This window comes from Benincasa hispida, chromosome 9 (assembly GCF_027475165.1).
Source record: "Benincasa hispida cultivar pf3 chromosome 9, pf3_genome.v1.1, whole genome shotgun sequence".
NCBI classification, from domain to species: Eukaryota; Viridiplantae; Streptophyta; class Magnoliopsida; order Cucurbitales; family Cucurbitaceae; genus Benincasa; species Benincasa hispida.
Genome location: NC_143486.1, coordinates 65,130,683 through 65,202,771, shown reverse-complemented (window position 1 = coordinate 65,202,771; position 72,089 = coordinate 65,130,683). Strand labels below are relative to the sequence as shown.

The 72,089-nt window shown below is 32.7% G+C and overlaps 2 protein-coding genes and 1 pseudogene across 4 annotated transcripts; all 3 read right to left on the bottom strand.

Annotated features, from left to right (window-relative positions):
* Positions 1-44,573: 44,573 nt before the first annotated feature.
* LOC150034004 (uncharacterized) lies at positions 44,574-45,626 on the bottom strand (annotated as a pseudogene).
* Positions 45,627-48,579: 2,953 nt separating this feature from the next.
* Positions 48,580-49,308, bottom strand: LOC150034003 (uncharacterized). The gene has a single exon (XM_090317182.1). It carries the CDS (start codon positions 49,306-49,308, stop codon positions 48,580-48,582), a length of 729 nt encoding a protein of 242 aa, XP_090173308.1.
* A 6,421-nt stretch (positions 49,309-55,729) lies between these two features.
* On the bottom strand, positions 55,730-57,243 carry LOC120087052 (protein SHORT INTERNODES-like). Of its 3 annotated transcripts, XM_090318009.1 has the most exons (3): positions 56,419-57,243; positions 55,918-56,241; positions 55,730-55,845 (listed from the first exon to the last, which is right to left on the bottom strand). In XM_090318009.1, exons 1-3 carry the CDS (start codon positions 56,984-56,986, stop codon positions 55,841-55,843), a joined length of 897 nt encoding a protein of 298 aa, XP_090174135.1. In that variant the 5' UTR covers positions 56,987-57,243; the 3' UTR covers positions 55,730-55,840. The 3 variants fall into 3 exon arrangements, with proteins under 3 accessions (XP_090174135.1, XP_038899824.1, XP_090174136.1); XM_039043896.2 differs by having other exon boundaries at positions 55,730-56,241; XM_090318010.1 differs by having other exon boundaries at positions 55,730-56,157.
* Between the last annotated feature and the right edge of the window lie 14,846 nt (positions 57,244-72,089).

Here is a 72,089-nt window from a genome sequence, read left to right as displayed (position 1 = left end):
ATAGTTTTCATATATTAATCGCATTCATATAATTAATATTTGAATCAAATTCAAATATTTATTTTCTCTCAAATAAAATTTTATATTATAATGTATCAAATACATTATAATAATATCATATATAATTACTTCCCTCAATTAATTTGAACATTTCAAATTAACCCAAAATTAATTCGATTTTCATTATTCTCGATCGAGCTACCGAAGGGACCTTATGGACCTATAGATTGAAGCTCCAATGGTACTTGATTAATTAATTAAATCAACCAACTTCCATTAACTACCGGTCACTCCAGTAAAGACCGAAAGCTGCATTCTTTGCAATATAGATATATTTCTTTGTCTATTGGATATAACCAACGAACGGTGCATTGACCTTTCCCAATTTCTCGTAAGTACATCTGGGCCAAAATTATCGTTTTGTCCCTATAGTTACATCTAACTTCTTAAGTACCACTGATCCCTCTAATGAACAATAAGTCATAGTCCAACTATGAACAAACCCTTCTCAGGCCAAGAAAGGGTGTGGCTCAACATTGTTCAAGTCCTGGAATCAGCTCTTAAGGGAGCAATTTCTCTACTTGTTCTAAATATAGAGAATGAGTAAATTCCTTCTTGTGAAGTTGCGTTCCCAACTCCCTAATCAAATGAATCCTCAAAATGGTAGGCATATTGAGTCGATAAAACTGGCCACTCTCACCCATGTAGATCAAAGGATCGCCTTCATTTGTAAAACTTCACAATTCAATCAGGATTTAGGTTAAGACACCTATGGTCATCCTAGTGAAATGTAAGTCTCTTCTATCAATAGTGTTATATAATAAGACTACTCATTAGTGGTCTGGTCTTATACAAACTCTTTGTATAGAATACCCCCGCTCACATATCTCCACATGAATGATCAGGATGATATCATTTGTAGCACTTTACAACAATTGTAACAACTAGAAAGCTGGTCGACTCGTAGCATCATCAGGATAAGGTACCTAACCTTATCTATCTACTACAAACTGTTTAGGTTATAACTTAAGGATGATCCACCTACATGTCTTCAAATACATGTTTAAGTTACGAAAGATAACCTTGGATTTTAGTTTATTGATTTTGTGGGTTAACGCTACTAAATGTCAAATAAAATACTTCTTATTTTATTAGATAAAAAATTTGTGTATATAGTAAAATTACAAACTACAAGACCCACGAGATTTTGGGCATCAACCCCAACAAAAACATCATTGGAAGCTTGCTCTATTTAAAAGCCAGCAGGCCAGGCATTACTTTTGTAGTTGTGTATATGCCAAATCTCAATGTTGTCTCAAAAATAGTCATTTGCTTAGGGCAAAAAGGATAATCAATTACATAAATAACACAAGTGAATATGATTTACTGTATACATTTGATACAAGCAGCTCATCAGTTGGCTACTATGATGCTGACTGGGCAAACAACTCAGAGGATAGAAAGAGTACCTCTGGAGGTTGTTTCTTTTTAGGCAATAAGTTGATTTCTATTGGGGTTGATTCCCTAGATCTCGTAGGGTCTTATAGTTTGTAATTTTATTGTACAAACTTTTTGTTTATTTAATAAAATATGAGATGTTTATTTGACATTTAGTAGCATTAAACCTATAAACAAATAAACTAACATCCAAGTTTATTATTTGTAGCTTAAACATATATGTAGAGATAAACAAGTGAATCATGTTTTAAGTGATAACTTAAATGGTCTGTAGTAGGTGGATAAGGCTGAATATCTTATCCTACTGACACTACGAGTACGACCCATTTTGTAGATGTTATAATTGTTGTAAAGTTCTACAAATGATCTGATCATGATCATTCATGTAGAGACATGTGGGTGGGGGTATTCTATATAAAAGAGTTTGTATAATACTGGACCAGGAAATGACTAGTCTCATTATATAACGCCGTTCATAATTGAGACTTATATTTTACTAAGATAACCATAGGTGACATGACCTGAATCCTGAGTGAGTTGTGAACTCCTGCTTATGAAGGCAGTCATTTGATTTGTATGGGTAAGAGTGGTCAGATCGTCGACCAAAAAAGCCTACCATTTTGGGATTTGTCCGATTGAGAAGCTGGGAACACAGTTACACAAGACAGAATTCACTCTTTCCCTAACTCGGGAAAAGTAGATAAATTGCTCCTTTAAGGGTTGATTCTGAGACTTGAACAATGTGATGCCACACCCTCTCCTGGCCTAAGAGGGGTTTGGTCCTAGTTGGACTATGACTTATTGTTCACTAGAGGGATCAGTGGTACTTAAGAAGTTAGATGTAACTATAGGGGCAAAAAGATAATTTTGGCCTAGCTGTACTTATGAGCAATTTGTGAAGGGTCGTCGCATTGTTGACTGGTTATATCCAATGAACATAGAAATATATTTGTACTGCGAAGAGTGCAGCTGTCGGTCTTTAATGGAGTGCCCGAAAATTAATGGATATTGAATAATATAATTAAAGGAGTTTAATTAATTATTCAAGTACCTTTAGAGCTTCAAGATATAGATTCATAAGATCCCCTCTATAGTTCAACAGGGATTAAACGACAATCAATCTTGGATTAATTTGAATTATTCAAATTAATTGAGGGAATTAATTATATGTGATATAATTACTATAACATATTTGATACATTATAATATAAAGTTTATTTGAGAGGAAAAAAATATTTGAATATGATTCAATGAATTGGATTCATATAATTAAAATTAATATAAAAGGGATTTATATTAAATATCGTGCATTAATGAGAGAATTAAAGTATAGGTTAAATTATATTGGATACAATATTAAACTATAAGTTATATGTTATATTGGATATAACATATAGTTTAATATATATTTTACGTTAATGTTGTTATCATATTATTATATAGTAATGTTTTATTACAATTAATTTGTTTCTGAAAAATTATTTTGGGAGGGAGTTATAACTCCTCCTTTTTTTCTCTCTAATACATGAAAGTGGGGTGTTGTGCAGAGGGTTGAAAACGATCATATTCTTCCCTTGCATTTGACAGGAAGATATACTCACAAAAAAAAAAAAAAAGAAAAAGAAAAAAAAGAAAAAAACTCTTGAGAAAAGTTCTTAGTTTTTTCACACAACTCTCTTCTTCTCAATCTCACTCCATCTCTTCCAAAATACCAAGAGTCCACAACCCCTTGGATTCTCCTCCTAGAGAATACAGGAGGTTTTGATTGGTGGTGTCAAAATTAGGGTTTCGAGTCCGTGGCCATTTTGTAGAGGAGAAATCTTACAAGAAGATTAGATTTTCAAGGGTTACTAATTCTTCTCCATCTTCTTTTTTCTTGATTGATATAAACATGCTGTAATTTTTTTTTTTATATAATGCATAATTTTTTTTAATTAATAAAATTGAATATTCTGTAGAATTTGGATTTGAGACCGATCCCCGTTTCCACTGAAGGACCTTCATCGGTTTCTTCAATTTGTATCAGAGCGGGTTTTTGGCCCAAATTTTTTCAAATTTTCATAATAATTTTTATAGGTTCATGGTGGGATACATTTTGTATATGTTCATGTGATGAATGTTTATGAATGTGAATGTTTACAATTATTGGATGTTTTCGGGATCGATCTCTAGTCTTTACAATCTTTAATTTTGCAAATTTGATTTGTAATGGCCTGTCTTTTGGGCATAATTCATGTTATCAGCTCTGTATTCAATGTTTATTGAGTCATTCGTGGCTATTTCGGTCGAATTATGGAGAAGATAGGGCCAAAATCGGAGGAGATTCGAAGAAACTCGCAATTGTACAGTGCATTATGTATAGTAGCATTGCAACGTTGTGCCCTAGCGTTGCAAAGCTGCGATTAGGCAAATGGAGCATTGCAATGCTACGAGACGAAAAGAACAGTTTGATTCATGCCCAGTTCGATTTGTGGCTTGACTAGTTCTTGTCCAACTCGATTGGTTCGAGCGATTCTTGGCTGGTTCGAGCGCTAAGTGGTCCAGTTCGTGTGGTTCAAGGCCCGATTCACTTGTTTTGAACCGGTTGACTAATATTTATGTAATAGATAGTTATTTTGATTAATTAAATTAATATAATTGTTATATTAATTTAATTAAATGTTTAGATGTCCAATCCCGGTCCAATAATTATTTTAAATTATGAATATGATGAATGGTTTATTTTGATTATATATATGTCATAATGTATGTCATATAGTATAAAATCCCACCATATGTTATGCATTTAATTTCATGCATCATTTATATTATAAGTGTTATAATATATGATTTTATGTATGTATGGATGAATTTTATTAATTATTTCATTACCTTATTATATAAGTGTTATATATAGTTAGTAATGAAATGGAATTGCATGAAGCACGACACTACCTTAAGTAATTTATAATTGTTATAATTTAATAAGTATGTCAAAGAATGAAATTGTATGATTTTAATTTATTTTATTTATGATATAAAAATTATAATTAAATAAAATTAGAAATTAAAATCAATAATTCAAAATTGTATGCAAATCTTAGGTTAAAATCAGTTTTAAAATATGATTAACATAGACCTAAGATCACTTTTCTAATAAGATTAGAAATTAAGTTTAATTTTTTAATCAGTTTAATAGATTTATTTTATCTAAGGTTAGTTCTGTCTAGGCTGGGGTATTTAGGTTGATAGAAATATAACATCCCTACCTGGAAACTTACTTGGAAAGGTGAATTAAATAGATTTGTTACAAGCATAATATGGTTGATTAAGGTTTATTAAAGTGTTTAATAAACATTAATCAAAGTAGTTTAACTATCCAAACACATAGTGAAAAATCAGTAGCTGAATTTTCCTAAGTTAAATAACCCTAGATATAACACACAGTGGAAGGAAAATGAGGTATATGATATTTCATTTTACCTTTTTACGTTTCTCCCTAAAAGTTCACACTATGAGATCTATACTCAGTCTCGAGGCACCTTTGCTTGTGTTTCCCTACAGATGGTGTTTGTATAAGTCAATATCAAAGTAATGAAGACAGTGTTTATAGTAAGTGAAAGCGAGACGTATGTCAACATATCCCACGGTCTCTCTCATTAGTTGGTAGTAAAGTTTCATGCTTGACCTCGAGAGACCTTTGCTTATGTCCCCCTACGGATGGCATTTGCATGATTCTATACATTATCTAATAAAATATAAGATTATTGTAAGTAGAGTCTAAGCCCTCCCACTACCATAGCTGAGACAACGTGCCTAGTTCCAACAAGCATCATCATCTCCCTAACTTCTAGTTGCTACTAGGAACTAATTTCCTAAAATGAATAACAAGCATGGTTAGTGGCAACTTAATCAATTATCTAGGCAGAATCAGCATTCTCCAATAAACAGGTCTCCAATACAAGTAAATCATATTTACCTTGCTTGACCTTCTTCCTTTCTGCCAAGTATTTGGGACATATTCTCTTCCAATGTCCCTCGTGGTTGTAGTGGAAATAGAATCCATTTGCAGCCTTGACCTTCTTGCCCTTCTTGGTAGCAACTGGTGGGTTAGCTTTCCCCTTTTCACCTTTCTTCTTCCATTTTTAGGTGCCAAAAGAAGAAGACACAGACTTAGTTCTAGAGGACGATCCTCTGTAGAACTTCTTTGAGGATGAGGTAACATTTGCCTCTCCCTTTTTCTCCTTGCTTCTCATCAAGGACTGAAAAGTCTGAAGCTCATTGAGCAAGGTGGTCAGGTTGTAGTCAATCTTGTTCATAACAGCATTGCTACGGAACTGTAGGAAACTTTCAGGTAAAGATTCCAAAATGAAGCTAACCTGACTGACTTCATCAATGACAAACTTATCCATCTCTGCCACGTTGAACTGTAGGAAACTTTCAGGTAAAGATTCCAAAACGTATTCTCTATCAGATGCCCCTTTTACATACGGGCATTGAAAAAGTGTTTAAGAGCGTCGTGCCTGAGTTGTGTGGATGGTTGTCCGAACATCCCCCACAGAAACTCCATGATCTCACGGGTAGTGATCATGGGCTCAAGCTTCTTCGCCAAGACTTCTGAAAGGTTTGCCAACATATATGCTCGGGCCTTCTCGTTTGCCCATGACCATCACTCATATGCTTCTTAAATATTTCGAGCAACATTTGGAGCAGGAATTAAAATCATGTTCATTGTGTTTCTCCAGATTGTATAATTTCCGCCCATAAGTTTGTTGGCGGCGAGAAAATTAAGTGTCGCAGAAATCATAATTAATAAATTGTTGAAACCTTACAAATTATTTATATTAGTAATCTATGCATTAACACATTTTGAAAAACCAATCAAATTTAGCAAAATAATCTAATGCACCTTAAGTGACATCTATTTTGCAATGATGTTTCAGTGAGATAGGACAAAAGCCACCGTAGGGTGATCAGGTGTCCTTTTACTGAAATGAGACTATCTCAACCAATAGATAGAAAAACTTCCTTTTATTGTAACTACCAGTCACCATTGTTCGGTCCAGAAATTGTTAAACTCGCTTAACATTTCTTGTAAGTGTAACCCCTCATTTTAGATTCTAGAGTTCTGATTCTAGACTTGAAAAGGAATCTGATTTCTGTTAAATGTCTTCTTGAACAAAATTATTCTCTTAATTTTCAGGTGAATAAAGTGTTTATTTACAAGAATGGAGTATTAATTTGTTGTGTTAATCTTGAAGATAATTTGTATTGTTAAGGCCGTAAGCAACTAAATCCCTTATTAATAATAAAATGTTTAAAACTGCGGTAACTAAAAATAAAAAACTTAAAATTTCTCCTAAGAAAATGCCTGTCTTTGGCACCTAAGGTTATGATACACCAATCTCAATAGGATTGAGAGATTGATTAAGAATGAACTTCTACGTGAGTAAGAAAAAAATTCTTTACCAGTGTGTGAGTCATGCCTTGAACGCAAAATGACTAAAAGATCTTTTATTAGAAAAGGTCATAGGGCCAAAGAACCCTTAAAGTTTGTACATTTAGACCTCTGTGGTCCGATGAATGTTAAAGCAAGAGGAGAGTTTGAATATTTTATCACGTTTACTGATGATTATTCTAGATATGGGTATGTTTATTTAATGTAACAGAAGTCTGAAACCTTTGAAAAGTTCAAAGAGTTTAAGGCTGAAGTTGAAAATGCATTAAATAAAATGATTAAAACATTTTGATCTGATCAAGGTGGAGAGTATTTGGATCTTACATTCTAAGACTATTTAATAGAGCATGGAATAGTATCCCAACCCTCAGCACCTAGAACACTCAGCAAAATAGTGTATCAGAAAGGAGAAATCGAACCTTGTTGGACATGGTTTAGTGTATGATGAGTTATGCATCCCTACCAGACTCGTTTTTGGGTTATGCAGTACAGACTGTAACATATATTTTGAACTGTGTTCAATCCAAGAGTGTTACTAGAATACCTTTGGAATTATGGAATGGTCGTAAAACTAGTTTACGTCATTTCAGGATCTGGGGTTTCCTAGCAATGTGCTTGAGGCAAATCCTAAGAAACTAGAACCTTGTTCAACATTGTGCCTATTTGTAGGCTACCCTAAAGGAATGAGAGGTGGTTACTTTTTCAATCTTAAAGAAAATAAAGTGTTTGTATAGACAAACACTACATTTCTAGAGAAGGACCAAATTAGGGAGCATAAGTCTCGCAGTAAGATTGTGTTGAATGAACTTTCCAGAGGAAACTACTGAATCATCAACAAGAGTTGTTGAAGAACCAAACACCTCAACAAGAGTTGTTGAAGTTGGTTCATCTAGTAGGTCATGTCCAACTCAAGTGTTGAGGGAACCTCGATGTAGTAGGAGGGTTGTGAACCCACCTATCCATTATATGAGTTTACCAAAAATCCTAGCTATGGTAGCTGACAGAGATATTGAGGATCCATTATCTTACAAGAAGGCAATTGAGAATGTTGACAAAGATGAGTAGATCAAAGCTATAGATCTCGAAATAGAGTCTATATACTTCAATTCTATTTGAGATCTTGTAGATCAACCTGATGGAGTCAAATGAATCTACAAGAGAAAACGAGATGCTGATGGGAAGGTGCAAACCTTCAAGGCTAGACTTATGGCAAAAGGTTATACCCAAGTTGAAGAAGTTGACTATGAAGAGACTTTCTCACCTGTTGCCATGCTAAAGTCCATCTAGATCCTCCTATGCATTACCTCATATTATGATTGTGTGATCTGACACATGGACGTCAATATTGCTTTTCTGAACATATCAATCTTGAGGAAACTATTTATATGGACAGCCTGAGAGACTCATAACCCAAGGTCAAGAGCAAAAGGTTTGCAAGCTTAATCGGTCCATTTATGGATTGAAGCAAGCTTCTCAATCATGGAATATAAGATTTAATACTGCGATCAAATCTTACGGCTTGGATCAAAATGTTAATGAGCCTTGTGTTTACAAGAGGATCATTAACAGTTCAGTAGTTTTTCTAGTTCTATATGTGGACGATATCCTACTTATTGGGAATAATATAGGACTAGTGACTGAAATTAAGAATTAGCTAGCGACCCAATTCCAAATGAAAGATTTGGGAGAGACACAATTTGTTCTAGGCATTCAAAACTTTAGAGATCAAAAGAACAAAACACTAGCTCTATCTCAGGTATCATATATTGGCAAAATGCTTGTCAAATTTTTTATGCAGAATTCCAAGAGAGGTTTACTCCCTTTCAGGCATGGGGTTATATTGTCTAAGGAACAGTGTCCTAAGAGACCTCAAGAAGTTGAGAAAATGAGACAGATTCCTTATGCATCGGTTGTTAACAGCCAATGCATGTGATGTGATGTACTAGACCTGACATCTACTACGTGGTGGGGTTAGTCAGTAGATATGAGTATAATCTAAAATATAATTACTGGATCGTCGTTAAGAACATCCTCGTGTATCTATGGAGAACGAGGGACTACATATTTGTGTATGGTTCTAAGAATTTGATCCTTACAGGATACACAGACTCTAATTTCCAAACTGAAAAGTATTATAGGAAATCCACACCAGAATCAGTGTTCACTCTTAATGGAAGAGCAGTAGTCTGGAGAAGTAGTTGTCTGGAGAAGCACCAAGCAGGGGGTGTATTACTGACTCCACCATGGTGGTTGAGTACGTAGTGGCTTTCAAAGCTACTAAGGAAGCTATGTGGCTCAAGAAATTCTTAATTGATCTGGAAGTCATTCCAGACATGTTAAAGCTCATCATCCTTTATTGTGATAATAGTGGTATTGTGACTAATTCTCGAGAGCCTCAGAGTCACAAACGCGAGAAGCATATAGAATGGAAGTATCATCTCATCCGAGAGATTGTGCATCGAGGGGACGTGATTGTCACGTAAATAGCTTCAAAGCATAACATTGTTGATCTATTTACAAAGGCCCTCACGGCTAATGTGTTTGAGGGTTACGTGGTAGAGTAGGGGTTTATAGGATAGGTCACATATAGTTGTTTATGAAACTATTACATCTTTATCCACACTGCATAAAGTTAGTTCATCTGAAATTTGTGCTAAGAAAGTTGACTCGGTGGTTCTTCTAAAGCTATTCAATCTGGTAAGGAGTTTGTTGATGCTTCTTTTGAATCAAATATTGTTACTATACCTGTTGTTGATGCTCTACCTACTGAGAATGTTAAGAATTTGAAAAGTGTTGTTTTGTCTAATGCTGTCACTAGTTCAAGTGATCTGAATCCTCAATAATCGTCTTATTCAAGTGATTTATTAGATTTGATATTATTTGCTAGTGAATTTTAGAATTTGATCACAATAACGAGAATTGGAGTCGAAAAAGGGTAAATCAATCTGTATATGAATAATCGAGACAAGTTGAGACTAATTATATAAAATAGGGAAGAAAAGAGGAAAAACAAAGACAAGTTTCCCATAGGGCAGTGCCACGATGCTCTATGGCACTGTGGCGTGGCACTATTCACAGAATGTTGTGATAGGCTGAAAGTGCGATAACGCTACAAAAAAGTGCTACAGTGCTATGAACGGCCATGATGTCGGTGCTGCAAATTAGGAAAAATTGTGTATTTTTGAAAAAGTTTGCCTATTTAATCTAGGGCTTTTGGCTCACTGCAATTATCGAGTTTTGATGTTTTAGAGACCTCTAGAGAGTGTTTGAGTAGGTCTTTGATGCCAAAGTCGATGGGAGAGCGTTGAAGAGCCTATTGCACCACGGAGACGGGACTAGAATGTAGGATAACGCCTTCTTTCCCTTTTGTGTTTTGGATTATTTTCTATAGTTTTGTATTCTAATTATGGTTTTGTCTATGGAAGCCATCTTAGACTAATTTCTCATTGCTTTAGTGTTAGATGGATTTTATGTAGTAATGCTAAACACTTTTGTGGATCATGAATTTAATTTACTTTAATACTTTCTAACATGACTGTTCTTATTTCTTTTGAAAGTTTGATCATGGATAATTTTGTGATTTAGAATTTTGCTTTAAGGAGAGGATCCTATATTATATCATACATGTTATACTATCATTTGAACACATTGGAGTAGTCGGATAACATTAGAGATTGTTGATGAAAAGTCTTAATATTTTGTTTAGTTATCTAGTTTCAAGCAAATAGTAATTAATAATTAAGAGAAAAAAAAAAGATTATTTTCGAAAGAAAAATTTGGATGAAAGACTTCTAGATCTAAGTATTGTGTTAATTGGTTCAAGAGGTAAAACAATTGAGTTTAATAATTCTATTGACGATATCTATTCCCTAAATTGCCTCTTTGTCAATATTCTCTATACTTGATCACTTTTATTGCTTTCTTAGATTTTTTTAATTACATCACATGTCAGTCCATAAATAAAATTGTACGATCTCTAAAATAGGTAAAAGACAACCAATCCGATTCTCTGGGGACGATACTCGGCCAATGCCGTTTTAACTATATTATTACTTGATACGTGCCCTTGCGTTACACCAATTTTTTTGGTGAAGGTCTTTTACTAATGAATCGATAGTCAAAGTCATTCCATTCTGGAGACCTTAATCGATCAAAAGATCGTATTTCTAAATTTTCATAAGGTCCCCGAGAATTCCTTCCAAAACTTGTTGAATAATTTTTACGGATTCTGTCATCTCAACAAGTCTAACTATCTACCACTCTCCTAAATATCCCAAGAAACAAACAATTCTTCCGAGAGAAAAGATATGATTCATTCATGCTTTGGATAGAAAAAAGCGTCAAACGAAAGGAGATTTATATCGGAAATTTACAGGCTTGACAATGAAGGTTGAAAATGCTACTTAATGATACCTGAAGGCTAGAAAGGATAGATGGCATTTCATAATATGGTTACATTTAGGAATACTAAAGAGACTCATGAAGAACAATACCATAGAACCTCAAAAATCGTTCGAACAACTCATACAAAGTCCATTGGTATAAGTAAACATTCATATGCGGAGGCTATTAAAAACTCAAAAAGCTCATTAGCATCATTAGATGCTACAATAAATTCTTCACATTCCGATATTGATAACAAATGAGTACATGGCATAAGTGAGGTTGAAAAGGAAGGAACTTTCAATTAGAACTATTGGTAGTACTTAACAAGAAAATGCATCCATGATGACTAAGCCAAAATCCTAATAGCTCTCAAAGAATCAAATGAAGTTATTGATTCGTTCAGCCTCTTTCATGCAGATAAAGCTATTATCACAATCCGAGATCCAGTCCTAACCCACCTGTAATGTACAAAGGTTGGGTTGTAGTGGGTGCCTATACAGTAAAGTTCAAGGAATGGTCCCAAATCTTACACGCCACTCCTAAATACGAGGATGGCTTTGTTTTAGAGGTATTCTACTACATGCCTAGAATTTAGATACGTTTAAAAAGATTGGAGAAACATGTAGATGTTTTGTCGGCATTGGAACATCCACTTTGAGAAAGTTATAAGCACATATAAGGATTTGTGAGTTTATTCCAGCTAATATCTGTATTGATGAAGATGATGGTAGCTATTTCACTGTGCATACCGTCACTCCGGCGAACATAAAATGGATCATTGGCATGCATCCCAATTCCATGGTTCCTTCATAAGAGAGGCAACAGTGTCAACTGTGATTTGGTTAACCCTATGTCAGAAGCTTCCAACTTCCAAGATAATATGGCCAAGCCACCTATACTCGAATAAAAAGAAAGACAGATCAGGAATAAGAAGAAAGAATTAGACAAAGAAAAATGAAATATTCAGAGGAAGAAAAAGTTTGGGTGGAAAGAGATTCCATTCAGTCACAAAAAGCTCTCTCAAGGAGAAAGGTGAGTTTCTCATCCCTTAAAAATAATATGTTATATTAGAACACTACCATTGCGCCTGTGAATCTATTAAACATAAAATCCCAATCTCTCAAAGGTCACAAAAGCCCAAAAGAAAGTGAAACCAGATACTGATGGGCCAGACAAATCAAACAAAGGTGCTGGAAAATATGGGTTGAAAAATAGTCCACCTAAATATTACAAAAGGGGATAAATACAAGTCACAAAATCTGCAACTAACGTTGATTTAAACGTGGAATATGAGATTCAAGGACTATATGTGGACTTAGGTAATACCCCCATACATCTGAAGTTTTGATTTCAAGCCCAAAAATCTCTCCAAATCGTGTTGACATAGATAAAGAATATGAAAGTTCATCTCCCCCTCCCACTGAAATCATGATTGAAACCAGTTTGAAAGATCCGTTTTTTGAAGCTTTGAAAGATAGTGGTGATATGGAAGGCAAAGAAAAGCCTATGGAAGGAGTTGATATTAATTTCAGTGATCAATTAAATTTATGGCTTGAGGAGAATAACTTTTGCATCATTCATATTCCCTGACAAAGTGCAAATTTAAAAGTATCACAAGGTGAATGACAGGGGATATATATCAATCAATGAAGATTCTTTCTTAGATTGTCAGAAGAGGGCTCTGTCTCTTAAAAAGTCCTGATCAAAGCAAGATGGTAAGGTTGTTAATTTTCATCGTAACAGCATTACTACGAAATTACAGGAAACTCTTTGTAAGAGTCTCCAGAATAAAGTTGACTTTACTAGATTCGTCAAGGACAACACCGTTCATATCTGCCACGTTGAAGCGAATCATCATGTTGAGAACATATTTCCGAATTGAGGTTTCCTCCTTCTTTCGTGCATTGAAGATGAACTTGAGAGTTTCATGTTTGAATTGAGTGGATCTTTGTCCAAACATCTCACGCAATGATTTTATGATCTCGCATGCAATGATCATACTCTCGTGCTTCTTGGTCAAAACTTCAGTTAAGCTGGCCAAGATATAGACTCTGGCTTTATCATTGACTTTCATCCATCTGTCTTATGCATCACGAACATTTCGTGCGACTGTTGGACTAGGAACTTGAGAACATTTCTTAGTCAAGACAAATTTCAGGTAATCTATTACCAAAACTGTATTAATTATGTTTTTTCATACAGTATAATTTTCGACGGTCAATTTATTGACGCCAAGTAGAGAAATAACAACACAAGACATTTTTGTTGAAATAAACAAATTTATTTAAGTTAGGTTCTACATAACTCTTTTAAATTCAATCAATGTTTTTTTAAAAAAATAATGAACCTTATAATCATATATTTTGCAATGATACGTTAGTAATTTAGAATAAGCGCCACCGAAGGGTAGTCGGTTACTCCTTCACTGAATTAAGATATTCCCAACTAAACATTACACCTGAATAACTCTTATTCCTATAATAATTATTACCATTTATTTGATCAGAAGACCTTTAACTTTCTTTATGAGTTCTTGTAAATGTAACCCTTCATTTTAGATATTATAGTCCCACCACAATAAGTCTGCTGAAGAGAAGGACAATACTGGAAGCAAAAGCCTATCCATTTCTAGAATTCACCCTAATATTGACCCATGCAAATACCTTCCAAAGGGGGACGATTCCAGGCTGCCATGAGGTCGAGCATAGAATCTTACATTGCAAACTAATAAAAGAGACCGTAAGATATGTAGAAATATGTCCTTCTCCCACTTACTATAAACACTTTCTCCATTCACCCTGATGTCGATCCATTCAAACACCTTCTGGAGGGAGGACGGTTGTAGGCTGCCACGAGGCCGAACATGAATCTCACAATGTGAACTTATCCAAAGAGCATGAGAGAAACAATATATCATATATATCTTTCTCCCACTAATTATTCTAGAACTTAGGGTTTATTACTTAGGTAAATTAGGCTAAATCATTTGTCTAAATTTATAATACTTTGCCCAACATAACATTTATGTTGGATAGTTTTACAATATGTAATTAACATTTATTAAACATTTTAATAAACTAATCATATTATTGCATGGATAAAAGTTTTACTAATTTAACTTTCGAGTTAGTTTTCAGGTAGGGATATTCCCCTATGATCACTTAAATACCCCAACCTTAGGTAGAACTTTCTTAGATAGAGTTCCCTTATAGTAAAATCTATATCATTAATCTTTTATTCTCTCATTTTAAACCTCTTTAAAATAAAATAAAAAAATTTATTTTTATTTCTAATCTTATTATAAATTATGAACATGAAGACTAATTAACAAATTAAACTGTTTAAAATTAATTTATTTAAAACTTTGTGTTAACATGCAAACCTTATTATGAGTTTTCCAATAATCACTAACTTATATAATATTTATATCCTAATGAAATATAAATTTATAATATACAATTCTAATGACATCATTAATCATTAAGTATGACACTTATATTCTAATTAATAGTCATCATATTTTAAGGATCATAGTTTTCATTAATCAATATAATTCTTATATCAAAACTAATGAAAACTATATCCATGCATCAACTTTCATTAATTAATATAACTCTTATATTAAAACAAGAAAAACCATACTCATGCATACTTACGATATAACATTTATATTTAATATGATGTAAAACATGCTTAATCTATGGTTAGATTTTAATTTATATGACATATTTTATGTAACATATAAATTAAAATAATTTAATATATACATCCAGTGTAATATTAAACTATATAGCAAAAATAGACAGGCATTTTGGCATCTTAAAATAACGAAAACTATAAATTACATTAATTTTAATAATAAAAGCTGCCTAAAACTGCCTTCTCGTTCCACAATCCACGTAGTGCACTGCCTTACGTTGAACAACATCAGAGCGCCACAACGTTAACCACCTTTAGTCGCAATGCTGCAGCACGACGCTACAATGCAGGGAAAAACTTCTCAAGTGCTGTGACGCTTTGGCATAGCGTCGCAGTGCTAATGCACCTTTGACCACCTATGGAATGCAATGTCGCAATGCTGTGGCATAGAATGCCTTTGGTATATTGAATTTCTATGTTTTTCTTTTCTATTTCGGTCTTCTTTCACTAGTAACCTCCTTGCCATGAACGACAAGGACTTATAGACTCAACTTATAGAACAAATGCTCAAAATAATATGTCTTACATTGATCAAATCAAAGTAAAAAATTTAAACCAAATGTCCAAATACTGAAAACATCTATTTTGCAAAATTTTCAAACATCACATGTACAGTAAAGCTAGCCACCATTCTTTTAAAACAAAATCAAAGCCACGTTTAAGAACTTACCCTTGAAGAATTTATAGATTTTCATACCAATTGAAGGGATCGAATCCCGCAACAGAAGCTAGTGATCGCTTTTACTTTGATTTCGATTTAAAATAAAGTATACAAAATAGTAGATTAAGCATAAATTTTAATGGAAAAAGAGAACTCACATTTTAAGAACTTTCTTCTTTCCACAATAACTCTTCACCCAACTAATGAACTTCCTCTTCTCTGTAGTGGGAAGCCACCAAAAAAATCTTTCTAGCTATTCTCTGGTAAGAAATAAGCTTATGGGGGCCTCCTTTTGAAAGAGATAGAGAATTCTTATAGAGAATTACTTCTTTGTGAAAATAATCGAGAGAGATTTTTTTAGAGAGATTTTTCTTAAGAATGAAACAACCAATGTGAAAAAAATACAAACTTTTTTGTATTAATGAGTGGGGAAATAACTTCCACACTCTCCCACTCCCTTGCATTTTTAATTAAATAATAATTAATTAATATATATTTAAATGTATAAAACTCTCCTAACTTATAGTTTTTAATATCTCATTCACATTAACTTTTAACCTATAATTATAATATAAATCATATTTTTATTAATTTAATATTTAAATTATAGTTTATTCAAAATTAACTATATATTATAATGCATTTGTATATATTATATTAAATATATCATATACAGTTGACATATATTTCGTAAATTAATTTGAAAGTTCAAATTATTCTTTCAAAATATTGGTCCTTGTTAATCCGTAGTGAGTTAGCAAAAGGATCAATAGACCTACAGATTATAAGCTCCAATAATCCAATAATCCAAGATTAATTAATTAAACTCTTTAACTAAATTCAACATTCATTAACTATGGGGCAAACCACTGTAGATCCATAGTTGCACTCCTATGCACTGTATGGCATGTTGCCTCCATGAATATAACCATTTCACATAAGTCAATCATTCACAAGTTGTTTGTAATTACAATTGGTTCAAATGTCTGTTTTATCTTGTAATTAATTACCTCTATATCCTTAAGTACCACTGACCCTAACCCTCTAGTGAACAATTTGTTTATGGTCAAATCATTACTAAGTGCCTCTTGGGCCAGTGAGAGGGTAGGGCCCATTGTTGAATTCCAGGAGTCAGATTTAAGGGAATTATTCATCTACTTTCCCTAATGGAAATGAATGAATTTCATCTTGTGAAATTACATTTCCAGCTCCCTATTTGGTCAAGTCCCCAAAATAGTAGGCTTATTGAGTCAGTGACTCGGGCTACTCTCACCCATAAAAAAAAAAAAAATGAGTCCCCATAGGTAAGAATTCATAACTCACTCAAAATTACAATCGAGTTACATAAGATCATCCTATGAAATATTCTCTTTAATTAATGGAGTTATAGAAAGAGGTTAATTACTTCGCGATTCAGTCTTATACAAACTCATTGTATAGGATATCCTCACTTACATATCTTCACATGAACGATTTGGATTACATCATTTGTAACATTTACAAAGTGAGTTATATCCATAGTGTTACTAGGATAAGACACCCAACCTTATCCATCTACTATAGACTCTATAGGTTATTACTTGAACAAAATCCATTGTATGTCAACTACATACCATTCAAGTCTCATGTAAATAACCTTGGATTTTATTTATGGGATCTGAGTGATGTAGTATTAAGATACAAAATAAAATAAAAACTATTTTATTAATAATCAATCATTGGTTTATTGGGTTTTATATCCTAAAACTCATGGTTTTGTAAACAATAAAACTTATTCTATAAATTCAATAAGTTCTTATTGAATATATGAATTGCTTATTTCGTTTTAGAAATAAATCCAATAAACTTAAAGATCCATGACTATTATATGATTACTTGAACTTTATGTGGACACATAAAAGTGGATCACATTCAAGTAAATAGTCAAAATGATCTATAGTATATGAATAAGGTTGGATGCCTTTTTCTCGTAACATTATTGGATGCGGCTCACTCTGTAATTGTTACAAGGAGTTGTAAAGTGCTACAGATGATGTGATCCTGATTCGTACATGTTATGACATGAGAAGTGAGGGCATCATGTGCAATGAGTTTGTAAAAGATCGGACTATGAAATTAGTCACTCTTATTTTATAACGCTGTTTAATGTTTAAGATTGATTACTTCAAAGTAATGACCTAGGTAACTTGACCTTAATCCTGAGCTAACTATGAACTCCTGTTTATTGGGGATTATCCTTAGATTTGCATAGGTGAGGGTTAGCTTAACAACACCAAATCAATAAACCTCCATTTCAGAGGGTAAGAACGGGTAAATAGTTGGGGACATAGGGTGTAAGATGGATTCACTCCTACCTACTTTCAAGGATAGTAGAGAGGTTGTTCCCTTAAGTGCTGACTCCGAGTCTTGAAGATGGCACCCCACCCTTTCATTGGCTTGAGAGAGACTCGGTTTATTAATAGAATCACAAACCAATTGTTCATTAGAGGATCAGTGGGACTTAAGGAAAAGGTAATCTCGGGGGTAAAACATATATTTTACCCAGCCGTTATTACGAACAACCTGTGAAGGGTTAACTTACTAATCATGGTTATATCGAGTGGACATAATATATCTACAGTGAAGAGAGTGCAACTATGGGCTTTATTGTAGTGACCTAGTAGTTAAATAATAGGGGTTAATTCAGTGTAAAGAGTTTAAGCCAATTAATCTCGGATCGTTGGAGCCCATGATCTGTAGGTCCATCAAGTCCCCTTACTGGCTCGTAAATGGATTAGCCTTGGTGAAACGTTCAAATTAGAATTAAGGGAATTAGTAGTTATATGTGATATAATTACGCGTTTAATTTTGAAATTAAACGGAATTGGAGAATCAATTAATATTTAAATATAATTTAAATATTAAATTCATGAATAGGGATTTATGGTGGTGGAATTTGTGTTAAATTAATTTAATATTTGATATTGAATTAATTAGAATTAATTAAATTTTTTTAATTAATTATTTATTATTAATTTTATTGGAAAATTAATTAATGAATTAATTTTGTAAAATTAATAAAAAATTTCAATTTTTGATGTTTTGGAAATCAAATTTGTAAAACAAAAATTGAAAACAACAACTTATTTTTAGTAGTAGCACACTCATTTCACACTCCTTTCATTCAGTCAATCTCCACTTTCTTCATTGTAGTAGCTCACTCATTTTCCACTCCTTTCATTGAGTCAACCTCTAATCGTGAGCTATCCCTTACGCAACAACCTATTTTGCATTATGGTTTTGCAATAAATAGAGGAGATTGAGATGAGAATCGAGCATGCAAACTAATGCACTTCATGAGTTTTTGTTGAAAAGCTTGAGAGGTTGAAGAATGTGTTCTTCAAGTTGCAATAGTGTGTTTGTTCTTCGAATTCCCTTTATTCAAGTTTATTTTGAGTCCCACAACTCAATCTAAGGCTCCAAGAGAACAGTAGGGAAGGCCTTTAGGTGGATCACAAAAAGATTTGGAGAAGATTTGCAGTTGAATTCGAGATTCAAGTAGTTCTACAAAGGTATATTATGAAACTCTCTTATTAGATTATGAGCATGCTTAATTTATATCCAAAATTAATGAATTAGAATGGTTATTGATCCTTGTTGCTTCCGCTGCTTGCTGGTATCTTCTAAAATTGTTTATGCATTTACAAATCACGAGTTCTAGAGCATAAAACTCAACAATCTCCCACTTGACCTAAAGCTAGTGGAACTATACAATACAATAAACTAGGACATATATCATACCCAATTACATATAGGTGGTGTCATGAGACTACTTCCACCACCTTTTGAGGCATTGTATGAAGAAATTTAACATCATTATCAACTCCGCAACCATCACAGTCTAATGATATATATACTTGGACTAATCATCGCAATGTTCCACCAGTGTAAAAAATTGTTCGTTTTCTATATGATAAAGTGTGGGAACCAAAATTTCATGTTCAATCAAGTTCAAAGGCTCACACTCGTTATAGATTCGATCATTATCAATTGTTGCTAGAGATCAGATTCTTTGGATGGGGGCCCTACCCTTTTAAATTCAGTAATCGTTTTCTATCCCACAAGTTATTCAAGTAAGAAATTCAATCCAAATGGAGCGTTTCACTACATAATGGCCATATGGGGATTGCAATTATGAAGAGATTGAAGCAGTTGGTAGTCCATATTAAAACTTGGAATCTTAATGTTTTGAAAAGGAATAAAGTATTGTTGATGATATTTCCAAGCTTATATTAGGAATTGATGTTAAAGAAGAACATAACTTAATTACAGAGGCATATCTAAAACAAGGAATACCTTTAAAGGTCGATCTACAAAATATACAACTCATTGAAGCTAGAAAATGGAGTCAACTGTGTAAGTTCAAATGGTTGAATGAAGGGGATGGAAATACGACTTTCTCTCACAAGGTATATATGGCATGCCGTCCTTTTCATTTTATCTCTGAGATTCAAAATACTCATGGTGACTGATCGACCAAATGTGTATGAATGATAAAATGAGAAAAAAATATGGTTTTAGTGCAAGCATACATTGTCGACGAAGTAATAAATCTTGAAGTATTCCAAGAGTTGAACCTTATGAGACTATTTATGCAATTTAATCTTTATAAGAAAGAGTTTTTCGATGCAAACCAAAGGGTAACCAGTAAATGAGTTGTTTTGAGATTTAATGGTGATAAAAGTAGTAAAGAAGAATGTCGAACAAGGATACAGTTCTGTTCCGACCTTTCGAGTTCTACGCTATAAGTGATGCAGCTACATCATACCAAGACAGTGAAATATGTATGAACAGAAAACTACTTCTATTTAGTCTGGTGTCCAGTTCCTTTAGAAGATCTAAGCAGCTTTTACCGAATGTTCCCAATCTTAAAGTAATTTAAGCTTAGATTCTTTATCCTACAGTGTCATTTATTCCTAAGGTGACTGACCCTCCTCTTCCTAGGCTCTTAGTCTCGTATTCCTTTATGACATCAGTTTGTATCCTAACCTTCTCAGCATCAGGACTCTACTAGATTGCTAAATTAAGTGATCAGTTTAACTTAACAATATTTATCCATAAACTCAACAAAGAAAATGCAAAAGTGAAAGATGAATGAAACAAAAGCATTGCTTAATCCATAAAACCATAGGGTATTCACATAACTAATCCCCTTGGAGAATTTAGCTCATGATAAATGATAAAATAATGAACTTTATTAAAGCAAGAATCATAGTTACAATAGGATGTTCAACAGGATAAAGAAAATAGAGAATTATAAGAAAATAAATTAAATAAATTCAACTCAAAGATGCCTTGAGACAATTCCTCAAATTCTTAGTCTTTCGCTATGTTGATTCCTCTTACCACACGCTTCCACGGGATGAGATGACCTAGAGTCACTACGCCTTAGAGGAACTTCTATTCTTAAGACCACTGACTTGAAAATTCGAGAAGAAGCCCAAGGGGAAAGATGAAAATGACAGAAAATGTGAGTAAATTGTGGTAGATTTATGGATGAAGAGTTGAATGATGAAATGAAAGGCCTTCTATACTTTATATGGGCCAAAATTGGTTGAGAGATGGCCTAAAATCATGGCTAACCATATTTCTATCATTTTAAGTGTGGAGTAACAACTTTGACCAAGGAAATAGCAATCAAAATTGACTAGGCATGGATCTAGAAGATTAGGGCTCACTAATACAGTCATATCACCCTGGCGCATCAAACACTGTGGACGCATCACTCAAGCCACGCATCAAGACAGATTTTCGCAAAACAACCAAAAACCTCAGTAAAAGCTTATGAAATCAGTTTAAATCAACTTTAGGCAAGTCAAATGCATATATTTGCTAATTTGATCTAATTTAGGACATTACGAGGTAAAAATATCACAAAAAATATTTTTTATTGTAAAAAAGTACTAAAATAGATGGTAAAAACATGCACTTATTGATATCAACCACACCCATAAACTTAAATCTTCGCTTGTTCTCAAGAAAACAAAATATGTATTAGATACTAAAATTGAAATAACATGCTTATTCAGAAGTAAATGTTATATAGACTCTTTTAAGAGAAGTTTCAAACTTGGTGTCTTACTTGTTCAATTTCAAATGGGCCCTCCCAAGATTTTTATTTGAAAATAAGCTCAAATTTCCTCAACTATCTAACAACATGTCAAACTAATCTAGCTACCAATCATGGAACCTAGTGAGATCCCTGATGAGTTACAGGTTTCACCAAAGCTTCATACTTTAATATAAAGTGCATCCCACCCTAAACTTGTGCTTTTGCTTGGCCTTAAGGCTCATATTTTACAAGCATTTATACTTTTCTTTTCTTGCTTTTGCCTAGGAAAGATCCTTAGTGTCACCCTTACTCTATTCCAGCTTGCCTACACGAGCGTCATGCGAGACATTTGACTACGAACAAGGTTCACACTTGAGGCAAACATTCACTTCCCTCATTAACTGTTTTACTACAAAAGAAATCATGAGTGTCATGCTCACCCCTGGCGACTTTGGTTAACTCAAAAAGAAGAAGTGTCATCCTAGCTTATCTTTTTTCCTTTTTTTTTTTCCTTTTTTTTCATTTTTTTCTTTTCTTTTTAAAGGCCTAGCACATTTACATGACATTTCAGGGATAACATCTGCACAACTAATAATAAAAGTTGAAGCATATAAGTTCTCCCCCCAAACTTAAAGAAGGAAATTTCCTCAATGACTATAGTATGAGAAAAGGTACAAAGATAGGGTAGTCACTTTGGATAGACTATAAAACAAAGGGCTAGTCTCTCCTAGTATGCTAAATTATATGAACATACAGAAGACTAGTCTAAGGAGGTTTTGCACATAAAGACAAATGATGCTCTTGGTTTTGTACACTTTAGCATTGATAACAAGACATATTAGAATGACATATGCTCTAATTATCATCATCAAGGACTACTTTATAAAAGAAAAGACCAACATGCTTATTTATTATCATGATCATTTACACTTTTATTTGATTGTTTTCCTTTTTCCAGATTCTCAAATTAAAAATACTTTAAATCTACCTAACTCTAATATAAAAGCAAAAACAAGGAAAAAAAAGAGTAATGCAAAAACACACTAAAAGCAATAAAAGAGAATTGAGAATTCCCTTATGAGTTTTGGAAACTTCAACATCTTCATCAGTAGTAAGGTCACAAAGGATATGATTTGGGGATGGAAGCACGGTCGGTTAATATCCAAGATGCGTCGAGCGTTCGATCCTCTTAAATGTCTTATCGTAGATTTCAACATAGCTTCAGTAGGTTCTACTGCAAATGCGATGTGGTCGTATCACATGCTGCTAAATTGGGTTGCGAAAGTAATGGGTTTTTCCCACCAAAACAAGAATCTTCGATGGGTTATTTTTCCTTGCTTCTCTTTCGTACCTTAAACACTTAGAGTTAATGGTTAAAAAGCTCAGGAATTCTATAAGTAAAGTTGTTTTCTCTGTTTTGAATATCAAATTAGAAATTTAATTGGTTCAACTCCCATGTAGGCTCCCAGGCCGAGGTGTTCTAATTGGTCAGCTTAAATACCTCTTCCTTAGTTAGAACCAGCCTAGACAGAGTTCCCTCGCATTATGTTGCTGGTTGATATACAAAAACTATTGAGTTCTCTCTTTTTTTTTTTTTTTTTCTTGTGTTTTTGTTATTTTTTAGGAATGTTAACTTATCATAATTCCAGTAGCGAGACAAAGGTTTTGTTCCTTCATTTTGCACATTGGTCTTGATGATGGACATAATTTAAGTCTTAGATGAGGTGCTTTAATCATGGAAAGCTTCGTAGTTCCATATTGTGTATGCTCAATCTCCATGATTGTCTCTGCTACTCCTTCCCCGAGTCTTTTCAATGCTTCATGCAAGCCATAAGTAAAAGTATTGATTAGTACACAAACATATTATTCTCTCCTTCCCTCAAGGTATTTCAATGCCAAGGGCATATCAAATGTTGCTTGCTGTAAAGTTGCGACCACATGGCCCACTGCAACTTCATTTTCTCGTTCCTTCTCTTTATTTTTTTTTTCTAATGAGTTTTCTATAATCTCTTTTCCTCTGGATCCTTAATGCTTTCTAGTTTTGGAGTACTTCTTGAATCATCTAAGAGCATTATAGATTCCTTTTCTAATCCACATTCAAATGTCATTGCTTTACCTTGTTCTTTTTCTTCTTCAATCAAAGCTTGTATATTGTTGAACAAGGTTTCTTATGGAGTAATCTTTAATTCATTTGCACAATCTTCCGTCTAGGTCTTCAAATTTTGTTGAGATATTACTTTACTTTCAATCTTGACACCCATATTCGTCTTATATTCCTTGCAAAACTCTTCAATGCTTGTTGGAACTTGTGCCTCTTGTTGGACATGTTTATGATGCAATTTAAGCATTGATTCAAAGCTATCAACATCTTGTTGGGTTTCCCATGAAGTCTTAGGGTACTCCCTCCATCCTTGCTTATGCTCATTTGGAAAAGTTTTCAAACTTTAACTACCTTGTTGCCCTACATAAAATAAAGAGTTGGGATTATAAGAACAATTGTCGAACACTGTTTTTTTCTACAATAAACACAAGATATAGAAAAATATGGACATTTTCCACCAAAATGAACTTCGCAACAATCAAAACAAAAACTGTAAGAAAGTTTGTACTTGGGAGCAATGATGGTATTTTTTCTCCCATATAGATTTTCAAACGTGTTAGCCAATTCTGTAAATTGTGCAGTCAATGTTGCAATGAAATGTGGATCCATTTCGTGGGTCATTTTGAACAATAGATCTAATTAAAAAATGATAAGCTATTTTCTTATGCAGTAAGCTCAACCTACAAAAGAAAAGCAAACCAAGATTAGATTTTAAGAAAAATAGACAATGTGGCTACCATCTAATGGCAATTTCTTAAAAATTTGAATTTGAAATAGTCCCTAAAAACGACACCAAAAACTAATCGACTAACATTACCGATGAAATAATAAATCTTGAAGTATTCCAAGAGTCAAAACCCACAAGACTATTTATGCAATTCAATCTTTATAAGAAAGAGTTTTTTGATGCAAACCAAAAGATAACTAGTAAATGAGTGATTTAGAGGTTTAATGGTGATAAAAGTAGTAAAGAAAAATGTTGAACAAGTATACAGTTATGTTCCAGCCTTTCGGGCTCCATGCTATAAGTGATGCAAAGAAGGTTGCATTATACTAAGACAGTGAAACATGCATGAACAGAAAACTACTCCTATTCAGTCTGGTGTCTAGTTTCTTTAGAAGATCTAAGCTGTTACTACCGAATATTCCCATGGATAGCTGAATCTTAGAATAATTCGAGCTTAGATTCTTTATCCTACGGTGTCCCTTATTCCTAAGGCGATTGACCCTCCTATTCCTAAGCTCCTAGTCTCATATTCCTTTGTGACATTAGTTTGTGTTCTAACCTTCTTAGCATTAGGACTCTACTCGATTGCTAAATTAGGTGATCAGTTTAACTTAATAATGATTATCCATAAACTCAACAAAGAAAATGCAAAAGTCAAAGAGGTGTGAAACATCAGCATTGCTCAAGCCATAAAACCCTAAGGTATTCATATAACTGAAGCTTTTAGAGAATTAAACTCATGATAAATGATAAAATAATAAACTTTATTAAAAAGTAAGAATCATAGCTACAAGATGCTTAATGGTAAAGAAAGAAAAGAGAGAATTACTAGAAAATAAATTAAACAAATACAACTCAAAGATGTCTTAGGACGATTCCTCAAATTCTTAGTCTTTCCCCTAAGTTAATTCCTCTCACCACACGTTTCCATGGAATGAGATGACCTAGAGCCGCTACACTTTAGAGGAACTTCCGTTCTTAAGACTACTGATTTGAGAATTTGAGAAGAAGCCTAAGGGGAATGATGAAAATGGTAGAAAATGAGAGTAAATTGTGATAAATTTTTGGATGGGGAGTTGGATGATGAAATGAGAGGCTTTCCATCCTTTATATAGGCTAAAATTGGTTGAGAGATGACTTAAAATCATAGTTGAACACTTTTCCATCATTTTAGGCGTGGAGTAACAACTTTTACCGAGGAAATAGCAACCAGAATTGACTGGGCACGAATATGAAAAATTAGGGCTCCCTGATATGGTCGCATCAAACATTGCGGGCACATCACCCAAGCCACTACGATCACATTAAGACAGATTTCTGCAAAATAGCCGAAAACCTTAGTAAAAGCTTATAAAATCAGTCTAAATCACTCTAAATTAATTTTAGACAATTCAAACATATGTATTTGTTCATTTGATCTAATTTAGGTCATCTTAAAGTCAAAATATTACAGAAAAAAATATATTAAAATAGATGGTAAAAACATGCCCTTTTTGACATCAATCATTGATAGTCAATTTTTATATTCTAACATTGAAAAGGTGTTCCTTGGTCAGTTTATTGGGATTTATAGAGGCACATCTGTTTTTATCATCGTCGGTATGTGATTTTAATTGGAGGAGTATATTTGAAATACAAGCCAAAGAACTCATTCTTCCCTTCACTAAAGCTGAAGTCCATAGTAGTATTATGCTTCTTGGCTGTAACCAAACTCCAGGTCCCAATAGATTCACAATTGAGTTCTTCAAAAAAGTATTGGAACAAATTCAAAGCAAATATCATGAACCTGTTCCACAATTTTTTCTTGAATGAAATTGTGAACAACTCGGTGAATGATACTTACATTTCTTTGATTCCCAAAATGGTGTTATGTCACACCCTTCGCTAGATTATCCTACTTGAACCCAAGACGAGATGTGACGACAGTAGACCCCGTGAATGCACTGAAGCCTACAGTCAAACTTTCCTTGAACTTGAAACTTCAATTGAATTAAATACATTACTTACACACTTACACCACCATGATCTTATTGCAAACTCCATGCTTCGCTACATGTAGCAATAATCTAATGAGTCGAGTGGCAGCTCTGATAAACTAATCCTTGTTGAAACTCAAGAGCAACTTAGTGGGAGAAAACATTTTGGAATGGTTGAGCTAAAATTGCCTAGTGAATGGTGAAATTTTATAGGAAAATAACTTGAGAAAACTATAATCATAGTAAATAGAAATTGAAGCTTTATAAATCAATGTAAAACATGAGCAACTCAAATCTTGAGAAAGTTATCATGAAGAGAAATTCATAATCAAACTCTTGCAAATGTAAACAAGAAGTCGTAGAAATCCTTACCAAACTCGTACTCAACGTGGTCATACTATATACAGAGGAACTCAATTCATATAACAAAGAAATATGGTCATACTATACATCGATCAAGCTCCAGATGCATAGCAATGCAAACGTAGTCATACTATCCACCGAGTAATCTCAAGAGCAGTCCTAAAAGGCAAAGCACCCCGAAAAATGATCTAAAGCCTATGTGTGTGCTGAAGTGAATCCCAAAGACCTCATGTATATCATGATTATACTATGGAAACACATTCACATTAGTGTAGTGGAAAATCACCATAGATATATCAATCTAGTGGTTTGAAAACCATTTTTAACTTGATACGTAAAACTTGTCACTTCTGAGCAAAACATTCAAACCCATGATCTTTCTTTCAATGTCATTTCATAAACCCAAAATTTCATATGAAAACATATATTTTTTTTTTCTAAAAACTCTAAACAATATTATCTTGGTAAAACATGACTACACTTGAAAATCTTGAATTCTAAACCTTTTTTTGAAAACATGTCAACTTTTCTAAAATCATACGTAATCATATATAATTAATTATACTATTTATGATACATTATACTATATAGTTAATTAAAATATGATTTATAATTAAAATTATATAATATGAGAGAATAATATTTGAATAAGATTCATATATTAAAATAATATGAATTGTATTCATAATATAGACTATAGGTTAAGAGATAAATATGCATTTTATATGGTTTAAATGTACTATTAATAAATATGAAATATTTATATTAATTAATTAATATTTATTTAATTATTCATTATATATTAAATATGATCTAATAAATTAATTAAAAATAATATAATTTCCCTGGAGTGGAGAATGGGGTGAGGGGTTACTTTTCCCTCACGTTGGTTTTTGCATGAAATACATAAAAAAAAGAATCAATTGGTTAAACAAAAGCTCTCACTCTCTAAAACACATCTCTTTGTGTTCTCTCTAAAAATCTCTCAGAGAAAAAATCCTCTAAAAAAATTTCTCAATTCCTTGCCATTTGGATCCCACCATCCTTGATCCTCCCTGAACATAATCGGATAATCTCATGGTAGTGTCTTGTCGTTCGTGACCATGGAATGTAAGAAATTTCACAGAGATTCTTGAAGAATTTTGTCTTCAAATATAATTCTCTTAAATTTCCTTAATTGAATTCTTAGCCTTAATGTTTATGTAAATCAATTTTGTGATCTTCCCAATCCCAATTCAAAAACATAGTATTAAAGCGCTTCTAAATTGGGATTCGATCCTTTCAATTAGTATCAGAGTCATTGAATTGTGTGTTTTTTTTTTTTTAATTTAGGGTAATCAAAATTGATTTTGATGGGCGAATTTATGTATTGTATGTCATGTGATAAATACTGTATTTTTAATTTGGGTTTTCGGCATAATAGATATTTTCAGTATTTGGCACATAGGTTAGTTTTACTTTTTGGTTTGATCAAATTGTAAAGTCCCGTTTGTTTTGGGCATTTAATTTACTAAAATCGAGCCTGTATTCAATATTCGAGGCGATCGTGGTGGTTGATTGCTGTGGAAAACCTCGAAAATAGAGGAGAACTACAAAAATTGAAGGAATATGGTGTTTTTGGAAAAAGCGTCCCGATGCTCCAAACCGAGGTAAGACGGACAAAATTTCCATAGTGTTGTTATGCTAAGGTACAGCGTCGCGGCAGTTCGAGCTTTACAAGCTTGAGCAAGAGGTTCTAGTTGTGGGTTCGAGTCTCTACAGTCGTTTTTCTCCCTTGTTTTTGTAATTTATTTATTTTATAATTAAATTAATATAATTTGAGTATATTAATTTAGTTATTTGTTTAAGGTGTCAAATATTAGTTTCCTAATGCTTATAATATAGTTTAATGTGTCCGTGATGTACGTTTAAATTATATTATTTATATGTTGCATATTGTATGCCATATAGATTTAAAATCCCACCATAGGTTAAGCATAATCATGCATCATATTTAACTATAAATGTTATATTTAAATTTTGGGTTATTCCTAAAGTATGCCCATGCATGATGTATATAATATAATGTGATTGTTTATAATATAAGTGTTATATTATTTCTTTTAATGTATGATTAAAAGAATGTTTACTATATAGTTCATAAATAGATTAATATAATTGTTATATTATGTTTGTTAATGAAATTGGAAATTAAAACCTATAACCAAGAGTTGCATGCAAATGTAGGTCTTTATTAATTTTAAATGGTTTAAAATTAATTCACCTAGAATTATGTTAAAATTTTCTAATATATTTAGAAATAGGTTAATATTTTATTTTTGTTTTAATAGGATTAATTGAATGAATAAAATATTAAATTTATAAAATAATTGTCTAAAAGAGACCTTTATCTAACGAAGGTTCTGTTTAAGGCTAAGGTATTTAAACTGACGAAAATGGAACACTTCTATCTGGGAACCAACCTAGAAGGTGAATTAGACAAATATTTATAAGCATACAATTAATAATTAAAATTTATTAAAGTGTTTAATAAATAATAATCGCATATTGTTAAAATATTCAATATAAATGTTATATTGGACAAATTAACAATGACTTAATTAAATTAATTAGCTGAATTTAACTAAGTTAATAAACCCTAAGTTCTAAAAAAATTTAGTAGGAGGAAAAAGATGTGTATGATATGTTGTTTTTCCACCCACATTCTCTCTACAAAGTTCACATCGTGAGATCCATGCTCGGCTTTTTGGTACCCTAGGTGCACCCTCCCTTAGGAAGATATTTGAATGGGTCAATATCAAAGTGAATAGAGAAAGTATTTATAGTAACTGGGAAAATGACTTGTGTTAGCACATCTTATGGTCTCCTTCATTAGTTTGTAATATTTTTCAATGCTTGGCCTCGTGGCGCCCTGGGAGCGTCCCCCATTCATCTTGGCATTAAAGATGAACTTAAGAGCGTCATGCTTGAGATGTGTGGATGGTTGTCTGAACATCTCACGCAATGATCCCATGATCTCACATGCAATGACCATAGTCTCATGCTTTTTGGTCAAAACTTCAGTTAAGCTTGCCAAAATATAGACTCGAGCCTTATCATTGGCCTTTTTCATCTACCATGAGCATCACAAACATTTTTTGATGCATTAGGTCTAGGGGCTGGAGGACACCCCTCCATTAGAACAAACTTGAGGTCGTCGTTGACCAAGACGATGTTAATCATATTTTTTTACGAGGCGTAATTTTTCCCGATTACTTTGTCGGCACCAAGTAACGAGATTACAACATTAGTCATTATTTCTAAATTTACTAAAACAAAGACAAACTATCTATATTAGATATATTTGCATAACTCATTTAATCCAATCATGTTTTAGCAACAAATTAATGAAACCCTAACATTTTATTTTTGCAAGGATATATTCGCATAACTCATTTAATCCAATCATATTTTTTTACAAGGCGTAATTGTGCGTTCTAGAAAACAGTACTTCCAAGTTGAACTCCAAGTGTTCAGCTAGCAATAGAAAAGTTTAACCATGAATTCCAACTTGGGAGTGGGGGCTAATGTTGTGGGTGAATTTTGATAAGATAGAATAAAGCCCAAAATTAAGATAAAATAGAATCGAAATTAAGATAAAATTAGATAAGATAAAATTTAATTTAGCTTATTTAGGATTAGAAAAAATCCATATCCTAATCCTCCGAGGGCTAAATCTCATATCTAAATTCTTGTAGGATTAAAATAAACTCTAAATCAAATATCCTATAAATAGACCATTATGGCTTCATATGAGGTAAGTTAAACTTATGACTTCTTCATTCTTTAATTCTCTTACTGACTTAGGCATCAGAGCTCTTTTTCTTTGTTTTACAGGTCATCTCTTTCCAAAAATTACAAATTTACCATTAATGTCACGTGAAGGTCAAGTGCATTTTTCCTCGGCCAAAATTTGGCATCAACATGATATGTTAGATCGGGATTCAATTTCATGATGAAACAGAGGTCTACAGGGATGAAGAGACCATTCGGAGGTTGTATCATTTCATACATACAAATCAAAGGATTGCCTTCATAGACAGGAGTCCATAACCCACTCAGGATTGACATCGAGTTACCTATGGTCATCCTATGAAATGTTATTCTCTTCAATTAACAGTGTTATAAAGAGAGAACAAAACATTTCGTAGTCTGATCTTATACAAACTCTTTGTACAAGATACCCCCACTCACATATCTCCACATGAACGATTTGGATCAAATTGTTTGTAATATTTAAAACTGTTGTATCATTTACAAAGTGAGTTATATCCATAGTGCCACCAGGATAAGGCATCAAACCTTATCCATATATTGCAAACCTTTTAGATTATTGCTTGAACATGATCTACTTGTATGTCTTCCACATACTGTTCAAGCAATAGAACATGATCATGGATCTTAGTTTAGTGGATTGAGTTATGCATTCTAAATATTGAATAAAATACTGTTTATTTTATTAAATAAATAATTTTAATAAAAAATTACAAAATACAAAATCCACGAGATTTAAGACACTAAATCCAACAATCTCCCACTTGCCCTAGACAAGATGACTCATATCCCTTAGATCTAGACTCTTCAAGTGACCCTAAAAAACATTAGTCATGAAGGCCTTCGTAAATGGATTAGCAACATTCCGCTCCAAAGAAATCTTCATAATGACCACGACTCCCCGTTGCACAGTATAGGGTGACCAACATTGACATATTTGGAACCACTTCCAAGTTTGTAAAAAACATCCTGCACCAGACAACTTCTTTTGCAGCTTCATAAGTAGCTACATACTTTGCCTCCATTATAAAGTTAGCAATATAGTCTTGCTTGATGCTACGCCATACTATAGCCCCTTTGTTAAGAGTGAACACTGATTTTGATGTGGATTTCCTAAAATCCTTATCAGTCTGAAAATCAGAGTCAGGGTATCCTATAAGAATCAAATCCTTAGCACCATACACAAGCATATAGTTTCTCGTTCTCCTAATATACTTGAGAATAATTTTAACCGCCGTCTAGTGATCAAATCTTGTATTAGATTGATATTTATTGACTATTCCCATTGCATAGCATATATTCGGCCTAGTACACAACATGGCATACATAAGGCTACCTACTGTAGATGCATAGGAAATCTGTCTCATCTTCTCAACCTCTTAAGGTGTCTTAGAACACTGTTCCTTAGACAATATTATTCTATGTCTGAAAGGTAATAAACCCTTCTTGGAATTCTACAACGAATATTGGACAAGCATTTTGTCAATGTATGATGCCTAAAACAAAGCTAGGATTTTGTTCTTACGATCTCTAATAATCTAGATCCCTAGAACAAATTGTGCTTCATCCAAATATTTCATTAGAAATTAAGCAGCCAACCATTTTTAACATCAATCAATAAGTCTACATCATTTCCAATGAGTAAGATATCATCACATGCAATACTAAGAAAGTTACTGAACTGTTGACGATTTTCTTGTATACATAAGGTTCATCAACATTCTAGTCAAAGTCATAAGATTTGATCGTGGCATCGAATCTTATATTCCAAGATCGAGATGCTTGCTTCAATTCATAGATGGATTAATCAAGCTTGCAAACTTTCTGCTTTTGACCCCGAGCAACGAATCCCTCTGGTTGTTTCATGTAGATATTCTCATTAAGATTACCATTCAAAAAGATAGTATTGACGTCCATTTACCATATTTCATAGTCATAATATGTGGCAATAAATAAAATAATATGGATAGACTTTAACATGACAATAGGTGAGAAAGTTTCATTATAATTCACTTCCTCAACTTGGATATAACCCTTTACCACCAGTCTAACCTTAAAGGTTTGCACCTTTTCATCTACACCTCTTTTTATCTTGTAGATCCATTTACAACTTATAGATTTTACCCCATTAGGTTGATCTATAAGATCCCATACTTCATAGAAGTACATGGACTTCATGTCAAGATTCATGGCTTTAATCCATTCATCTTTGTTCGTTTCAACTTATCTTGATTTCCGTAATTTTGGAATAAAAAAGTAAAGCATCTGACTTCCAAGTTGTTGGATTGTATGTTCTAAAACTCGTAGTTTGTAATCTTTAAACTTATTCTATTTACAATAAAGTTGTTACTGAGGTTTATTCAATAAAGTTATTGAATATATGAATTACTTTTTTCGTTTTAAAAAGCCTTAAATTCAAGATTCATGGCTATAACATGAATACTTCGACTTTATGTAGTGGCATAAAAGTGAATCAAGTTCAAGTAGATAACCAGAACGATCTATAGTAGACGGATAAAGTTGGATACCTTATTCTGGGGACACTATTAGATTCAACCCACTTTCTATTTAGTACAAATAATGTGATCTTGAATTTTTCATGTGGAGACAAGCGAGTGGAGGCATCCTATGCAAAGAGTTTGTATAAGACTAGACCAAGAAATAAGTCACTCTTATTTTTTAACATTGTTTACTGTTTAAGACTGACTATTTCAAATCAATAACTTAGGTAACTTGACTTTAATCCTAAACTAACTACGAACTCCTGTTTATTCGGGATTATCCTTTGATTTACATGGGTAGAGTTGGCTCATTAGCGCCGACTCAATAAACTCCCCAATTTCAGAAGTAAGACCAGGTAGAAAGCTGGGGACATAGAGTGCAAGACATAATTCACTTCTACCCACTTTTAGGGATAGTAAACGGGTTGTTTTCTTAAGTGCTGACTGGGCCAAACCCTTTTATTGGCCTTATAAGAACTCACTTTGATGATTAGACCACAAACCAATTGTTCATTAGAAGATCAATGGCACTTAAGGAGCAAAATGTAATCTCGGAGGTAAAAAACTATTGACCCAACTGTTATTACGAACAAACCTCTGAAGGTCTGACTTACTGATTATGTTATATCAAGTGGACAGAAATATATCCACTGTGATGGAAGTACAACTACTAGACTTTAGGTTAAAGAATTAAGCCAGTTAATCTCGGATCATTGGCCCATGATCTGTAGATCCATTAGGTCCATTCACTAGCTTATATCAGATTAAACCTTAGAATAGTGTGACGTACGAGTTCGAAGTTTTTGAATTCGGTTTTGTGAAGTAAAGCATTGAATACATCTGATATATTTAACCTAATGTTTAATTATGAATTAAATATATATAGAGAGAGAAATATATATTTAAATAAGATTTGAAAATCGGAATTTTCTAAATAGGGTTTGAAAAATGGTCAATTAAGATTGATCGAGATTAGTGTGGTTTTAATTAATTGTTTAAATTAATTTTAAATTAAGAGGTCAAAATTGTTGACTAGGTCAAAATTGCAACAAAAGTCAAAATTATTAACTAGGTCAAAATTACAAGAAAAGTCAAAATTGAGATAAAGTCAAAATATTGACTTAGACTTTGAGAGTCAAAAAGTTAAATTATTGACTATGGACTTTGAGAATCAAAGTTGACCTTTGACCAAGTTAGTGGAAAGATACAAGTTTCATTTTAATGGGGAAAATCCAATATTTGTTTTTTAACACTATAAGAAAAACCACCTTTCTTGACATTTTCAATTTTAAATACTTGACGTTTTTATGAAAAAAATATCAAGAAATAGGTGATTTTAAAGAAAATAATATCAAGAATTGATTTTAAAAAATGGGGTTGTGCATTTTTCTTGGAAAAATACAATACTTGACATTTTAAAAATGTCAATTTCAATTAATGGTTTCTTGACGTTTTAAAAACGTCAAGAATACAAGGCAGCATTGCAACGCTGAAAAGTAGCGTTACAATACTACGTATTTTGACGGACAAATGGAAAACGTGCGCACCTCATGCACACATTGTTGCAATGCTATCAATACCATTGCAGCGCTACGGTTTTTCGTTTTCAGAACTTAATTTTCATTCTCCCTCTCAAACGAACCCGATCGACCACATTTTCATTCTCCCACTTTGCTACTACCCTAGCTTCCCTCTCAAATGAAGTCGACCAACTCCCTTCCATGGAAGCGTTCACGCTGCTGCCGCTCTTTTCTCCCTGTTGCCCAAGCTTTTTTATCTCCACAACTTCGCTTTGACTTCATCTCCATGGTTTCGTTTTCTTGCGCGCAACTTTCAGCCTCATCTTTGGTTTTTTGTATTTTAGAGATTCGTTTGATATTTTAGGGTTTGGAGTTTCGTATTTCAGAGACTCGACCTTCCTTTTTTTTTTGTATTTTAGATGTTCGTTAGGGTTCAAAGGATATTTTCATTTCGTCAACAACAAAGTTTACGTGTTGGGATTGATGTCCTAATTCTCCTGGAGTCTCGTTGTTTTGTAAAGATACACATTGTTTGATGAATAAAATAATTTTTATTTCATTCTGCCATTTACTCATATCCAATAAACAAAGCTTCTTGGTTATCTTATATGAACTTAAGCATGTATATGTGTTATACAAGTGGATCATGCCTTAAATGATAACCTAAATAGGTCTATAGTATAAGGATTAAGGTGGGATACCTGATCCTGGTGACACTACGATACACCCCGCTTTGTAGAGGTTTGCAAGTGTTGTAAACTACTACAGTAGATCCTGACCATTCATGTGGAGACATTCATGTTGAATGTAGTGGCCACAGCTTCTGTTTAGAAAAGAAGACTCAGTCATAGTAGGACTATGACTTATTTTCATTAGAGGGATCAATGGTACTTAAGGAGTTAAATGGAACTATGGGGGCATAAGGGTTATTGGTCCAACTGTACTTGCGAGCGATCTGTGAAGGGTTGTCGCACTTCTGATTGGTTAAGATGGACACATAATATATCTGTAGTAAGGAAAGCTCAGTTGTCAGTCTTTAGTGGAGTACCTGGTAGTTAACGGATGGTGGATCCCATGACTAAAGAGTTTAGTTAATTATTCACATACCGTTGGAGCTTCGAACTACATGTCCATAAGGTCCCCTTGGTAGCTCAATGGATTCAGTTGAGGATCAGTTCTTGGTTGATTTGAAATGTTCAAATTGACAAGAGTATTCGATTATACATGATATGATCTGTATGATGTACGAGATATATCTAGTGGAGGATTAATGTAAATGAGATTTACATTAAGTACCATGGAATAGAAAAAGAACTATGGTTTATATGTTTCATGAGATGAAATATTAAAACTATAGATTATAAATATATTATGGTATAATAGTTCTCATTTATATTTATAAAATATTAATTATTGGATAATTAAATCTTTTTCTATAATAACCAATTGAGTGGGAGGTTATTGATGACTCATGGTAACCGTGAGATAAAAGAAAAATTGTTTTCCTAATTTTAATAAGTTTTTGTCAAAATTGTTTTGGAGATTTTCTCTCAGAAAAGGATCTCACCAAAGTTGTCAAGTAAATATGGATTTACTAAACGACGACTTGAAAAAAGGTAAACAATCGTGTAGTATTTGTAGGCGACAGACACACAATTAAGCGATGAGCTAAACGGTCACTTAGTTTTTGCTAGATGATTGCTTAGCTTTCGCTAAACGATTGGGCATCGACCTATACGATACGTTTCAGCCATCTCCCACTTGCCTAATCGTGTACACGATTGTTGTTTCTTCCTTCTTCTACCTCAAACCAAGTCCACACAGAGCCCACCCTCTGGATTCTCACATCGAGAATACCAAGGTAGCCTTCTTGATGGTGTCATACTAAACTCGGCCCAATCGAGGTTCTGTGGAGGCTGTTTGTGGTGTTGGGGTGTTCGTGACCTAGGCGATCGCAGAGGACGAGTACGCGATGTTCGTCCTGTGTTGCGATCGTGTTGTTCGAGCGTTCTAGGTTGCTGTGTTTGAGCGTTCGTGATCAAGGAGCGTGGAGACGAGGCTACAAATGTGTGTAGAGATTTCTCTTCTTGATCATTTGTAGTTTTGATGCTGTAATTTTTGTAATGAATGGATAATCATTTGTTTATGTGTACGACTGTAATTTGTAATGTTCATACATGATTTTAATTTGGAATGATCTATTCCGCTGCTCATGGAAATCCTCGTGATCGATGTCCTTCATTGCGTCCCTTTGTTGTTTGCTTAAGGTTTTCCATCTGCACTAAGGTGAGTTTTATCTTAATTTTGTTTTTTTTTTTTTTTAATTTTTTGTTTAGTTTTAGATGCTTCTTATCTTCGTTTTGTTTCATATGAAATCGAATACATTCTCGATTTTGAATCCGAGATTCTGGTGGTGGTGATTTAATTATCTGATACACATCTTATAATCATTTACCTTGTTTCTTGATCGATGGATTTCGGATTGAATTTGTATCTGCAAATGAAGTGTGGAATTAGGAGGAGGAGATTTTTCATATCATTTGGTCAAAATCTGTCAATTTGGGGGTGAAGGAATATCCATCTTTCATACTCAGATTTTGGGAATTTTCCACCTGCTTACTCTGAAAAATAAATTAATTCGAATGCAATATGTACGATGTAGATAACAAAAAAAAAAAAAAAAAAAGGTTTTCTAATAATCACAAATTAATTCTATAATTAATTTTCTATAGCTCAGCCACAGTATGTATGTATTATGTAAAGTTTGAAAATTGACGCTTCCAAATTTGTGTCAGGTGCTCAAGAATTTGATATGATAGATTCCGAAAGTAACAACAAAATGTAGTCAAAATTAACAACTAGCAATGCGACTCCAAAACTTAATGTATGGTTCGAGAAGACTAAAAATTACTCATTATTCATGCACATGGTTTTCATAATTTCCATCACAACTCTAAAGTCTTAACCAGCGGTAAAAAAAATCCCCATCGACCTTTTTGTGCAGAAAATGGGGTTGAAGCTAGAGGATAATTCCTAGGTGTTCTGTTGTTCAAAGTCTTTATTCAAAAGGTTTACTAAAGAAAAAAATTAAGCATTACCACTATATTATTTCCTGCAGAAAAGGCTTTCTTGGAGAGGTATGTGACTAAATTTGCTGAACATGTTACTTGGTTGTCACAATTGTATGCTGGAGAGATCAAAGTTTTTAATGTTTAACTTCAAATTCTATCTTTTGTCCTTGATTCATTCATTGTTATGGGCCATTTCTGGGCAAAATTCTAACATATTAGCTTAATATTTAATTAATCTGACCCAACCATAATTGACATCATTGTTGTTTGTTGATACATTCCATCCAAAAGAAGCATATCAAATCCTCCACCAAGATCATCTCTTTGATTTGATAAATTACTTGCTGATTGAACTAAAGTTGTTTTCCAATCTTGTGAATCATCATTAAATGCTTGCCATGGTAATGTTTTTACCGAAGAAGAATCAGGAACTGGACCCATCAAATGATGCTAATGCTAATTTATCAGCATTTTCTTCCCTTATCATTGCATGTTCTTCACCAAGGTTTAACAAATCAACCATTAGAGGATTTTCATCCTTCTTAATTATATCTTTAATTTTATTCTCTTCTTCTTTCACTTCTATGGCTTAATTTCTTCCTCTTTGAAATCCTCAGGTGGTGGAAGTGCTTTAATTGAATTCATATCTTCTATTTCTTCTTCTTATTTTTTTTTTACTTCCTCTGTTACTTTCAATTGAAGTAGATTTTTTCCTCTGCCTGTTTGGCATTGAGCTAAGGCAGATTTGTCTTTGACGAATTCATCCATTACTTCAAGTTTTTTAGGAGTAATTTTTTCAACTTCAAGATATTCAGAAGAACGAGCAATTCCAATTTGTTGAGTGATTAGGTTTGATTTGGTGCTTGTTGTGTGATTAAAATATGTTTTTTAAGCATTTCTTTTGTGTTCAAAGTATGTTTGGAGCTTATCTATGTGATTGAAATTTGATTTTGAGTCATGAAGTTTCTTGGTTTGAGGCATGAAATTTCGAAGTTAGGGCTTGATTTTCTTGGTTTGAGACATGAACTTTCAAAGTTAGGGCTTGATTATTTTAGTTTGAGGCTTGAATTTTCAAAGTTAGGGTTTAATCTCTCATGTATATTCTTGAATCTCATAATAAACTCTTGTTTCATATTTTTCTTGAATGAGATTGAATTTTAGAGAACTTGCCAAAGTTGGGATTGCCACTTTAATTCAATGTTTTGCCAAAGTTGGGATTGCCACTTTAATTCAATGTTTTGCCAAAGTTAGGGCTTTAATTTTAGATAACTTGCAAGAACTTGCAACTTTTCTTTAATTAAATGCTTGCCAAAATTGGATATGTCAATGTGTCTAATTTGTTAGGGCTTTATGAACTAAGTAATGCTTTGCCAAACTTGTGTTCAATTTTTAGTTATTGGAATTAATATATGTTTAGCATATTAGTGTTGAGATTGGTGTCTTAATTCTTCTGGTGGTCTCGTAGTTTATAAATATTTTGTACACACATTGTTATTAATAAAATAAGTATTATTTTATTTGCATTTACTCATATCTAATAAACTAAGATTCTTGGTTATTTCATGTAACTTAAGCATGTATGTGAGACATACAAGTGGATCATGCCTAAAGTAATAACCTAAATGATCTGTAATATAAGGATAAAGGAGGGGTACCTTATCCTTGTGTTACTATGGATACGACCCGCTTTGTAGATATTTACAAGTGTTGTAAAGTGCTACAAATTGTCTGATCTTGACCATTCATGTGGAGACATGCGAGCGGGGGTGTCCTATACAAAGAGTTTGTATAAGACTGGACCACGAGATGACTAGTCTCTTTATATAATACCGTTGATAATTGAGACTTACATTTCACTAAAATGGCCATAGGTGACATTACCTTAATCCTGAGTGAGTTGTGAACTTCTGCCTATAAGGGCGGTCCTTTGATTAGTATGGGTGAGAGTGACCAGATTGTCAACTCAATAAGCCTACCTATTTAGAGATTCGTTTGATTGGAGAGCTGGGAACTCAGCTACACAAGACGGAATTCACTCCTTCCCTAAAGCAGGGGTAAGTAGATAAATTGCTCTCTTAAGGGCTGATTCCGGGTCTTGAACATAGTGATCACACCCTCTCTTTGGAAGAGAGGACTCAGTCATAGTAGGACTATGACTTATTGTTCATTAGGGGAACTAGTGCTACTTAAGGAGTTAGATGTAACTGCAGGGGCAAAATAGTAAATTGACCCAATTGTACTTACAAGGGATTTATGAAAGGTTATCGCACTGTTGATTGGTCATATGAACACAGAAATATATCTGTAGTGAGAAGAGTGTAGCTATCGGTCTTTAGTAGAGTGCCCGACAGTTAACGGATGGTGGATCTCGTGACTAAAGAGTTTAGTCAGTTATTCACATACTGTTGGTAGCTCAATGGGTCCAAGTTGAGAATCAGATTTTGGGTTGATTTGAAGTGTTTAAATTAACAAGAGAAAATTCAATTATATGTGGTATAATTGATATGATGTATTAGATACATTAATTTGAGGAATTAATATAAATATGATTTATATTAAGTACCATAAAATAGAAAAAGAACTATGGTTTATATGTTTCATATGATGAAATATTAAAACTATAGATTATAAATATAATATGATGGTTATCATGTTTATTTATAATATATTAATTATATGATAATTAATTCTTTTTCTCTAATAGCCGTTTTGAGTGGGAGGTTATTGGAAGTTTTGTGGTAACTGTGAGATAAAAGAAAAATTGTTTTCCAAAATTAGTAGTTGAATGATTTGGAAAATTCTCATGAAAAAGGCTATCAAGTAAAAAGAGTTTTTACTAAACGACAGCCATTGAGAGCATACACGATCTTTTAAAGAGTTGACTATACGATAGTTAATCATTGATCATTGCTACACGATCGAGTAGAAAAGTCTACACAATAGGTTTTCGTTTGCTAAAGGATCAAGTACATCGTCTATACGATAGACAGTGTTCATATCTCTCATTTACTCGACCATATACCTCTTATCTTTCTCAATCCAAGATCACACAGAGGCCACAACTCCTGGATTCTCACACTGAGAATACCAAGGTAACACTTGTGGTGGTGTTCTACATCCATTTGTGAATCGAGTTGGACTCGGTTGGGTTCGAGGAGCATTCAGATGTTCATGGAGGTTGTGCTCTGTTCATTGCGTTCAAGTGCTACTTTGGATGCATTGGAGACTGATCGAGGGATACTTGAAGAATAGTTCTTCAAAGGTACGCATACTCTATCCTTTATATCCTCTTGTAGCATGTTGGAATTTCTGTTTATGCATAATCTATATGTTTCTGGGTAGATTGTGATTATTGTTCATTCTGAATGGAATTTGGAACGATCCACTTTTGCTGCTCATGGAGATCTCTGTTTTAGATTTACTTCAATTAGAGCATGTGCACACCTTGGGTTCAATTTTTTTAGATATGTCAATGTGTTTTTTTGTTTTAGTGTCCTCTATAAGTTGGGAGCACTGAATGTGTATACTACATCATGAGGTATATAAGGGATTTTGTGACCAAGAGAAACATTGTCATCTCATATTTGGTATGTTATCGTTATTTCGACATTTCATATAGTAGAGGAAAAAATAGATCCATTATAATATTTGGCTTTTATGTTTATAGATTGATATAAGGAACCTGTACTCACAAATCGAGTTAGACGAGGTGCAAATAGAGTTGGCTGAATTTTTGGGTTACCACATATGATCATAGTTGGTCATTTTATATGTGTTTGTTCCGGTTGGATTTACTTCATATCCATATAGGTGTAATATCTTTTGGTATTGTTCAAATATGCACTAGGGGGATGGGGGATAGTGTTGTTATATAGGTAGATGTTTTGGAAATGTATTTTTTGAAACTGTTCATATTAGGTTGACTGTTAGAATTATGTTCCTTATATTGTTTTGAAAGTGTCCAAATGGGTTGACTGTTAGAATTATGTTCTCTAGGTTGTCTATTGATAATGTTAAAGAAGTTAAGTTTTTATAAAGAGATATTGGTGGTTTTTGGTTGATATATAAGTTTGTCAATGAATGTATATTGTTTATTTGATTGATGAATGTATGTCATATATATACCAAATGTGGTTGTTGGATCAAAATACAAGAAGAATTATAGACAAAAAGGTCAACATTTGTAGATTTTTCTAAACAAATCACAAGCAAATTTCTTGACTTTTTTCCTTGTCAAGATTATAGATATTCTTGACATGTTTAAGAGGTCAAGAACTCTCATGTTCTTGAAATTTCTAACATGTCAAGTAGGATATATCTTGACGTTTTTCCATTGTCAAATCAACAAAATTTCTTGACATTTTTCTTTGTAAAAAACGCCCATATTCTTGACATTTCAAACATATCAAGTGTCTGTATTTTTTGACATTTTTTAAATGTCAAATTAACAAAATTTCTTGACTTTTTTTCTTGTCAAGAACGCTCATATTCTTAACATTTCAAACATGTCAAGTATCAGTGTTTCTTGACATTTTTTTAAATGTCAAGTGTCACTTTTCTTGACGTTTTTAAAACGTCAAGAAAATCGAAATTCTTGGCACTAGATTCCTTGACATTTTTAAAAACGTCAAGAAAAGTCATTCTTGATATTTAAAAAACGTAAAAAAACACTGTTTTTTTATAGTGTAAATTTCAAAATTATTGCTAGGTGTTAATCCCAATTGAAGACACTAATCCCACTTAAGAATTACGGAATTTTGAGTGTCAACTTTTCATTAACTCAAATTTGCATGATTTGCATGATTTTGCCAATAAATAAAATAGTTCTATCAAGTTTAAGCATCTTGGCAATTTTGGAATTTCATGAGTATTTCAAAAAATCTAAACCTATCTCTCTCTCAAACCCTTATCCATTTTCTCTCTAAATTGGTCACTCACGTGGTCTACGAACCATTGTTGTGAAGAATTGATAAAAAAAAAAAAATAATAATAAATAAATAAAGAAGGATTTAGGCTACAAAGGTTGTAAACAATCTTTTTTTCTTTTTTTTTCTTTGGTTTCAAATAGCATGCATATTTCTATAAATTAACCTAATTAGGTACTTGTGATTTAAATTACTTCTGCTCATTAATCGTTAACTCCATCACACATGACATCAACAATAAATTTGTAAAGGCTCTGATGCCTTAGTCGGAGAATTAAAGAATGAAGAAGTCAGAAATTTAACTTACCTCATATGAAGCCATAATGGTCTATTTATAGGGGATTTGATCATAGGTTTATTTTAATCCTACTAAAATTTAGGTATGAGATTTAACCTTCCTAAGATTAGGATATGCATTTTTCCTAATCCCAAACAAGCTAGATTAAATCTTATCTTATCTAATTTTATCTTCATTTTGATTCTATTTTATCTTGGTTTTCGACTTTACTCTATCTGGGCAAAATTCACCCACGACATATCCAATTCTTGAACTCGTATCTTTGGCATGAGTGATGATATGGTTAGATGGTAGCTCGCTTGCTTCTAATGGAATCTTCAGCGTTAAAACTTTTAAAGGACACATTACCAACAATTCATCTCCTAGTACCAATTTTGGATGTAAACTACCTCTAGTCTTCCACAATGCCAAAGAAGTGTAAATTCTTCATATGAACCATTTTAGACAAGGGTCTGAACACTTTGGATAAATATCAAGCTCTCGATTCCCTTTCTACATCTTAATGATCCTAATTGTTGAGTCTTATGCAAAAAAAACATATTGCGGTGATGGATAATTTGTTCATTGTGGATACTCTTCATCAATATTGGATCGACACAATGAAATGGCTTCTGTCCTCAATTATTGGACTTTCATATTGATCATCTGATACATTGGTCAACTCTAAAAAAAATCCTTTAGAGCAATCGTATAGCTACTTTGTTATGGTGCATATGGCTTGAGCGTAACAAAAGAACCTTTCAAAATATTGAAAAGCCTTTTCCTAATCATTCACTACTACAAAAACAGTGTTTATTGACATTTTTTAAATGTCAAGAATGACTTTTCTTGATGTTTTTTAAAACATCAAGGAAACCAGTGTCAAGAATGTCGATTTTCTTGACGTTTTAAAAATGTCAAGAAAAGTGACACTTGACATTTAAAAACGTCAAGAAACACATACACTTGACATGTTTGAAATGTCGAGAATATGGGCGTTCTTGACAAGGAAAAAACGTCAAGAAATTTTGTGAATTTGGCATTTAAAAAACGTAAAGAAATTTGCTTGTGATTTTTTAAGAAAAATCTACAATGTTGATGTTTTTACCTATAATTGCTTCTGTATTTTGATCCAACAATCACATTTGGTATATATGACATACATTCATTAATCAAATAAACAATATACACACATTGACAAACTTATATATTAACAAAAAACTATAAATATCTCTTTATAAAAACTTAACTTCTTTAACATTGTCAATAGTATGACCTAAGGAATATATTTCTAACAGTCAGCCTATATGAACACTTCCAAAACAATATAAGGAACATAATTCTAATAGTCAACCCAATATGAACAGTTTCCAAAAATACATTTCCAAAACTTCTATCAACAAAACCATCCATCTACCCACATATGTACCAATCAAAAACTATCCCCCTACCCCACCCCCGCGTGTATATTTAAACAATACCAAAAGATATTTACACCTATATGGATAGGAAGTAAATCCAGAAATTGATCAACCGGAACAAACACATCCGAAATGACCAACCATGATCACATGTAGCAACCTAAAAATTCAGCCAACTCTATCTGCACCTCATCTAACTTGATTTGTGAGTATGTTTCCTTGTATCAATCTATAAACATAAAAGCCAAATATTATAATGGATTCTATTTTTTCCTATGCTATTTGAAATGTCAAAATGACGATAACATACGAAATCTGAGATGACAATGCTTCTTTTGGTCACAATATCTCTCATATATCTCATGTTGTAGTATCCACATTCGGTGCTCCCAACTTGTAGAGGATACTACAGAGAAAAAACCAGTAAATAAGAATAAAGTAATCCTTACGCACTAGATGTCTACTTAATATGATAAATAAGTAATCATTGTTAATTTATACTTAACTTTACTGTTCTCCATATGTTTTGCTTTCGACTTTTTTTAATATTCTTTTGAGATTGAAATATCGCAATTGCCCTATTTGTCATGGAATAACCATAAATTATTCTAAAATAAAGTACACTTTAAAACAAACACTACACATGAAAAAGGTTAACATACGTGTCGGTTATATATCTTATATTTACCTGTGATGTTGTCCTTATTGAGTCTAGGTAGTACACAGTATCATCGTATGCATTTATAGTAAGTAGTGCCCAATGACCACTAGTTAATAAAATATAATTAGTATTTTTATTGCTAATGAAAATGGATAAAAACAAAACGTGTTTTAACTCACCCAGGATTAAAAGGAGCAAGAACTATTTGGTTTGCTTCTGAGACCATCAGTCTACTGCACAGGTTTCGAGTTTTAACTTCTTGAGAGTTATGTCCAGAGGAAATGAAAGATGGATCTACAAAAGTGTATTGTGAACTTTCTTTTGAATCAATAAAGGATGAGTGCAAGTACCTACAAAAGATTTATAACATAAATATAGACGACCAAAATTGGAAAGAAACATGAGAACTAAAGTCTACAAAAGTAATAACATTACTTATGCCATGTAAGCCACCAAAGTCATTGTCTTTCTTGACTTCATCCATGTTACAAAAGTTAATTACGTCCTCTTGCAAGACACAACTCTTTCGATTGATGCCAAAAAGTCCAATTGAAAGTTGTAAAGAAATACTAGACTCTCAATTTATTGCTTATGTAGCTTATCGCCTAGACCTTTTTGAAGAAGGTTCTGTTACTAACATGTTGACTTCCATTGTGGGTAATTTATTTGGATTCAAGGCTCTGTGTGCTCTCAACATATCTAAGAGTGAATTTCAAAGATACCAGAAGAATCGATGTTGAGTCACTAACTTCTTTTTTCTTAGTCATTTCCATTGAAGATTTCTCCTAATACAGCAAAATCATAGCAATAAAGTATATAAAGTCAAAAAATTAGACATTTGATGAACGTAATTGATTTTATTAGTGTCATTTACCTTAAAGATTTTCAAATTTTCTGCATTGCAATTTACATTCACCTTTATCTAGTCTCTTCGTTTCTCTGGGGACTTAATCTCTTCCACTTTAATCTTCTCTTTCTGTTTCTTTTCATATGCAGTCTTCATCTTGTCTTTTTATTTATCTTGAGATTTGATCTCATCTGCCAAAAATTTCTTGGAGCAACTTCCATGTCCAAAAAATGCTGTAAAAGATGACATTTGAAGACGAATTTCTAATTCTCTAACACGTTGACGAAGTGCTTTATTCTCACTTATAATTTTCTTGTTTTCATCCTTCCCATGTTTTGATTTTCACTTCACTGTATGAAAGTAAGCCGTTGGAGTAACAAAACCACCAACCTTATGCATACGCCCGTGCCTTTCTTAAGTACCCAAAGCTTGTGTTAAGATATCATTGGGAGAGTGATGTTTGTGGCACAATGGATCTTATAATTAAGCTATATGTCATATGCTTCATGCAAATTTAATACTTGTCTTACTATTCGATTGACGACTTCTTGAATATCTTCATTTTTGTATTCTCCTTTCTTATTAACTCGAGCCTTCTTCTACAGGTTAACTCGATTGAAATTACTTTCATTTGAAGATACTTTCTTCCACATTCAAATGAAGAAAAAATTAGATATTGTGATAAATTTAGGAATCATGAGAACATATACTAAATTCTTATGATCTCCTCGACAAGGTTAGCATAATCTTTCCTTGAAATTCGATGATTGTATTTTTTTTCTTAGATCGACGTTCTTGTTGCAAGCGTTTTTTTCCTATACAAACATAATAATTATTAGTAGGGAATGACATAAAAAAATATTTATAAAATTAAATTAATAATTTACCTGAAAACTGAAACTTTACACACAATCTCGATCTTACAAAATCTTCCTAATGACTTTGATCAATAAATGAATACTTTTCTAGTGGATTTATTAGAAGTTGAGGTTCATCTTTAAATTGCATAATGTATTTTGTTGTTAACCAATTCTTAAACTAACGAAAAGCTATGCCTGCAGTTTTCATAATGTTCTTTCTAGATCTTGTATCAATTACAAAGGTGGCCTAAACATTGACAAGTTAATGAAAATATTACATATACATCTACAATATTATCAAGAATAAAAAGTTGAATATATATACCTCAACTGTATTATATATCTTATCTTTCAACTCAGTAAGCACGCATTTCCAAGATGTATATATAATAGGTACATGATAATGCGTAGAGGACCCAATGAAAGACTTTAACTTAGCTCCATTTTCACCAATGGGTACGTCATCTTCATTGCATTCCACAAACTTCTTTTCTCACGCACTCCTAATACGTGTTACATCAAACATAATAATAGCTCCCCGTTCTCTCTTCTTTTGATTGGTGGTTTCATTTAACCTAACAACTACTATTTCTTTGTCACCAAGCTCTAAGTCTCCGTGACCCACTGTACTATGTTCCATCTGGTGTATAAATAAAAAACTGCAATCAAATTTAAGAAACAATTAGAATTATATACATATTAATCAAACAAAAAATAAAATGTGATTGATAAAACACAGTTTTTCCTCCTTTGTAAGAGTATAACACGCGAGAGGAATGAAGATTTTTTTGTCACTACTAATAGGTGCAAACTCTGGTCGAATTTTTAAATGAACTAAATCACGTCTAGCATTCAATCCATCCTTACTTTTCTCTGGAATATCAAGAAGCGTACCTAAGATATTCATGCAAACATTTTTTCAATGTGCTTCACATCTAAACAATGCCTAATATGAAGATCTTTCCAGTATGGCAGCTGAAAAAAAGAAGAGAACCTATTCCAACAAATCTTTGAACTTTCTTTCGTGGTTTATTTTTTATTGTTCTTCTTTCCTTTTGGGAAACTCAATATCTTTGATTTTTAAATATATAGCCTCCCTAGACAGTGGTTCTGGAATTGTCCCAAATTCCTTTTAACTGTTAAATGACTTTTTTTGTGTGGTATGGATGATTCCGTGCTAAAAATCTTCGATGTCCAAGGTATGCCATTTTTTTCCCCATATTCCAATCTTATAGAAGACTATTATTGTCTCCATAAATTGGACACGCCTTATACCCTTTCACACAACATCCACTTAGGTTACCATATGCAAAAAAATCGTTGATTGTCCACAACAAAAATGACCATAAGTTCAATAGTTCTTCTCGATAAGCATCATAACATTCAACACCACTTTTCCATAAAAATTTTTAATTCTTCAATTAGTGGTGCTAAATATGTGTCAATGTCGTCCCCTGATTGTTTTTTACCCGAAATTAACGTTGTACTTTCTTTTCATACACAACCATGATTATAATTAACCATCACTACAGGCCAACAACTATATTTAGAACTTATTTCACCATGTGGATTTACTTCATCGGTTGACAATGCTAAACGAAGATTCCTAGGTTCAGAACCGAAGTCTGACCATTTAGAGTCTACTAACTTCTAAGCCAGAGAGTCTGTTGGATGTCGTAACTAACCATCTACAATTCTTTCATCAACGTACCAAGTCAAGTTTTTAGCACAATCAATACTTCTAAAAAGCCTTTTGAATTGTAGAATTGGTAGAAAGTATCATATCACTTTTGAAGGTATTTGCTTTTTCCCACATTTTGTATCCTTCCCGTTTTTCCACTTGATTCACCACATTCAGGACATCCAGCTGCATCTGCATATTTTTTTCTATACAAACAATAATCATTAGGGCATGCATAAATCTTCTCATATTTCATTCCTAGTGCACCTAAAGTTTTCTTTGCTTCATACATTAAATTTGGGAGTCTATTGCTAGTGGACAAAATTTCCTTTAAGGTTTTGAGTAGTTCTAAAAAACTAGTATCACTCCATCCATATCTAACTTTTAAATTATACAATTTGACTAATGTAGACAACTTAGTGTATTTTTTGCACCCTTCGTATAATGGTTTTTCAGTATCATTAAGCAACTTCTTAAATCCATTCGGATCTCTTGAATATTCCTCGTGGGCAACTTCAACTATTTCTTTTAAACTTCCAACATCAGTCTCTTCATACATATGGGTGTCAAACTTAGAAGATTCTTCACAAAATGATGAGTTAGGAAGTTTTTTCCCATGCCAAAACCAAATTTTATAACTTTCATCAATCCCATTGATATAAAAATGATCTCTAATATCCTTGCTACTATGCTTTTCACAATTCCCACATTTCAAACAAGGACAACGAATATAAGAGCTATTTGTATTAGAAAAATCAAGTTTTATGAAGTTTTTCACACCCAATTCATTATCTTCGGATAATCTACTCTTGTGCATCCATGATTTATCCATGATTGTAAATCTAGTACAAAAAGATGATAAACAATTATCAACTTCAAAAAACAAGTTATAGAAAACAAACAAGTTTCCAATACCTACATCTTGTTATTTCTAGCTCTACAACATTCCAACCTCACGAAAGTAAGACAAATCCGAGAACCTCAAGGCAAATCAAAGAACAAAGACAAACACATCTAAATAAATTGAACCCAAGGTGTAATCGAACCTCAAAAAATTGAACCTAAGGTGTGCAATGCTCTAATGTGCTAAACATATATTAATTCCAATAACTAAAAAATGAACCCAAGTTTGGAAAGCATTACTTAGTTCATAAAGCCCTAACAAATTAGACACATTGACATATCTAACTTTGGCAAATATTTAATTAAAGAAAAGTGGAAGTTCTTGCAAGTTCTCTAAAATTAAAGCCCTAACTTTGCCAAAGCATTGAATTAAAGTGGCAATCCCAACTTTGGCAAATTCTCTAAAATTCAATCTCATTCAAGAACATATGAAACAAGAGTTTATTATGAGATTCAAGAATATACATGATAGATTAAACCCTAATTTTGAAAGTTAAAGCCTCAAACAAAAAAAATCAAGCCCTAACTTTGAAACTTCGTGCCTCAAACCAGAAAATCAAGCCCTAACTTTGAAACTTCATGCTTCAAACTAAGAAAATCAAGAATTAAACCTAATCTACACAAGATTAAGCCTAATCTAAACAAGAAAAACAAGATTAAGCCTAATCAAACTAAGAAAATCAAGACTTAAACCCAATCTAAACAAGAAAATCAAGATAAGCTCTACTTTGAAAGTTCATGCCTCAAATCTACTTACATCAAAGAAGATTCTCTTCAAGATTGATGGAATAACAAAGATGCATCAAAGGGAAGTGAAAACGAAGAAGATTTCGAGTGTATTACGAATAAAATCGACTAAATCCGTTGGAATTTCTTTTAAATTTGTCTGATAACATTGCAATGCTACTAAAAGAGCGTTGCAACGCTGTTGAAGAGCGCGCAATTTTCTAGTCAAAACCCGTAGCGTTGCAACGCTATTGAGAGTATTGTAATGTTGTGTGCCTAAGGCACAAGTTTTTCATTTTTCCATCAGAATACGTAGCATTGCAATGCTATTTTTTAGCGTTGCAATGCTACCCTGTATATTCCACAATTCTTGACGTTTTTTAGAACATCAAGTACTGTATTGAACTTGACATTTTTAGAACGTCAAGTACTGTATTTTCTAGGAAAAATGCACAACCCCTACTTTTTAAAATCAATTCTGGATTTTTTTCTTTAAAATCACCTATTTCTTGACATTTTTTCCCATAAAAATGTTAAGTATTTAAAATTTCAAACATAAAAAAAGGTGGTTGTTCTTGTAGTGATTTATGGGATGAGATCATCTCCTTGGCAACCCTTTGGAGCACCAAATTCATTCTTTTTTTTATAATTATAATGTCTCTACTATCGCATTAAACTAGAAGGCTTTTCTCTAGCTTTTATTATATTTTTATATTTAAACTCTCCTCTAGCTCTTTATGTACATATCGAATTATATCCGTGATCTTTTATGAATTCATCGCTTCTAGATCCAAGGTATGATGAGAGCGCTACGGATGTGCAAGCCTAGTTGAGATATCCCAACGGATCTCTTGATCTCTATTTCTACTAGTATATTCTTAAAAAAATTCTTCTCATTAATAGGTTAAAGTTAATGATATTTCATTGATATTTTTACTATATTCCATTAATATATTTAGATATAATGAAATGTCAATTCTCAAGTCAATAATAAATTTAAAAATATAAAAATATTGATAAAAAAATTATTAACGTTAATATAGATCACTAACATAAGACATATATTTTTAACCAAGAGATTAGAATCTCTATTCAAAAGCTCAAATCTTGGCATGGGCTCCCAACGATTAACAGGAGACAGAAGCATAAACAAATTACACTATTTGTAAAAGTTATGTTTATTGACCATAATAGGGATGGAAGGATTTGTATTTGATGGTAGTGATGTGAAAAGGCTGGAAATCCACAAAAGCATCCGGATTTTGATTCGTTGAGGAAAAAAGAGACTTAGGACTGCAACTGCCTAAAGTAAGAATGAAAGAATAAAATTAAGAGTGACAAGAAGTTGCTATTTTATAGGGCTTATTAGCACAGTGTAGTGGTTGGAACAATACGGCCTCTAGTTTTTCAATTTCACTCCTAGCCTCTCTGAGAACTCTCTCTCTCCCTATATATATTGTATTGTAGTGTAACGTGTGTGACCATCTACTAGCTTTGTTTTACTAGGGTATTGACCTTTTTTTTTAATAGAAATTAAGATCCAAACACTACAACATCATTTCAAATAATCGTCGCATTTATTTTACATCTTAAATTGCATCTAACAATCTAAGGGACTGTTTGTTGAATTGTAATGAAATTGGAATGTAATGTAATCCAAAATTCATGTTTGGATTCAGCGTTTTTGGTATGAATTCTAATATCAAATTCATTCTGTTCTCATAGTTTTCAATCTAATCCTCTTTTCCACCGTTTTAACGCTTCATGATTCCATTTTCATTCCGCCCTTGATTCTGCATGCATTCCACCCTATCGTATTCCAAATAATCTTGATTACATTCCAGATTCTCAAACAGCTCCTAATAGATTTTTGGTAGTTTTGAAATACACTTATAAAAGGTTTAGGGTATAATAAATGTATCGCAACTTTTGAGCTATTTTATGAAGATGTTTGTTCCTTAAATTTCAACACTCACGTGTACCTCCTCTTTACTATAACATTTCAGTCGTGATTCGTTGGAACCTTATTTCTGTATCGAGAGACAACGCCACTTTAAAAAGAAGAGAAAAAATTGTGGAAGCAGAGCTCAAATTTGTGACAATGGCATCACCTTAGTAACCATTTGGTATACTAGGGATCGAAACTCTTTGTTTTTGCTAATTATAGTTCTGTGTCCATTGCTCTTAACTAACGTGCTTTTATTAACTGATATGCTTTTATGTACATGTAGTTGTGTCTTTAGCTATCTTGTATATGTCTCACATATAATTTAATAAATATTTTTCTTTTAAAAGAAATATTGCAATTTAGCCTAAAATAACTATTCTCATTTATAAAATTTAAGTCTCTTTTCAACTTCAGATCCTCAACGTGGTTGACTTCAAAGAAACATAAACTTCCATTTGAAAATTAAGCAAAAAAAAAAAAATTAATTAATTAAAGATAAAAAAAATTCAAGAATAATGTATTTTTTAAAAGTAATGACAAAAATATGATACATAGAAAATAAATTACAAAAATAAGGTGGAAGGAAAAAGTATTGACAAAAATAGGGTAGCAGAATCGTGTATCCGATACACAATTTTTGTTAAACCTTCGTGTCAGCATATGACCATGCTACCAAACTCGTGGACTGGTCCACGAGTTTCGTATTTTTATTATTATTTTTTATTGTTTTTTGATTTAAGTGGATATAAAGTGGAACAAAAGGTGCTCAACGACATCGAAAGCGGCTCAAAAGCTCCTTAATTTATGGCTAGAAATTGATTCAATTTTTCCTTTGAAAATTTAAATTTCATAGTAAAAGATTCTCTGAAAATACAAAAAAAATACTAAAAAGAAAAAAAAAAGAAATAGAAGTTGGAGAAAATTTGAAAAAAAAATAGATTTAGTCTTAATTCGTGGCTAGAAATTTGATTTAATTTTTATTTTATCGTAAGCCTTTAAAATTTTGAATTTTACATAAAAAAAATTCTCCAAAAATACAAAAAAATACTATAAAAAAGAAGACAGAAGTTGGGAGAAAATGTGAAAAAAAAAAAAATAGACTTAGCCTTAATCAGTGGCTAGAAATTCGATTTAATTTTTATTTTACCGTAGGTCTTTAAAAATTTAAATTTCACAATAAAAGATTCTCCGAAAATGCAAAAAACACTAAAAATAAAAGAAGACAGAAGTTGGGGAAAATGTAAAAAAAAAAAATAGATCTAGCCTTAACTAGAAATCTGATTCAATTTTTATTTTACTATAGCCTTTAAAAATTTGAATTTTACAGTAAAAGATTATCTGAAAATACAAAAAGAAAACACTAAAAAAATAAGAGAAGAAGACAGAAATTGGGTGAAAATGTGAAAAAAAAAAAAAAAAAAAGATTTAGCCTCAATTCATGGACAGGGTACACGACTTATTTGCTGACTCAAAACTCGTAGGACCTCGTTCACGATTTCACAATCCTATTTTTGTCAATAATTTTAAATCATCCCTATTTTTGTCAATAAATATTAAAATAATATTATTTTTTTTAAAAAAAATTCTCTATTTCGTAATGACTTTGAAATTGCCCGATCTTAGTTCCTTCTCACAATCATATTGGAAAACTAATTGTGAACGAACTAGTAATTGGCTAAAAATTCTTCAAGCATTTAAAATCAATTGTTACGATTGTGATTAACTTAATAATAATAGTTAAAAAAACAAAAATTCAATTAAAAAAGATGGAAAGTCAGGTTAATATAAACATCGATCATATATTAATCATAAAAACTAAAATTCTCAAGGACAACCGTATCCCGCAATAAGTATAATCTCCGTAATAAAAAACTGAATAAAAAATCTAAAAAGAATAAATAAATCAAAAGCATTAATTGTACTATTTATTTATTTAACAAAAAACAAAAACTTAAAAATGGCCAGTGTCTTACAACTACATAAAAGGGTAAAATAAGAACTTCCATAGTGTTCTATTAGCAGAAACCAATCATGAGACGGTACGGACAATAGAAGACAGTAGTGTATGAAAAGAAAACAATCACTTTTTTGTTGTTTTTAAGACATAAAATTCGACAAATTATTTAAATAAAAAGCATATATTATAGAGAATGGAGATGCAGCTAAATCGATTAATTAGCAGCTAATCATAACACGTGTACAAAAACAGTGGCGCAGTCAGCCGACTGCAGAAAGAAGCATTAAAACACTAATCCACATCACTTCAGTGTCACCTACAAATCTTTCCAAATACAAAGATAGATCACAAACACTTGCATAAATAATAGTTTATTCATTACCTTATTATTATAACTAGCCCAGCTGAACATATATAGTTGAATTAATTTATACATATACTTTAGAAAGAAAACGAAAATCAGAGCTTTGAAATGTAAGCCCCAATTAAAATTTAAATCTAAAAATTTAAATTTGAAGGTATGTTTGATAATCGTTGATTTTTTTAAAAAAAGTTTATAAATCTTGTTTTACTTATAACTCTTTGTTCTATTATCTACTTTAAAAAATTATTTTCAAAGTTTTGAAAAGTTTATTTTTTTTTCTTTTAGAATTCAACTAAATATTCAAATGTTACATTCAAAAAGATGAGAATTATTAAAAAAAAATCATGAAAATATAACACAGTTTCAAAAACTAAAATCTAATGGCGGTTTTATAATAATTTTATTTTTAAGTTTCTATTTTCGAAATTTATGTTTGCTTTCTCATCAATTTCATATTATGATTTTCATGTTTCACATACTTGAGTTCTTAGTAAAATTCTAAAAGTTAACAAAAAAGAAGATTTTTAAAATATGGATAAAAAATGTAACAAAAAAAAAAAAAAAAAAAGATTATAAGTAAAAATAGTGTTTAAAACTAAAAAATCAAATGCTAATCAAACTTTACTCTAAGAACAATATTTAAGTACATCTTTAGTTATATATATCGTTTTGCATTTCATTCCAGCTACATAATAAAGAAAAATTTAAAAATATATTAAAAGAAAAAATTTTCACATGGCAAACTGCACTTAAGCAATTATAGGTGTGTTTGGATTACATTTTCAAGTGTTTAATTTAAAAAATAAGTCATTTTGAAAGAAATTAGAGTGTATAGCAACCATCTAAAACAACTTTTCAAGTATATTTTAATCCATTTTTATAAAAAATATTTAGCATCCAAACACTCAAAAATACCTGCCTATAGGATGGTATTGCCTCAATAAGAAGTTGGTAAATAAAAATGAATTTTTTAAAAAATACTTTTTTATTCCTTAAATCAAACGAGATGCTAAGTAAATTTTTTTAAAAAAATAAAAATAAAATAGTTTCAGCTATGTACCCATTTTCTAAAATGGGAGGATTTGAATGTGTTTTTTGGGTGGGTAAACCAAGACGTAATCTAGTTGACCATGTTTTGTTTCCTCCCGGCAACCCTGGCCGATAAAACTGCATAAAGCAACTTCGAGTTCCACACCCACAACACTACAATATTTCATCAATCTCTCTCTTTTTTTCTAGCGCCGCTTCAGCCGCACAAACAGTAGTACTCACATCCAAAACATTCGCCTTTTCGACTTTATATTCAACCATACATTAATTAATTTATCAATTATGATATGGTAACGAACCCAAAATAATGCAACGCATTAGGCTCCATATTCAATCTCGATTATCACCAAACTTAACTCAGTACATAAAATAAACTAAAATACACATCATCTTGTTTTGATTCCTCTCCAATGTCTTCATCCTACACATATCATAAAACCAATCAGGAGTTCACCCCCTTTCTATGTTCTAGACGAAGTGAAAAATTGAGTACCGTTGTTGAATGTGTTGATTTGGATGGGATACAACGAAGACTCCACAAATGGGGCGGATTGGTTAACTCTCCCACCACCATTGGACGATGCTCCGATCACCAAATCCAGCCCTTCCCCGCTGTCTTCTCTGTCACCGCCGTTGCTTAAATTTTGACTACTTTCTGGACCTTGGTCGTAAAGAATTCCTTTAAACATATGCCCACCAATGTTCACAGTCGTTTGATATGCTAATTCTTCTTCTACATTGTCAATCGCACTAACTTTGACGCACCGAAAAACAGCTGACGAATTGAATTCACTTTGAAAATTTCCAAGTTCTAACCCTAATTTCCCAAATATTAAAAGAAATTAAACAAAAAAGCAATTTAATTCATACTGATCAAGTCATTCCAACACCCCACCCACCCCCAGAACTTTGTTCAATTTAGAAAAGAAATAATAAATAAATTTATCATAATCCATCCATTTAAATTTATGAATTTAGTTAAAAGAGTATTTACCTGAAGTGATAGTAGGAGTAAGAGATGGTTGATTTTCTCTATGACTTTTGTGAATAGTCTGAGCCGACAACTGATCTGCTCTCAATTGTTGGTGACGTTGTTGTTCGCGTTCCCTACGTTTGGCAGCTGGAACCCAAGTACTTTTGACATGAGTTTGACAATGAAACCCTCGGCTCTTACAACAAGTTCTACATCTCAAGTGGGAACAATCTTTCTTAGCTTGATTGCCACAATCTTGACAATTGATCCCACCGCCACCTCCTCCCGATCCTCCTCCATGTCTCATCATCGTAAACCCTGATCTTGAAACAAAGTCATGATCAGAGGCGTTGATCATGAAGTTCGTTGTCGTTGGACTAGGCTCGACTCCAAAGGAAATGTAATTCTCGACATTTTGTTGTGGAGGATGATGGTTGTGAGCATAGTGTGGCCGTATCTGCAAGCCTTTGGAGTAGATCTCTTGGTTATTGGTTGATCTATTGTATAAAAACAATTGTTGTTCTGATCTTCCTCTTTGGTTTTCTGGATCCTCCACTGGCTTCCGATCTAAATAGAATAGCTCCGTCATGATTTCTATGACTTAATATTGTTTATCTTCCCCGATTCGGCCATATATATATCACAAATAAATGCACTCCCCAAAGAACAAATTCTAGGGTTTTTTGGTGAAATTTGTCATTCTTTTTTTCTTTAGGGCAAAAGTGAAAGAAAAAGAGGAAAGAAAGAGGGTAGCAGTTATTATTGGATTTGCAATAATGGAGTGGAATTTGGAAGATGGCCTGCTAAGGCCGTCCTGCTAAGTACTTGGATCTCTCTCTCTCTCAATTACTCACACTCTATAAAATACAAGGGAATTTATTTTTAGAAAAATACTCTTTTCTATCGCTTGGGTTTTGAGTATATATATTTGATTTCTACCCTTTCAAAATTTATACCCTCTAGACTTCGTTTAATAATTATTTGTTTTATTATTTTTATCTTGAAAATTAAGTCTATAAATACTATTCCAACCTTCAATTTTTTCTTTTCTTATCTACTTTTTATCAATAATTTAAAAAACAAATTTAAATTTTGAAAACTAAAAAAGTTGTTTTTAAAAAGTTGCTTTTGTTTTTTGAATTTGACTAAAAATTCAAGCATTGTACTTAAGAAATATGAAAACTATTATAAGAAATTGAGAGAAAATAGACTTAATTTTCAAAAATCAAAACAAAAAACGAAATAGTTACCAAACGGGATCAACTTTCAATTTTGTATTTTGATTATTCATTTCATAATATTTGGGGGTCGCAAAAATAAATCTCTGACCTCATAGAAGCTTTGTGTTGTTTAAGTCATGCTATTTTAGCAAATTTTATTTGTATTTGGTTCTTAAATTTTTAAATGATACTTTTTCATTCTTAAATTTTGAATTTGGTTTTCAATCCGTCTTAGGTTTCACTTTATTTTTAAATTTTTACTCTCAAAGTTTCACAAATTATCACTTTTTTTTCATTAGTCTAAAATAACTAAGACATAAGTTTCTTTAATTACTTTTAAATTAATAAAAAAATCAACTGAATTATGATTAATTTGATTCTTTTAAGTTAACTAATAGATTAACACCAAATATTGAAAATGAGTTTTTAGTGAAAATTCACGAGCAAAAAGTGTAAATCTTATAACATATAAACCAAATTCAAATAATACTCCAAATTTAATAATAAAAATATATTATTTGAGATATAAAAATAAAATAGAAATTAAATTTAAAATTACTATTAAAATTATATTATTTTGAAACCTAATAATGAAAACTAAATTAATAACTTACGGGCAAAATTGTATTTTTTTTTTTAAAAAAAAAAATGAAAGAATCGTGTTTTTCAGTACAGTAGAAGTAAAGGATGTGAACCACAAATTTTAACCCATTTATACGTCAGTCGAATTTTAAAAAAACGTGTTTTTGTTTTTTAAAGAGAGGGGAGAGGGATTTAATGTATCACTATACACTTCAACACTGTAGAAATTTTCAGTTCAATGAATCCAATCGACTGCTAATGACTAATGATCTTCTGCTTGGAGATCGGACGGTGGTGGGTCGTCCACGTTTCAACATCAGCTTTAACGGATCGTCCTTCTAGCGGAAAACCCGCACATACTTTTCTATCCCATAATTAACATTGCCTTTTTAACCAACTCTCAACAGTTGCCACACTTTTCTTTCTAATATATATCACCTTATATTATTTGTTTTACCTTTAATTTTTAATCTTTGGGTAAATTGTTTTCCACGTCAGCAATGATTATCAGCATGGATTTTGATGTAATTCTAGATCAGCAAAACCTAGTTAACTGTGAATATGAGGTCTATAGTCTATTGGAAAGTCCATATGTGTTTGAGCTTTGTAAAGAACCCTAGAAAAACCATCTTTTAGAATAATACTTTATTTGATTTATTTAATAATAATTAAAATATAATACTTCTTTGATGTCTTTAACTTAGAGGTTTGAATTTCATTACTCTCATTTTTGTTGTACTAAAAAAGATTTAAGGCCTTATTTAATATCTTTATTTATTTCACATCATTTCACTTTTCAAAATCTAAGATATTATTATCCAAGAATTTTAAAACTTATTTGACATGGATTTGTTAATATCCTACAAAATGGTGAAAATTTTTACTATTAATTTTAATTAATTATTAAATATAAATATATTATTTAGATGTAATAAATTTCAGTTAATACTTTTACAAATAATATTTTATCTTATCTTGATTATTTAATATAAATTATTATTATTATTAATTATCAATATTATTAATTTGTATTAATTAAATAATTTAGTAATTAATTTAAATAATTTAGTTATGTTGAATATAAAAGTAATCATTTATTCTTATTTTAATTGATTAAATAAGTAATTAATATCACAATAAACTAGATGATAATAATTTAATTGATGACTTCATCAATTGGATTCTTTCCTTTAATTAAACAATTATGAATATACAAAATTGGTAAATTTAACACACATATTAGACTTCCAGATATTAATTATCATGTATATCCAAATACAGACATTAGTTATCTCATATAATTAAAATTTAGACATTGAAATTCTAGATATTTAATATATATTTTCATGAAACAATATATGGGATCTAACGAGAAAATTTGAGGTGTGTGTAATTAATTGAAAAGTGAAGAGTGTGACAAGAAGCATATCTTGTAGAGTTAAATTTATAGATTTTTATTTTTGGGGTAGAAATTAGAAAAGATGATTTTGTTGGGGATTAATTAATAATGGAGCGGCGGTAGTTGCACATGTGAGTATGAAAGGAAGGTATTATATATGAATGGACATGAACATAGTAATTAGTGTTGGTCAAATGGGAAGTGTGTTTGCAAAAATTCCGGGTTAATAAGCGCGTTGTTTTCTTTGATTTTAATTATCACATTAATTAAATGATTTATCTTCTTGTCTAATCATTTTCTCTTGCGCTTGGCTGGTGCCTTTGAATTTTGTCCAATTTTAGACCAAATAGTACCACGTAGCCCAAGGCCCCACCTAATTTACCGGATCATATATATATATATACCTTTGTCCACTACATAATTCAGTGTGTAAGATCGTAAAATATTCTCCGAATAAATATGGTAATTAATTTACTTTAAAAACATCAGACCTACGACAATCCCATGTGTCCATTATTGGTAAACCGAGGCAAGGCCATTGTATGCTAATGCTGCTGCCCTAAGCACTTTCTTATTCATTTTCTCTTTGTGTTATAAGTTATAACTCACAATTCCTCTTTACTTCCATTAAAGTATTCATTATTAGAAATTGATTTGGACTCAAGAAAGCTCGAATGGAACAAAAGACAAGACACGATATTAAAATATTTGGCCCAACGTTCAATGGACTTTGGAATAGGTGAGCCACTAAGCTGAAGCCTCCTATTAAGAATGTGGACTCAAAAGGGCAGAACTGATGGAAATATCCTACACATACACGTTAACTTTCTACATGAAGTTTTTCTTTGTTTATGGGCATAGGTCCATCATTGGCCTAGGTATTATTATATAGATTTTGATGCAGTGGGTTTAGATATTAGGTCAAATACATGATTGGTCATTCCATTCCTTAAGATGTTGCGATAACATTTTCTAAAAACAAGAGTTGATAAGAGAAATAACAAATTTTAAAGTTTTATTTGGAAGAATGGCAAAAATGTTTCAAATTGTAAAAATAACAAAAACGAAGTTAAATATTAGAAAATACTAATTAATAAATGACCAAACTACCCAAAAACAACGGAATTAAGTGAAATATAGAATGCAAAGATGTATTGCTTCAAAAACAACTCAGATACCATGAATACACTCTATATAAACATTACGGAAGCAAAAATTAAAAATCACCCAAAATGATCCTTATCGCTTCCGATTGCCTATAGAACGCATGCATGAGAGGGAAGTCTACGACCAGACGGCAATGGTTGTCAAAAGCTTATGAATGTCCTTAGCTTATGCATTCAACAAAGAAAATCCGTTAGAAAAATGCACAAGATCGTCCACCAGAGAGAAATACTTTCACCATCTCGATTAAATCTCTTCTTATGTTGATGTTTTACTTTCTCCTCATATTTTTCTTGATCTATGTTCATTTTACTCTGAAATTTCTCTATTATTCTTCCTTTTATTTTCACTGTCGTGGATCTTCATCTTCATCCATGAATATCGGCGATTCTGTTCTTGATCCTGCATCATAATTGACATTGTCGAAACCTCAAGAGGAAACAAATCTCTCTTACATTGTTTTCAGCATCGCCGCTTCCGCTAAGTTGTGGAATCATAGAAAAATTACATCAAACTATAGTGGAAATCCAACGAAATGCAAGGAATTTGTCGGTTAGATGAGACAGTGGAAAGCACCGACGACGATTATCTGCTTTTCGACGATGGTAGTCATGAGATTGAGAAGGAGAGAAAGAGATTTGTCGGGGAGGGGGAGGTGGCTATGACTAAGTAAAGGAGAAAAAGAAGATGAGATTTAGAGTTTTTTGTTATTTTATTTTATTTAGATTGCTAAATAATATATATATAGTTCCAACTTCAACTTAATTCAAAATTTTCAAATCCCTTATCAAATAAATTTAAATTACTTATCTTCTCAATTAAGCAAAACCTAGAACTTGAGATGTTTAAACCTCATAAACTTTACAGTATAATTACACCGAATGTGTAAATATAGATTAGCTGAATCTCATAGTTTCATATTATTGTTATATTATTTGTGTAAATATATATTAGTTAATTAACGAACATACCGACATTGATGGGAAAAATTCAATAAGATACAATATTATATTATAATCGGTAATCACGAAAACTAATAGTTAAAACCTTATAACTTCACATTACAATTACATTATATGTGTAAATATAGATTCGTTAAATCTCATAGATTCATAGTACTATTATATTGTATGTGTAAATATATATTAGTTAATTATCATAACATATTGTATGATAATTAACTTCACTTTTGTTTAATTTATTTTAATATTAATTTATTTTATTATTATATTATATTATATTTATTTTAATATTATATTTTATTGGTTTATTTGTTTCCTTTGTGCTCCTAAAGTTTACAACATGTTATCAGCACGAGCTCCCACGTTTTCCTCGCCAAAGGTAGGTCCTAAAGGTATATCGGGTTTTCTCTCTTCGTTATAATTAATAAATTAAATGTTGTTTTACATATTTGATATATAATAAATTTCTAATATAAATACAATATTTTGTAATAATATTACTATGAAAATATTATAAAATTAGAATTTGTAGTATTTGATATTAATAGTAATAATTATTTGTCATTAGTGTTTGATGCCAAAACGCCACCGATGCCATAAAAATGTGATCATCAGAAAACAATATTCTTCCTTAAGCTTGTTGTAAATGGATGTACTTGAGGCTCCAAAGTTTAAATCAATATGTTAAAGAAGACATTTTTCTACATTTTGGATATGCTCCTGCAGTAGTAATATCGAGAGAAAGGTTTTAAACAGTATTCTGAACAAATTTCACGACTTCTCATGGCCAAACTAAATAACAAGTTATTAATGAAAAATCATGAATCTCGACCAACTAGAACAATACAATTTCCTGAAGTGAATGCTGTGAATGTTAATAATTATGGTTGAGGTCGTGGTCGCGGTCGAGGTCATAACTGTAGGAGAGGAAATAATTATTATTTTCCTGGTGGTCGTTCTAATCATTTAGATTTCAAAAGAACTACACAAATAATGATCACAAGGGAAAAACTCCACAAGATAAGAGTTCAAAAAGTATTGAAAATAAATGCTTTCGATGCGGAATGACTGGCCATTGCTCACTTACATGTCATATGTCAAAACACTTAGTTGATCTCTATCAAGCATCTCTATAAGAAAAAGGGAAAAAATGTAGAAGCAAAATTTTCATATAAGGATAATGACATATTTGATCTATCCCATATGAAAAATTTGGATGTGGCGGACTTCTTTGAATCTTCTGAAGAGAAAATCAGTAGAATTGATGGAACATGAAGTGTTTCCTTTGACTTTAAAAATATCTAGACTTAATGTTGTTTTTTTTTTTTTTTTTTAATTCATCTCCATGTTTTTTTTCTTTTTAGTAGATGTTAACATTTGTATATTCCAAAGATTGTCTTCTTTTTGTAATTATTTTCTTTTAATGAAGAAATCTCGATCATTTTCATATGTTGGGTGACTAAAAAATGAGTAAGAATATCTATGTATGGCAGACAGTGCAACTACACATACAATACTTACAAGTAAAAATTATTTATCCAAACTGACAATGCTAGAAGCAAAAGTAAAAACAATATCAATTTCTACAAAACTAATTAAAGAGTTTGAAAAAGAAAATATTATTTTTCCTAGAGGAACAAAATTTACAATTGACAATACATTGTTCTCTAGTCAATAAAAAAGAAATCTGCTTAGTTTTAAAGATATACATTGCAATGGTTATCATATAAAGACTGATGGAAATAATAATATGGAGTATCTTTATATCATATTTACTGTCTCATACGAAAAGCGTACACTGGAAGAGTTATCTGCTTTATCTTTTGGATTATATTACACTCATATACGAGTAATTGAAATATATGTAATAATGAACCTAAAGTTCATAAATCCAGACATATTTACTATTTGGCATGACCAATTGGGTCATCTAGGATCTATAATGATGAGAAGAATTATTGAAAATTAAGATGAACATCCATTGAAGAGCCAGAAGATTCTTCAATCTAATGAATTTATCATGTGATACTTGCTCTCAAGGAAAATTATTCACTAGACCATCACCAGTCATGTTAAGTTATACGTCTTAAAACTCGCAGTTTGTAAACTTTAAACATAATCCTATTTACTATAAAGATGTTATTGAGATTCTTTCAATAAAGTTGTTATTAAATATATAAATTGTCTTCATTGATTCCTAAATTCAATAAACTAACGAACCCATGGCTATAACATGAATACTTAAACTTTATGTAGAGACATTAAAGATGATCAAGTTTGAGTATATAGCCAAAATGGTCTATAAGTATATGAATACGGTTGGGTGCCTTATCCTGGGGACACTATGAATGCGGCCCACTTTGTATATTAATACAAACGATGTGATCCCAAAGTCCTTCATGTGGAGACAAGTGAGTGGAGGCATCCTTCCTATGCAAAAGATGTTTGCATAAGACCAGACCATAAAATGATCACTTTTTTTATAACGACTGTTTACTATTAAAACTGACTATTTCAATTCGATGACCTAGGGTAACTTGATCCTAATCCTGAGCTAACTATGGACTCCTATTTATTTGGGATTATCCTTTAATCTGCATGGGTGAGAATGACTCAACATTGCTGCTCAATAAGCCTTCCATTATAGGGGTAAGACTGGATAAATAGCTAGGGACATAGTCTTGCAAGACGAAATATACTCCTATCCATTTTAGGGTTAGCAGATAAATTGTTCCCTTGAGTACTGACTTCTGGTCTTGAACAAAGAGGTCATGCCCTCTCTATGGCTGAGTAGTACTCTATTTATTGGTACGACCATAAATCAATTGTTCATTAAACGATCAGTGAAAACTTAAGGAGCAAAATGTATTATAGGGGTAAAATGGTAATTTTTGACCTAGCTGTAAATACGAACAATGTGTGGATGATCGACTTACTGATTATGGTTAAATCAAGTGAACAAAAATATATCTACAATAAGGAGAGTGCAGCTATTGAGCTATAGTAGAATGTCTCGGTAGTTAACGAATATTGATTAATTCAGTTTGAAGAGTTTAACTAATTAATCTCAAATCGTTGGAGCTTTTGATCGGTAGGTCCATTAGGTCCCTCTACTAACTAAAGGATTAAAACCTTAAAAAAGCGTGTTAAGTGAATTTGAAATGTTCAAATTCAGTTTAGGGTTTGGATGATTATCTTCGACATAATCAAACATTTAATTATCGATTAAACGTGCTGGAGAGTTGGAAATATTTAAATGAGATTTAAATATTACATGAATAAGGATTCATGTTTTGGATTAGGGTTTTAATTATTTTAATATTTGATATTAAATTATGTAATTAATTAATTAAAATTATTTATTTAAAATAATTTTTAATTTGAATTTTCAACTTCAGAAATTAGTTTTTTAATTTAATATGATTTAAATTGAGAATCAAAATTAAATTAAAAATAAAATAGTTTTAAAATGAAAGTGGGTTTTTCTCACTTTTCCATTAGATCCTACACTTAATCCACTCAATTGAGTGGAAGATTGAGTGTCAATCTTCTTCATTAACATGATTGCATGATAGATTTGAATAAATAAGGATTTTTCCGAATGAAAATCGTTCATACAATTTGATATTCAAGAGAAAAAACTCTGAAAATTTTTGCTTCACTCCAACTTTCAAAACTCACACCAAATCTCTCTTAATTTGGGTTCCACCACCCAATCTAAGGCTTGATATTAGTAGAGAAGACTCTTATGGTAGTGTACTATAAAGACTGAAGGAGAAATTGTCGGGGATGATGCCTTAAACTCTCGTGTTCTATAGTTTGTAAACACAGTTTTATGTATAATATATGATATTTTCTTCACTACTTGTCTTTGAACATTGGGTATTTTATTTGCTTTACCACAAACCAATAAACTAAAATCCTTAGTTGTCAGTATGTAACTTAAGCATGTATGTAGAGACATACAAGTGGATCATGTCTTAAGTGATAACCAAAATAGTCTATAGTATATGGATATAGGAGGGAAACCTTATCCTGGTAACTCTACGGATGCGGCCCACTTTGTAGAATAGTTACAAATGTTGTGACTTGCTACAGATGGTCTGATCCTAATCATTCATGTAGGACATGCGAACTAGGGCGTCCTATACAAAGAATTCGTATAAAGCCTGACCACGAAGTGTTAACATCTCGTTATATAACACTGTACATGACAGAGACTTCACTTCACTAGAATGACCATAGGTGACATGACCTCAATCCTGAGTGAGTTGAGAACTCCTGCCTTTGAGGGCGGTCATTTGATTTTCATGGGTGCGAGTGACCTGTTCGTTGACTCAAACCTACCACTTTCTGTATTCGTCTGATTTGGGAATTGGGAACTCAGCTACACAAAATGGAATTTACTTCTTCCCCGAAGTAGGGATAAGTAGATAGATTGTTCCCTTAAAAGCTGATCCCGAGACTTGAATGATATGGTGCCACATATTGGGATTGGTGTCCTAATTCTCTCATATTTCCGGAGTCTCGTTGTTTTGTAAAGATATACATTATTTAATTAATAAAATAAGTGTTATTTAATTCTGGAATTTACTCATATCCAATAAACAAAGCTCATTGGTTATTTTATGTGAACTTAAGCATGTATATGTGATATACAAGTAGATTATGCCTTAAATGATAACCTAAATAGGTCTATAGAATAAGGATTAAGGTAGGATACCTGATCCTTATGACACTACGGAAACGACCCGCTTTGTAGAGGTTTGCAAGTGTTGTAAACTACTACAGAAGGTAGACTCTAACAATTCATGTCGAGACGTGCGAGCGGGGGTTTCCTATACAAAGAGTTTATGTAAGACCTGGACCACTAGATGACTAGACTCTGTATATAACGTCGTTGATACTAGAGACTTACATCTCACCTAAACGACCATAGGTGACACAACCTCAACCCTGAATGTTTTGGAAACTCCTGCCTTTGAAGGCAGTCCTTTGATTAGTATAGGTGAGAGTGGCTAGATTGCCAACTCAACATGCTTACCTTTTTGGGGACTTGTCTGATTTGGGAGCTAGGAACTCAATCCACAAGATGGAATTCACTTCTTTCCCAAAGCAGGGATAAGTAGAGAGATTGCTCCCTTAAAGGCTGATTTCGAGGCTTGAACATAGTGGCCACAACTTCTCTTTGGAAGAGAAGACTCAGTCATAGTAGGACTATGAGTTATGTTCATTAAAGGGATCAGTGGTACTTAAGGAGACAGATGTAACTACAGGGGCATAACAGTTATTGGCCCAACTATACTTACGAGCGATCTGTGAAGGGTTGTTGTACTTCTAATTGGTTAAGATGCACACATAATATATCTGTGGTAAGGAGAGTTCAACTGTCGGTCTTTAGTGGAGTGCCTGGAAGTTAACGGATGGTGGATCCCATGACTAAAGAGTTTAGTTAGTTATTCACGTACTGTTGAAGCTTCGAGCTACAGGTCCATGAGGTCCCCTTGGTAGCTCAATGAATTCAGTTGAAGATCAGTTCTTAGTTTTGTTTTGAAATGTTCAAATTGACAAAAGATATTTTGATTATATATGATATAATCCGTATTATGTATGAGATACATCTAGTGGAGGATTGATGTAAATGAGATTTACATTAAATACCATGGAATAGAAAAAGAACTATGGTTTATATGTTTCATGAGATGAAATATTAAAACTATAGGTTATAAATATAGTATGATAAGTTGGTTATCATTTATATTTGTAATAATATTAATTATTAGATAATTAATTCTTTTTCTTTAATAACCAATTGAGTGGGTGGTTATTCGATTTTAATGGTAACCGTGAGTTAAAAGAAAAATGGTTTTCCTAATTTTAGTAAGTTTTTCATAAAAGTTTTTTGAGATTTCTTTTGGAAAAAAGAAACTCACGGAGTTGTCAAGTAAATAAAGATTTACTAAACGACGGTTTGGGCGAGCTAAACGGTCGTGTAGTGGTGAGCTAAATGATCGTACAATATTTACTAAATGATCGCATAGCTTTTGTTAGATGATCGCTTGCCCAAATTAAGTGATCGTGTAGTGTTTTTAAGCAACAAACACTGAGCTAAACGATCGCATAGCTTTAGATAAATGATTGAGCATCGACCTATACGATAGATCTCCGCCATTTCCCACTTGTCTAGTCGTGTACACGATCGGTGTTTCCTCCTTTGTCTGCCTCATAGTCCGAACAGAGCCCACCTTTAGAATTCTCACACCGAGAATACCAAGGTAGCCTTCTTAGTGGTGTCATACCCAACTCGACACCCTCATGGTTTTGTGGAGGCCGTTCGTGTTGCTGAGGAGTTCGTGACTGAGATAATCACTGAGTTCGAGCGTAAAGTGTTCGTGCTGTGTTACAGTCGTGTAGATCGAGCGTTCGATGTTGCTGTTGTTCGAGTAGTCATGCGCAAAGGAGCGTGGAGACGTATCTTCAAATGTTCGTAGAGTTTTCTCTTTGTTCATTTGAATTTTCATGCTGTAATTTATGTATTGATTGTATAACTGCATGTTTCTGTACGACTGTAATTTGTATTGTTCATTCATGATTGTAATTTGGAATGGTCTTATTTCCACTGCTCATGGAAATTTCAAGTCCGATTTCCTTCATCACACACCTTCTCATGGCCTGAGAGGTGTCCACACATAGGAGGACTATGTTGTATTGTTCATTAGAGGATAAGTGGTACTTGAGGAGTTACATGTAACTACAGGGGCAAAACGGTAACTTGGTCCAACTATACTTACGAGCATCTGTGAAGGGTTATCATACTGTTGACTTGTTATATTTAATGGACACATAAATATATCTTTGGTGAGAAGAGTTCAGCTGTCGGTCTTATCACTTAGGGTACTTGGTAACTGTTTTGCTAAAACTAATTGGTGTTGAATGTGGTTTAAGCAAAGAATTATAAAAGTTTGCTCATTTTTCAGCAACGATTTTAAAATGGCTACAACCACTATTGCTTTTCTAAGTGCTAAAAATTAACTGGCGACAATTACGCTAGTTAGAAACATATGATCACGACAATACTCATCATCTAGGATCTTATGTTTGTCCTTACGGAGAAGTGTCCTCCTATTCCATCTCCAAACACCGCTCGAAATGTTAGAGAGGCGTACGAGCGATGGACACGGGTGAACGAGAAGGCCCGAGCCTATATCTTGGCCAATCTTAGTGACGTGTTGGCCAAGAAGCATGAGCCCATGGTCTCAACGCGTGAGATCATGGAGTCTCTATGGGGGATGTTCGGACAACCGTTTGGACAGCTCAAGCATGAGGCTCTTAAAAACATCTTCAACTCCAAAATGGAGGAAGGCACCTCTGTTCATGAACATGTGCTTAATATGATGGTCTACTTCAATGTGGTGAAGATGAATGGGTCTAGAATCAATGAAGGTAGTCAGGTTAGCATAATCCTGCATTCATTGTCGGAAAGCTTCCTCTATTTTATTAGCAATGAGATTCTTAACAAAGTGGAATATACCCTTACAACTCTCCTCAACAAGTTGCAGACCTATCAATCCTTGCTGAAAAGTAAGGAGAAGAGGGGAGGTGAGGTAAATATTACTTCATCTTTAAAGACGTTCCATCGAGGTTCGATCTCAGGGACAAAGTCTGCATCTTCTACTTTTAACACTTGAAAGTGGAAAAAGAAGAAGGGTGGTTAGGAGAAGGGGAAGGCACCTGCTAACCCGCCACCTATCCCCAGCGGAATAGGCATCCGATGTCAATTGACAAAGAAAAATATTTCTACTGCAACCAAGATGGACACTGGAAGAGAAATTGTCCTCGCTATCTGAAGGAAAAGAAGGCAGCCAAGTCTAAGGCCAAGGCGAACAAATGTAAATGTGATTTACTGGTGTTAGAAACTTGCTTAGTGGTGAATGGTGATTCTTCCTGGATAATTGATTCGAGCACCACTAATCATGTTTGTTCTTCTTTTCAGGGGATTAGATCCTGGAGGCAGCTGGAGGCTGGTGAGATGACGATGCGAGTAGGCACCGGGCATGTTGTCTCAGCTATGGCAGTGGGAGGAATCCAGTTAACTTTACAGAAAACATTTCTTGTTTTAAAAGATGTATCTGTAGTTCCTGAGTTGAAAAGGAACTTAATTTCTGTAAAGTGCTTGCTACAATGTAAATATACTCTACAGTTTAATGTGGATAAAGTGTGTATTCATAAAGATGAAGTAGAAATTTTTAAAGAAAAACTGGAAAATGATTTGTATGTACTAAAACCGTTAGCATTAAGTTCCCTCCATAACATAGAGATGTTTAAAACAGCCGTAACTCAAATTAAACGTCAACGCATTTCTCCAAAAGAAAATGTCCAATTTTGGCAACTTCGATTAGGGCACACCAATATCAATAGGATTGAAAGGTTGGTGAAGAATGTATTAGGGTTGATGCCCTAAAGTCTCGTGTCTTGTAGTTTGTAAATAGTATGTACGAATGTTTGTGATGTATAATATATAATATTTTACTTTACTTCTTGATTTTGCTCAGTTGAATGTTTTATTTGCTTTACCACAAACCAATAAACCTAAAATCCTGGTTATCTGTATGTAACTTAAGCATGTACATCTTGACATACAAGTGGATTATGTCTTAAGTGATAACCAAAATGGTTTGTAGTATATGGATATAGGAGGGAAACTTTATCTTGGTAATGCTACAGATGCGGCCCGCTTTGTGGAATGGTCACAAGTATTGTGACTAGTCACAGATGGTTGGATCTTGATCATTCATGTAAAGGACATGTGAGCGAGGGCGTACTATACAAAGAGTTTTTATAAGACTTGACCATAGAGTATTAACGTCTCGTTATATAACACTGTTCATGATAGAAACTTCACTTTACTAGGATGACCATAGGTAACATGACCTCAATCCTAATTGAGTTGGGAACTCCTGCCATTGAGGGCAGTCCTTTGATTTGCATGGGTGCGAATGGCCAGGTCCCCGACTCAAACCTACCACTTTGGGGATTTGTCTAATTTTGGAGCTGGGAATTCAACTACACAAGATGGAATTTACTCCTTCCCTGAAGCAGGGGTAAGTAGAGATGGCTCCTTTAAGGGCTGATTCTAGGGCTTGAACGATATGGTACTACACACCTTCTCTTGGCCCGAGAGATGTTCACATATACTTGGACTATATTGTATTGTTCATTAAAGGGATTAGTGGTACATAAGGAGTGAGATGTAACTTTAGGGGCAAAACGGTAAATTGGCCTAGTTGTACTTACGAGCATCTGTGGAGGGTCATCGTACTCATGATTGGTTATATTCGATGGACACAGAAATATATCTGTGGTAAGAAGAGTTCAATTGTTGGTCTTTAATGGAATGCCTGGTAATTAACGGATGGTGGATCTCGTGGCTAAAGTGTTGAGTTAGCTATTCACGTACCGTTGGAGCTTCGAGCCATAGGTCCATAAGGTCCCCTTGGTAGCTTGGATAAAGTTGAGAATAAGTTTTTGGGTCAGTTTGAAATGTTCAAATTGACAAGAGGGAGTTCAATTGATATAATTGAACTGGTTACTTATATATGATATGATTGACTAAATGTATGAGATACATTATTTTGGAGGAAATTGGATATAAATATGATTTATATCAAGTAGAGGAGAAATTACTATAGTAGATATATGATATCAAACTATAAGTTAAGAATATAATATGATTATATTTATTCATTCATTAATTAGGCAGTTATGAGATAATTGGCCGAGAATTTCTCTGAAACCGTGTGAAAGTGGAAGATCGAATTTAGTTCTTGTAACTGGAGAATAAAATGAAAATTGTTTTTATTTTATAAAAGGCACAAGAAAATTGCTCACGGTGTGAATCCATACGATTGCTTAGCGTTAAGAGCCTATGCGATAGTGCCCATCGTCCTAAACGATTGCACACCCGCACACTAAATGATCGCCCACGATTTCTAAATGATCGATTACCTTTTCTAAACGATCGCATAGCACCGAGCAGACCTAAATGATCACTTAGCGCCGAGCAGACCCAAACGATCACTTAGCTAAACCTACACGATTGTGTACATTTTTCTAAACGACAAGCACCCAACTAAACAATAGCCTTCTACTATCTCCCACTTGCTTGTTCGTTCAATACGATCGTCTTTTCCTTCTCCCTCTACTAATTCCATCATAATCTACCCTTTGGATTCTCACTCCGAGAATACCGAGGGCTTCGAGTGGTGGTGTCGTCCCCGGTTGCTATTGGTTCGTGTGCTACCGATCGTGTAGACGACCATGGTGCTGTTAGACAACTGTTTGTTGGGCGATAAGAAGCGTAGAGGA

Excerpts from the sequence above, each read along its gene's own strand:
- LOC150034003 (XM_090317182.1), bottom strand. The coding sequence starts at position 49,308 with ATGGATAAATCATGGATGCACAAGAGTAGATTATCCGAAGATAATGAA.
- LOC120087052 (XM_039043896.2), bottom strand. The coding sequence starts at position 56,986 with ATGACGGAGCTATTCTATTTAGATCGGAAGCCAGTGGAGGATCCAGAA. Across the intron at positions 56,242-56,418 it reads TACTCCTACTATCACTTCAG|GGTTAGAACTTGGAAATTTT; the intron begins GTAAATACTCTT and ends TTGGGAAATTAG.